The 72089-nt window shown below is 39.7% G+C and overlaps 2 protein-coding genes and 1 long non-coding RNA gene across 6 annotated transcripts; 1 reads left to right on the forward strand and 2 right to left on the reverse strand.

The window, feature by feature from the left end:
• The first annotated feature begins 8387 nt into the window (after positions 1-8387).
• Positions 8388-18431, forward strand: PRT6 (proteolysis 6). 4 transcript variants are annotated; one of them, XM_089602917.1, is made up of 15 exons: positions 8388-8796; positions 9046-10158; positions 10276-11516; positions 11648-13630; positions 13750-13801; positions 13893-14237; positions 14448-14529; positions 14710-14918; positions 15002-15561; positions 15669-15773; positions 15965-16031; positions 16156-16233; positions 17344-17412; positions 17631-17896; positions 18119-18431. In XM_089602917.1, the coding sequence occupies exons 1-14, from the start codon at positions 8731-8733 to the stop codon at positions 17712-17714; spliced, it is 6054 nt and encodes a 2017-aa protein (XP_089459043.1). In that variant the 5' UTR covers positions 8388-8730; the 3' UTR covers positions 17715-17896; positions 18119-18431. The 4 variants fall into 4 exon arrangements, with proteins under 4 accessions (XP_089459043.1, XP_089459023.1, XP_089459034.1 ...); XM_089602897.1 differs by having other exon boundaries at positions 13893-14529; XM_089602908.1 differs by lacking the exon at positions 18119-18431 and having other exon boundaries at positions 13893-14529; positions 16156-16287; positions 17631-18112.
• Positions 18432-21085: 2654 nt separating this feature from the next.
• Positions 21086-25536, reverse strand: LOC149404307 (transcription factor MYB3R-3-like). Its single transcript, XM_089605137.1, has 9 exons — positions 25369-25536; positions 24792-24940; positions 24557-24608; positions 24176-24233; positions 23877-23971; positions 23669-23772; positions 23179-23307; positions 21630-22762; positions 21086-21514 (listed from the first exon to the last, which is right to left on the reverse strand). The coding sequence occupies exons 1-9, from the start codon at positions 25408-25410 to the stop codon at positions 21507-21509; spliced, it is 1770 nt and encodes a 589-aa protein (XP_089461263.1). The 5' UTR covers positions 25411-25536; the 3' UTR covers positions 21086-21506.
• A 22458-nt stretch (positions 25537-47994) lies between these two features.
• LOC149404308 (uncharacterized) lies at positions 47995-48996 on the reverse strand. The gene is made up of 3 exons (XR_016302044.1): positions 48806-48996; positions 48624-48726; positions 47995-48292 (listed from the first exon to the last, which is right to left on the reverse strand). It is a non-coding gene; the product is annotated as an uncharacterized LOC149404308 (long non-coding RNA).
• Between the last annotated feature and the right edge of the window lie 23093 nt (positions 48997-72089).

Genomic DNA, 72089 nt, shown 5'->3' on the forward strand with positions numbered 1-72089 from the left:
TCACAAAATTATGAACTCTTGCTTTCTCCACATCCAAAACACATATTTTTAGAAGATGCATGTTTGACCACCTCATCTTCTAGCGTCATCTTGATTAAGCTCAAAAATGATATCTCTTGTTTGATAAGCATCTTGCTTATCAAACATTTTTTGTATCGCTCATGGGAGTGTCGATGTCTCGAAACGTGGGGTGGTTATGGACGTTGAAGGTGTAGATATTGATCTATATCCATCTATATCAATGTTAGGAGAGTCATTGCACAAGATTACATCTCCCGTAAACAATGTTGTAAGGCGATCAATAACATCATCTACATGGTCTTCTCGTCTCTCCATTCGATGATAGAACTCATCTTGGCTTTCTATGAGAGTAGGAACCAAGGTTGGCCACACTATAATCTAAAGACGAAAAAATGAAGATAAAATAAGATCATGTTAGTAGTGGGCGAACACGACTAAAAATGATTGGTATTCTCGTTCTTATTTGTTGTCATTGTTGTCGCACGAAAATGAACAACTATTGAAAACCTCGGGCGGTTCGATCCAAGGCCGGACCAAGTGATCGCACCCGGGCCAAAAGTGTGAACTCGAAAGTCTCGAGCTAGGTTTTCTCCGATCAACCCACCTCTCAGAGGAGAGAAGGGGTGAGGAGGGGGAGTGACCGTGCCTTGTGTGTCGGCTGCCTACGTACCCGTGTGTGGGATCAGGTCAGAACGTAGTTCAGGCGTATGTAACGCAGTGTGAGGCGCGGAGCCTTAATGGAGAAGCGTACTCGACGAATGAGACGGTGCGCGGAGGAGTCCTCGGCGACGTCTCAGAACTTTGGAGATCGCGAGCGCGAGAGAGAATGTGTGTTTTCTCTCTTTTGGAGGCGTGGAAGACTCTAAGTCAAGAGTTCCTAGTTGTGGCGGAGATTCCGGACGCGTAGGCGATTTCTAGTCGGAAATGCCGGACGCGTAGGCGATTTCTTGTCAGAAATGGTGGACGTGTCTAGGGTGCTAGACGCGCAGGCGATTTTCAGTCGAAAACCGTTAGAGCACTTGTGGGCTCAAGATTAATCGTTCGATCAAGAGAGGCGGCACTCGGGAGTCCCCGGAAAGTGCTTCAGAATCTCTGAGAACGAGAAATCGAGGAGAATCCGCTTCAGGCCAAGGATGGCATTCAGAGTAGCAGAGAGAAGTCTCAAGTTCCTTGAGAATGAATGGGATGGCTTTCCCCTCAATGAGAGGGTGTATTTATAGGTGTTTGAGGGCCTTAGAATGTGTGTTTGTAGTCCATGTGGGACTAGGGGGCGTTTTCCCTTCAAGTGGAGGCGCACGGCGCGCGCGGCGCACAACGCGTGGCGCGTGGGTCATCGGGCGGGGTGCGGAATGCGCGGTGCATGGGGCGCGCGGCGCGGGCGTGTCTTGGTGCGGCGCACGGTCTGCCTGGTGCGGCGCGCGGCTTGCCCGGCGTGGCGCACGGTCTTGCTGTGCGTGGATGGTCGGCGCGGCGTGCTGCGCGCGCGGTGCATGGCCCGTCTCGTCGGACTCTTGTGGGCCTTAGGGGTCTTCGGATACCACTCTTGTCATGCGAAATATGAAGGTCTCTACTTGACGAGGAGCGACTCGAGGCTCGACTCGAGGAGAACGACTCGGGACTCGATTCGAGGAGCGACTCGATGCTCGACTCGAGGAGGACGACTCGAGGCTCGACTCGAGGAGGACCACTCGAGGCTCGACTCGAGGAGGACGACTCGAGGCTCGACTCGAGGAGGACGACTCGAGGCTCGACTCGAGGAGGACGACTCGAGGCTCGACTCGAGGAGGACGACTCGAGGCTCGACTCGAGGAGGACGACTCGAGGCTCGACTCGAGGAGGACGACTCGAGGCTCGACTCGAGGAGGACGACTCGAGGCTCGACTCGAGGAGAACGACTCGAGGCTCGACTCGAGGAGAACGACTCGAGGCTCGACTCAAGGAGAACAACTCGAGGAGTGTGAGAGTTTGGCACGAGGACTTGCCAGTCGACTCGTGACAGAAGGCTTGCCGCTCTTCAGGACCTCCGGCCTGACCATCGGCCTTTTGAACGGCGTGTCTTCTTGGCGTCTCAGGTTTTCCGAAAAAGACCGACAACAGTCATCATTTCACCTAGTTTTGGAATAACCTCGAAAACTCATGGCTATATGAAAAATAGCAAAGTTAGACCATAACACATATACATAAATTATATATGACACATATATAGAAAAAAAAATTCAAACATACTTGGAAGATCCACAGACAACCATAGAAATTATACGACATCAACCCATCCTTTTTCTCTAAATCGGTCTTCATATACTTGAGTGTGCTATCAAAAACACCTTTTCCCCAAGCATATTGGCAAAAAAAGATCAAGATTTGTCGCGTATTCGAGATAGGGAGCCATCGACCTTTTGGGATCGCCGGATAATAGAAACCCCTAAATCATATACACAAACGCAAGTCTAAGATTGTCATCGGTGTTGCCTCTCGCGTCGCTTAATTCCTTCAACTTTTGGCTACATGATCCAAGCTTAAAACATAGCAGGCACACCGTCGAAATATTTGTTCTTTAAATAGTTTCCACCTTGTGCCTCCATTTCAGATTTGGGAGGACCACCACGTGTGTATAAACCCGACATCAATGTAAACTCATTTAAAGAGAATCTTAATGGCTTTCCGTTTATTGAAAACCATACTTCATGCTTCTTCTTACACACTATTCTTCTCGATAACAATTGGTGAGCCAATACCCCAAAGAAATTCCCGTCTGTTGGCATATCTAAAATTTGACCTAGCTAAGGATATCCGTGAAATATTTCTTACTCATCAAGTGTTAGCCAATTTTTTATGTTTGCTATTAAATTCAGTCGTGATCTTACGACCACCTTTATTGTGAACTTTTTAGTGGTTACAAATGGAGGTAATTGGGGAAGACTCGACGTGAAGATAGTCTTGGTCACCTGATTAAAAAAAACATCTCAATCTATTAAGCATTAATAGAAAAAACCACAATTAAAACTAACCGGTTCCCGTATTTGTTCCGACGACAAATTTGGTTGCGGTGGAGGTTGAGATTGAGGTTGAGGCATAGACCTAGATGTTGACGATGACTCCTCGATGTTCTCCATGTATACCGAGTACCAAATACCTAGAATTTCCATTTTTTGCCCTTTTTATTTTTGGCTAAAAAAGAACGTAAAATACTACTATGCTATAGTCTATACCCACATGAGCACGCGATGATCGATCGCTACTAATTAGTAATTTCCAACCGGTCAATAAGAAAAAAATTAGTCAAATAAAACTTGATGGTTAATATACCGGCAATTTTACACAATAAAATTATTCATCCTCCACCAAAAAACAGTCATATTGTGAATTCCAATTGCATTTTATTGAGAATAATCACGGTGACAGACCTAATCCAGAGCGGACTAGCTAAAAATTGAGATTCACAGGAAATGGGTATAATAAGGACATAAGATTGCATCTCAAGAAACACAACACAAGTCAAGATGAGCATTGAGAATCATGACAACATAGCTGACCAAGATATGGATGTTCTATAGAAAAAAAAGGTCTCTTATATATAAGCATTTGCAAAGTACATGAAAAGGAGATTCATGTTAAAAGGGTGATATTTTATACCGATAGATACCACTTGAAGAAAAAAATTGAAGTATATGCCCATCTTACAGAGAAAGATCACAATTAATAAACAAATGTTGACCATTCTCACTAGATAGTTAAGATGCCATAACAAAGGATAATACGCATGTATATATTAAAGTGAATTAATTAGAAACAATTTTATTCTGTATACGAAATAAGAAAGATCATTTCATTTATCTCTTTCTCAAATGGTTAAGCATTGAGCTTAAACAAGTCAAAGCTCAAATCTCAGGTCTTCCTGGGATTTAACATCCTGCCTGGAACACTCTATACACGATTAATTCCTCGACTGGTGACACTCTAGTTATTGTTTTTTTTAAATGACTTTTTGAAAACTTATACTCACAATTCCTTAGTCGATGGTACTATAAAAGAAGGCGATTGGCTACCGAAAAAAGTATGGTGATACTCACCCATACCTGTCCAGGTTTCAGATTAGCTCTGTGAACAAAAGCAATATGTGAAGTCCCGAACGCAACGGGAAGCGCATCGGCCTGAACCAAATCACATCCTTCAGGTACTTTAATCCTACCCCAAATACCAAACAATCATTCCCAAATTCCATATCACACATAAATTCATATACATTTTCAATTTTGAATCAACCGTCTCTTTATCCAAAAAAATGTTTCGCCTCCCACCCGTGTCTTTAAATTGACATCACGATATGAGAAACTTATTAAGCTGATTTCGAGGGTGATCAATGAAAGAAAAACTCGCAGACGAGTCTCGGGGACGACAATAAACTGAGCAAAGGTTATGAGGCTCTCAAAGAGACAAACTTTGTCCCTGACTTTGAAGTTCGTCACGGTGGGTCCCACAACGTCGACGACGCTGGAGAAGTCGGAGCCCGCAACAAAGGGAAGGGTGGCTTTTCCTGATACTTACACATAATCTGATTTAATTTGGACATTGAGGTTACATTACTGGCTTTCAAACACATCAAGGTTCATCACAAAACAAACAATAGAAAATCAAGTGTAATCTCATTCAAACCCTAGCCCGAATTAAATCAAAATCATTAAAATCAAACACCTCAAACATACACATACCTAGGGACGGACGCATCAAAGAAAGATATGTTTTCGGTGCTTCGGCGGACCCCTCTGGTGATCACTACTACAAATACTGTTTTTAGGTGCGGATGACTTTTGGGTGCGACTTTTCGCACCTAAAAGTCGCACCAAAAAAGACTTTCGGGTGCGAAAAGTCGCATCCAAAAGACATTGAAGCAACTAAAAACTTTCACTGATTTTTTAAATTTGGGTGCGAAAAGTCGCACCTAAAAATTAAGGTTAACAAAAGTCCAAATGTTTTAAGCGGTCTTTTTTCCCCTTTTTGTATAAATTTTGACCGGTCAAAACATTGGGTGAGACTTTGTTGCACCTAAAAGGTACATTGGGTGCGAGTTTTCGCACCCAAAAGTCAAAAATTTGAGCGGTCGGATTTTCCCCCACTTTTTTCTACGTTGCATTCCCTCTTTTTAATTTATGTTCATTATCTTTGGGTGCGACTTTGTCGCACCCAAAAGTCCAATTCAGATCTTTAGGTGCAACATTGTCGCACCAAATGAGACTTTTGGGTGGGACAAAATCGCACCTAAATTCTAGGTATTTCTATAAAATCAATTTTTTCACTTCGCCTTCTTCATTTCTCTCCGCCTCTCTCCCTTTTTCCCTCTGCAAAATATTCAATCTCCGACCTCCATAGCCCAAAGTTCTTCACGAACTCCACAGCCACATTGAAGATTGCACAACGCCTTCACCGGAGTCGCATAAATTTATTGCCTTCATCGGAGTCATGCACAGCGCCTTCATTGGAGCTTCACTGGTGTTCAGGCGTGCTTCACCGACCGACCAATCCCGTAAGTGTTCTCTTTCTCTTTCTCCCCGATAGTGACTAACCTCCAGCCTCTCGCCGCCAGAAAGACACGGGCGTGCTTCACCGGAGATGAACTGAGTCAGAGTCTTCACCCTTCACCCTTCGCGCGTCCCGGCTGAAGATCGAGACCGAGTCACAATCTCCACGTCCCAGTTCGGGCTGGTAATCTATCTATCTCTCTCTCTCAATGTACCTCTGACTCTCTCTCTCTCTCTATCTCCCTCTCTATCTTCCTCTCAATCTAACTCTCTGTCCCGTCTCTTGTTGTCTCAGCCTAGTCCCTCGTTGTCTCAACCTCGAGACTGTCCAAAAATACCCTGAAAAGCAGTTTTTCGGGACAACCCTGAGGAAGACGGTCTCCGCTGCCAAAAAAGGCTCCCGGTGCCGAGCCTCGCTGCCCAAAAAAAGCTTTCGCTGCCCAAAACAAGCTCTCGCTGCGAGACAGTCCCACTCCGACAGCCTCTCTCCCTTCGTCCAAGCACGTCTCACCGCAGCCCCGAGCTTTTGTCTGTTGCTCCGTCGCTCACAGCCTCAAGCCACCGTCCTTTCTCTTCGGCTCTTCAAGAGGTAATTAGTTCATTTATTTATATTCTTATATGTACTCTAATTAATTAGAAAGTTAATTAGATAGCCAGTTTAGTTTAGTTAGGTTAGTTTTATATGTAAATTGTAATTTGAAATTATTACTTAATAACATTAGTAAATTGTAAATGATATCCTTAGTTACTTAATTTGAAATGTTAATTAGACATTTTAGTTTGTTAGTAATGTTATATTGTAAATGTTATGTTAATTTTAGTAATGTTAATTTGAATTAATTTAATAATATGTTTAGATTGTATAGTAAAATGCTTAGGTTTGTGATTTAGTAAAGAGAAATTGCCCCATTTGCCACCAATTTCATAACATTTTCCCACTTTCCACCAAAACACTAATTTGTCCCAAAATGCCACCGAGATGTCAACATTGTTGACATCTATGTCAACATTGTTGACATCTATGTCAATAATGTTGACATCTCATAGTGAAGGGAAAAAATAGATGTCAACATTGTTGACATAAATGGTGGCATTTTGGGACAAATTAGTGTTTTGGTGGAAAGTGGGAAAATGTTATGAAATTGATGGCAAATGGGGCAATTTCTCTTTACTAAATGGTATGTTTGGATTGAATTAACATATGTTATGTTTGAATTAATTTAAGTTGATATAATTAGTTAGTTTGTTAATTTTTCAAGTAAATTGTAAATAATATTATTAGTTACTTAGTTTGAAATTGTTTAGTAAATAACATGGTTAGATTTATGGTCAGTAAATGCTTAAGTTACATGATTTGTTAGATATTAAGATTAAAACATTGTAACCGAGCCACGGAGGCTCGGTTTAGGGTTTAGTTGATTATAAGGATAGTTTTTGGATGATTTGTATATGCTTTTAAATGATTTTACAGGTTTTTGGCTTGTTAGTATTATAGGAGAAACTTTGCCGAAATTTCGGTAGAGTTTCCAACCAATCAATCTCGAAACCCCAATTTTTTCATTCCGACTTCAAAATAACGTAAAATTCATAATCTCTCCTTCATTCGTTCAGATGATGTCGATGCCTCAGACGACGCCGCCATCAGTTTCAATGGCAAATCCTCAGACGATGCCGCCATCAGTTTCAATGGTAGATGCTCAGACGACGCCGCCAACTTCAGCAAAGTTCCATCGAGAGCGAGCGACGAGCGGGAACACTGCACGAGGAAGATTTGGCGGAGGAGGAGGTAGTGCAATCAAGCAGTGGCGTAGAACCCCAGGAAGGGGAAAAGGGAAAGAAAAAGAATATGATTAAACGTTTGTTTAATTATTTATCAAACATCGGAATTTTTATTATAATTATGTAATTAATATTATTTAATGAATATTTTAACTAATGAATTTTCAAATGAATGTAGTAGTCAATTTTATTTAATGAATATCTTAATTACTGCTATTTATAATATGAGCACAAAGATTTTTTAAAAAAAATTACTTTTACCTTTGGGTGCACCTAAAAGTCAGGTGGGAATAACTTTTGGGTGCGACTTTTCGCACCCAAAAGTTATTCCCACCTGACTTTTAGGTGCGACCCACCCAAAAGTCGCACACAAAAGCTTACTCGTCAAATTTGGGTGCGACTTTTTCGCACCCAAAATACTTTCCCGCTATTTTCAGCATACTTTCAGTCATAATTGGGTGCGAATATGGGTGTGAAAAGTCGCACCTAAAAGTCGCATCCGAAAGTTATGACTTTTGGGTGCGACTTTTTGCACCCAAGACCTTTAGGTGCGAACTTTCGGGTGCGAAAAAGTCGCACCTAAAAGTGTTTTTTGGTGCGAAAAAAGACTTTTGGGTGCGAAAAAATTCGCACCAAAAAGTCTTTTTTGTACTAGTGGATGGTAGTGAGAAAGTTTGAGAGTTTGGAGCTTGAAAGAAAGATGAGAAGGAAAAAAATAAAAATCTCGACAGAAGGAAAAGAGGGAAAAGAAGAGGATAAAAGGAAGAGCTGTTTTTGGTGCTCCGGCGGACGGCTCCGGCGATGGCAGTGGAAAAATTTGAGAGCGTGGAGTTTGAAAGAAAGATGAGAAGAGGGGAAAAAAAAAACGTCTCGGACAGAAGGAAAAGAAAAGAGGGTGACTTTAATCATATTTTAAATTTGTTTAGTGTAATTAATAACAATTCTCTAATTAATAGGCTTTTAAAAGTTGTTTTTAATTTTCAGGAGAAAAAAATAAATCAAAATGAAAAAAATTAATTTTCTAATATGTGTGCAAGTCATTGGGGCAAATTATTCCTATGTTGTACAATTTTTCTAAAATAAATAACGGATCCTATGTGTAACTCATTTCTTCGCTGTTTGTTTCCCGAGATTCTTTCATAGAACACACGAGAAAGAAAAAGAATAGCGAAGATGAAGGAATTGCGTGAATGCGAATAGACAGCTCGTATCGATTCGATAGTGAGGGAGATAACCAGAGAGCTAGGGTTTGTGAAGATAAAACTACGGTGAGTTTGTCGATATCTTTAGGGGAAAACTGGGGAGTGAAGAGGAAGAAGAAGATAGAGACTCTCGGTCAAGTCGGTGCCTGTGCTGCGTTGATTTTCTGGTGAAATTCTGGTCTGCCGGTCGCGCCCGTGGGGGTTCCGTGGCTATGGAGATCGATTCGCATCCTCAATCCACTTCCTCGAATGTCAAGCCTTGTGATCGAATCGTACGGGTACGTCTGTTTCGCCGATGCACTGGTTCGTATGGTTATCTTAATAGGATTTTTGGGTTCTTAGGTTTATTGATTGATCGGTGTTGACGATATATGTTCTAGTTATAGTATTGGATGATTATGCTTGTATTGCGTTCAAGTGTAAACGTGAGAGCTGGGTTTTTGTATAAGAAATGTGACTTTTAACGGGTTTAAAATTAGGTCTATGCATTGGAAGTGTAACATTTTCCATTTGTTTCAAATTGCCAGCGGCTTGCAGTAATTGGGGTTCCTGGGGAGTTGCTTGAGCATTTCGAACGAGGTGCCGTTGCTTTTGTTCAGAACAATAGGGCCCGGTTAGCCGAGGTAGTGTCGGCTATCTTACCTGGCGATGAGGAAGTGGCGGAAGTTATCAAAGGAGGGAAGCCGGGGTCTTGGAGGCTCTTATCGGCCCCGACGATGGCAGAGCGGTTTGGTGAGAGCATGATGTGGCTGCAGTGGTTGATGTTCGAGGGTGATCCGGCTCTCGCCTTGGGAGAGATCTCCAGATTGGGCGTTGGGCAGCGTGGCGTCTGCGGGGCCGTGTGGGGAAACAACGATATCGCCTATCGGTGCAAAACGTGTCAGCACGACCCAACTTGTGCGATCTGTTTCCCGTGCTTTCAGAATGGTAACCACAAGGGTCACGATTACTCGGTCATTTACACGGGCGGCGGTTGCTGCGACTGTGGGGATGTAACGGCGTGGAAGAGAGAAGGCTTTTGCTCGAGGCATAAAGGTGCGGAACAGATACAGCCACTCCCGGAGGCTTTTGCTGAATCCGTCGGGCCTGTTCTCGACGCTCTTTTTGTTTGTTGGAAGACCAAGCTGTTGTGCGCTGAAGCCGTCGCTCTGGAAAACTCTAGAGCAAATGACCGTGCTATGGAGTGTAAGAAGGCTGCGACTGAGCTGACTTTTGTGGTTGTGGAGATGCTTTTGGAGTTTTGTAAGCAGAGTGAGAGTTTGCTTAGTTTTATCTCAAAGAGGGTTTTCTCATCTGCTGGCCTATTAGAGATTCTGGTAAGAGCAGAGAGGTTTGTAAATGATGCTTCTGTGAAAAGACTTCACGAGTTGCTTCTGAAATTGCTCGGTGAACCTCTTTTCAAGTATGAATTTTCTAAAGAATTTCTACGTTATTACCCAACTGTTGTAAATGTAGCCGTTGAAGAGTGCAAAGATGCTGCTTTGATAAAGTATCCGCTACTTCCTACATTCTCTGTTCAAATCTTCACAGTTCCAACTCTAACTCCTCGTCTAGTGAAGGAAATGAACTTGCTAACAATGCTGCTGGAATGCTTGGGAAATATTTTCACTTCTTGTGCTAGTGAAGACGGCCGTTTACAGGTGATGCATCTGTTAGATACCACTCATTTCGCAAGCATATTTGGTTTGGCTTGTGATCATTTTTTTTTTTGTTAACGATCCAGCCATGAATGTTATTTACATTATTTTCCCTTGCAGGTTTCTAAGTGGTTGAACTTGCACGATATCACATTTCGTGTGATTGAGGATATTCGGTTCGCAATGAGCCATTCTGGAGTACCCAATTACGTCACCAACGATCAACAGGATATTACAAGAACTTGTATTAGGCTCTTGAGTTATGTGCAAGGCATGAACACGCAAAAGAGAGAAACTGGCCTGCATATAGAAGAAGAAAATGAAAATATGCATTTTCCATTTGTATTAGGTCATTACATTGCCAATATACAATCTCTTTTGGCTGATGGGGTGTTTTCCATTGCAAATGATGAAGACACTGGTGATGAGCTACTTGCGAAATCATCTATTCAGGACAATGAAGATGGAGACAGCTTAAGGCATTCAAAAGTAGGGCGGCTATCTGAAGAAAGCTATGCATGTAGTGTTGGGAGGAATTCATCTCAGTTGTCGCAAAAAGTGGATGATGTCGAGTCTATTACTAGTCGTGTAATCCCTCCATCTGTGACATGGTTAACTCACGAGTGCCTGAGGGCCATCGAGAGCTGGCTGACAGCTGATAATACATCAGGGGCTCTTCTAGGTGTATCATCTCCAAGTACAAGCAATTTGACCTCCAGCAATTTTTCGGCAATCAGGAAGACATTATCAAAGATAAGAAGGGGCAGGTCCATATTTGGTAGACTGGCCAGTTCAGGTGAGGATCATGGTTGGGAAAGTCCATTACTCGCGCAGATTGGTGCTCGCCCAAGTTTCAACTTGCAGAGTGATAAAATGTCTGCGCTGGAGAAAAGAATTACAGATATTGGTGGCGACACTGGTTCTGTAAATGCATGCTTATCAGCAAGCACTGACGAGGGTTCAATGGAAGGAGACGGGAGCATGGACTTTGATACTCGACGACTTTTAAGCATGTCAGAGTGGCCAGAGATAGTGTATGATGTTAGTTCACAAGCTACATCAGTTCACATTCCATTGCATCGATTTCTTTCTTTGCTTCTCCAGAAAGCATTGAGACGATGTTTTGGGGAAATGGAGGTCTCAAATGTTGCAAACACTAGCCCTCTGTTTAAGTCGTCAGCAATTTACAGTGACTTCTTCGGACAAATTCTCAGTGGCTGCCATCCGTATGGGTTTTCCGGATTTATTATGGAACATCCTTTGAGGAATAGAGTGTTCTGCGCTGAAGTTCATGCTGGAATGTGGCGGAAGTACGGGGATGCTGCAGTATTATCCTGCGAGTGGTATCGTTCAGTGCGTTGGTAAGTTTATCATTGAATACTTGTAAACTACTGGGCAGTCACACTTGAGCACTACGTATGTAATATTTCTACAGACCCACATATAATATACATATATATTTTTTTAGTATAAATTTCTACGTGTTATGTAGGTCTGAACAAGGTTTGGAGCTTGATCTTTTCCTGCTTCAGTGCTGTGGTGCAATGGCTCCAGCAGATCAGTACGTAAACAGAATTTTGGAACGCTTTGGTCTGTCAAACTACCTTTCTCTTGATCTTGAGTGCCCCAATGAGTATGAAGGAGTCTTGGTGCAAGAAATGCTCACTCTTATCATACAGATTGTCAAAGAAAGGCGATTCTGTGGGCTGACAAGGGCTGATAGTTTGAAACGAGAATTGGTTTACAAGTTAGCCATTGGTGATTCTACTCGTAGTCAGTTGGTGAAATCTCTACCCCGTGACCTCTCGAAGTATGAGCAGCTACAGGACATTTTAGAGTCAATTGCTGCGTATTTGAATCCATCTGGCTTTAATCAAGGGACCTACTCGCTACGATGGGCGTGTTGGAATGAACTGGACTTATACCATCCTCGTTGGAACTCTAGGGATCTTCAAGCAGCAGAAGAAAGATATTCGCGCTTCCGTGGTTCTTCGGCATCATCAAGTCAGCTACCAAAGTGGGATGAGATCTATCCTCCGCTTAGCGGATTAGCTAGAATTGCTACTTGTAAATCAATCCTTCAGATTGTCCGTGCTGTGCTATTTTATGCTGTTTTCACAGACCAAACAATTGAGTCGCGTGCTCCTGATGCTGTTCTATTATCTTCATTGCACTTGCTAGCTTTAGCATTGGACATATGTTCTCATTGCAAGCAGTCTGATGATTTGTTACTTCATGATAGAGACTCAATTCCCATTTTAGCATTTGCTGCTGAAGAAATTCAAGAGGGCTTCAATTACGGTGTTGGGGAACTAAGTTTGTTATCGCTTCTTGTTATGCTAATGAGGATGTATAAGAAAGAAAATCCACGCAGCAACCTCGACCCAGGCAGTTGTGACCTTTCTTCTTTGATTACCACTTTGCTGAAGAAGTTTGCAGAGCTCGACTCGGGATGCGTGAAAAAATTGCAACAACTTGCACCTGAAGTGGTAAGTCCTCTTACTCAAGCCACTCCAAATGAAGGTGGAAATAATTCGAGGTCGGTTTCTGATGGAGAAAAACGCAAAGCAAAGGCTAGAGAGAGACAGGCTGCAGTGTTGGAAAAAATGAGAGCTGAACAAGCTAAATTTTTGGCTAGCGTTGATTCCTCTGTTGGCGATGGTTCAAAGTCTGAAGAAGTAGCTAGTAGTAGTCCTGAAGTTGATCATGAAAGGGAAGAGTCTGCCCAGATTTTTTGCTCTCTCTGTCATGATCCAACTTCAAAAAGCTCGGTTTCATTCTTGATTCTTGTCCAGAAATCAAAGCTTTTGAGTTTTGTGGATAGAATCCCACCTTCTTGGGACCATCCCTTTCAATCAGATAAAGAGCATGTCCCTATGACAAAGAGCAAGGTTGCCGATCAACCTAAACTAGGTGCCCTCTCTGGTGATCATGGACCAGTGTCTTTTACCGGTATAGAACAGTTGGTTCAGACTATAGTCACCGAATTTTCCAATCATGGTCAAACTAGTGAACTGGATGCTTTTCTGGAACTCCTTAAGGGCCATATACCTGCAGTAAATAGTGTTCAAGTGCCAAGTATATTAAATCACAAGAAAGAGTCGACTCTTCGTTCCATTGAGAGTTTAGAAGAAAATATATACTTATCCATTCTTAGTGAAATGCAAGAAAGAAATGTGGCTTCGAGTTTTTCTGATGACACAGAACTCACAACTGCCGAGGAGAGTTCAGCGAGAAGGAAGCTTGCTGAGACTATGCTGCTTGGAAAATACATAGCTGCTTCATCTAGAGAGATGGCTGAAAATCCCTCAGCCTCTGATGACACTCATGTTGATAAGGCGGCGAAAGAGACAAGGCGGCATCCAGCGTATGATGGCTTCGGTGCAGGAGATTGTGATGGGATTTCACTTTCTTCATGTGGACATGCGGTGCATCAAGGCTGCCTCGACCGCTATTTAAAGTCTCTGAAAGAAAGGTAAACCCATTGTCATAAAAAAAAATCTTATTTTCTAGAAAGCAGAAATGAGTTACGGAGAGTTGTAAGTACGAGGAAATGCTTTGGGGTTCTGATTTAATTGTTATTCATTCATACAGAAACAACAGAAGAATTGTTTTCGAAGGAGGGCATATTGTTGACCCAGATCAGGTATATTTTGCTTGTAGGTATGATGCCTTCTAGCAAACAGGTATCGATTTTATCACGTGTTCATGATTGTATTTTTATTCATTTTTGCTAGGGGGAGTTCCTCTGTCCAGTTTGTCGTAGACTTTCAAATTCTACTCTACCAGCATCATCTGATGAGTTCCAGAAGGTTTGGAGAATGCCAAATGATTCAAATTCTGGTTCATTATACACTTTAGGTCATCTATACAAATCTGGAGAAGATGTTAGCTTTCTCCGTCTTCGACAAGGTTTGGCTCTTCTACAATCTGCAGCAAATGCAACGGATAGGGTTGTGACCCTTGCGGATTTCTCTTTGCAGAAATGTGAACAAATTAGCCCAAATCTGGAATCAGTGTCCCGTGTTCTCTCTAAAATGTATTTTTCGAGCAAACAGGATAAATTTTTACGTTCATCAAGGGTAAACCACTCGATGCTCATGTGGGACGTAATTAAGTACTCCCTTCTATCAATGGAAATTGCTGCCCGTAGTGGAAAGACGCATCTGGCTCCGACATATGGCCTAGATGCTTTGTATAATGAGCTCGAGTCTTCAACTGGATTTACGTTGTCCTTGATGCTAAAAGCTGTCTTAAAAGCACAGACTAAGAATCCTCTTCACACTTTTCAGAGATATCGAGGTATTCATAGCTTTGCGGATTCTGTTTGCTGCTCTTCTTCCATGGAAGACAATAGTAGCATACGCCAACCGGGTACGTTCGTGATATAAGTTCTTTCTCGTGTTTGATAAGCTATATGATTATATATATTATGTCAACCAAAAAATGTATGTCTTTTCTTTATAAAAAAAAATTATGTTTAAGCTTTTATTGTTATTCGTTTATTTCACATATCTAACTTCAAAGTTGATTCTTAAAAACTCTGGTTTCTAGGTGATCTGCTCTCAATCTTGAATAAAGTTGATATAGACTTATCATCTCTTGATATACAATTTTGGAATCGAGCTTCTGATCCTATAATTGCTCGTGATCCCTTCTCATCTTTGATGTGGATACTCTTTTGTCTTCCATACCGATTTTTATCCTGTGAGGACTCTCTATTACAGCTCATGCATGTCTTCTACGCTGTCACTGTGGTACAGGTAGGCATATTTTTGCATCTTGGTAATCTCGAGATTCTTGTAGTCCGCCATTATAAATTAACAATTTTTTTTTTTAAATACAGGTGATAATCACATACTGTGGAAAATACCCAAGAGACTTAAATGAATCGGGTGTTAATGACTCTTTGGTCACTGACATATTAGAACTTATGGGAGAATCTGGTCCTGCTCGCGAATATTTTGTTTCAAACTACATTGGTCAAGCTGTTAATATTAAGAATGTGATTCGGGTTATGACTTTCCCTTATTTGCGGAGGTGTGCATTGCTTATGAAAATGTTGACCTCATCTGTCCGAGCACCAATCTTTGATCGGGATAATGTGGGTAGCTCTCAGCCCATCATTAACTTGATCGATTGGACTGACGGTGGACTGATGGAAATTAATGAAATAGAAAGGCTGGAAAACATGTTTAAGATTCCGCCAATAGATTTTGTTCTCAAGGATGAACTTCTGCGCTCTCTTTCTTCAAGATGGTTCCGACATTTCAGCCAGGTTTTTGAAGTCCATGGATGGCAAAGAAGTTTGTATATCCATAGATACCGAAGGAATATGCATTGTAATCCTGCAGTGCCATTTAAATTGATGCAATTGCCACCAGTATACCAAGATCTCTTGCAGAGGTTTATATATTTTTTTCTGCTTATTTCAGATTTACAAAAAGAAAATAATTAAAAAATAAATAAAAATATGAAACTTATTTATGCATGTGACTTCTGTGTTTAATCAGGTGCATAAAACAGCCTTGTCCTGAGTGCAATGCCATTCTCGATGATCCTGCATTATGCCTGCTGTGTGGTAGACTGTGCTGTCCTAACTGGAAACACTGTTGCAGGTGCATGACTAAATTATTTTCTCCCCTTCCTCTGTTCTTTATTCCTTTTTTTCTTGCATGCCACGTATAACGTTGATATGGCTCATTTCCTGTGCATTTATAATGTTCAATACCTCTTAGCTTGACATTTTGCCGTGTTCTGCATCACGTATGAAAAATATTTTGACATCTCGTTATTGGTGCGTCTATAGAGAAAGTGGATGCCAGAATCATGCTATGACTTGTGGCGCCGGTACTGGAATATTTCTGCTGATTAAGGTATGTATTTGAGCTGATATCTGTAGATGTCTTGTATTGCTTCATGTTTCCTTGATAGTATTACCCTAATTTTTTGCTTCCAACCGTCGTAATGGTGATGCCTGATTTTCTTAATTCATGTCAGAGAACAACAATTCTCCTGCAAAGGTCGGCACGCCAGGCTCCCTGGCCATCACCATACTTGGATGCTTTTGGCGAAGAGGTGATTAGGTTTTCCTATACGTAAAACAGTGGAGGAAAAATTCGGTTTTGATTGGTACTTCAGTGAAGTTGTTTTATTTTTTTACAGTTATATTTTATAAGTTTCACTCAAATAATGTTTTGTAAATATTTTCAAATAAATGTTTGGTGTAAAACTTAATTTTTTTCCCTTTTCAATTTAAAATGCTTAAAATAAAACACACAGACTCTTCGACAATACCAGAGAGAAAGAGAGAGTTCTCTCTGAAACAACAAAGAGAGTTCTTTCTGAGAGACAGAGAAACAAGAGAGCTCCGGCCGCTAAAAAAAGCTTCGACGAGGATGAAGAGCGGAGCAGCTCCTCTGTCCCGTCCTTGCGGAGGCGGATCTGGTGACGAACAGTGAGATCCAACATCACCGGAGAGGCACGACGGAGGTAGACTCGGTGGCAGGGATCACGGACCGGAGAAGACCAGATCTGATTCTCAGCGTGTCAACCCATACGACCGAGCAGTGGTGAGAAAAAAACGGGTTCACGTACAGGCCAACCAATCCGGAGAAGAAGGAGCGGTGTCTCGCCGGAGCAGAGCTTACCAAGCATCTTTCATGGGAATCCGAACCGAGAAAGCTCAACCGCCGCATCAAAAGCCGAATTCGTTGACCGGCTTGTACCTGAGAATCTTCCAAAAGCTCGTCGGGAAGTCTTGTCGGAGAATCGGATTTTGGGGAAGATTGCCGAAGACGAAAGGAATGGACTTGGTGGTGTAGAGCTACTCTTGAAGGGCCTTCTGAGCTTTGGCTAGGGCTGAGACCCAGGGTTGTTGAAGTCTCGAAGAAGGAGATAAAGAAGTTGTTGAGAGGAGAGAGATGGTCCAAAATAATGAGTTAAAAAAGAGAAAACGACTTTTAGTTGTATTTGAAAATTCTTCACAAATACATAATGGAACTTGAAAAATTTTCAAGTAAATTTTCCAAGTTACAAAACAAACACGTTTTCACTTTATTGAAAAACACTGTGCAAATACAAAAAGTGGAAAACAGTTTTCCAATGATATACCAAACAGAACTTCATATGCTTTTCTGGGGATGTGTGTATACTTATCGCCCATTTTTTTTTTCCTTCTACTTGTAGGACATCGAGATGCATAGAGGAAAGCCCTTGTACTTGAACGAAGAGCGTTATGCTTCTCTGACATATATGGTGAGGCCAAGCTAAGCCTTTTTCACTTGTCTAACATGCTCTCTATGAGTAGAATTGATCAACTCGTGGACCTAGAATTGGAACCTCATACGTTATTTTGGAGCTTGATTGCATTTATTGTAATAAAAAAATCTTATCTCGCTGAATTAGGGTTAAGTACAAAAGAATATCTGTTTGTGTATTGTCATCTTCCAGTAACATGTGGATTCATGTTGCAGGTGGCATCTCATGGGCTTGATAGAAGTTCCAGGGTTCTTAGGCAAACTACTATTGGCTCGCCATTTGTAGTTCTGCAGATCTGAATGGATTCCATTTGCTTATACTGAACAATCAAGGATTTGTCAAGGAAGCTATGCAAACTGAACGACTCAGATGGATTAGAGTTGACTTTTTTCAAGTCAGACATTGTCCCCGTATTCTCCTCCAACACATTCTAAGGATCTTGTTCTTTGTTTGATTGTCATATGGTGTACAGCTACTCAAGGTCAGTTTTGTTCGTGGGCTCCTAATAAATGGGGTTGACAATAGTTTAAATGCCGTGATAACCCAATTTAATCACTTGCTTTGTTGCATGTGTATTTTGGGTTTAGGCTTTAGCTCAACTCTCTTTCACCATGGGGTCTGTGCATTTGTAAACATTTTTTATGTACACACTTTCGTAGCACAGTTTTGGTTAGAAATCTCATTATATTGTATGGATTGGCAGATTATTATCGTGTGCTTCGCTCCACAACCCGAATATCTTTATTTGGTAGCTGATTATGGCCCGCCGCAAAGTTGTTCCCTATCCTTGTGCACATACCCAGCTCTCTCTCTCTCTCTCTCTCTCTCTCTCTCTCTCACACATATAAGTATGTATAGAACATAAATCGAGTGCTCAACTTTTCATGAAGAACATAAATTGTGGTTTGTGAGCTCTTTTGGCTGCGGGGTCGAAGGTGGTGTGGTAGCCACCTAAGGCCCCTTTGAGTAAGTTTTTAATAAACCAAATATTTTATATGTAAAGTAATTGTATTTTAGTTCGATTTTCAAATAATTATATATGTCTTATTTATCATTGATAAAATCGTATCGTCACACCATCAGTAGGAACATCAACTTTATGCAATTCCCCCAAAGAAAATTAAAAAGTAAATCACCAATTTAATGAAATAGCGTCTTTATCTATAGTTGATCAGGTTTTAATAATAGTTAACTAGATTTCAATAGCAGTTAACTAACTAGATATCAATAGTCGTTGATCATATTTCAATAATTGGTGATTATATTACAATAATTGTTGACTAAATTTCTCAAACATACGGGATATTTTTGTCCGAAAAAAAAAAGAGAAACGGTTACTAGTGAAGTGTGTTGAAAATATAAGTAAAATATGAAAAGAAATGCATGTTTTAAGTTAGTTATGAAATATTCCCTAACAAAATAGTGGGTAACGTAGTAAAATCGCGAGAAGAGAAAAACTAAAGATGCGGTGAGAAGAAAAAGTAAAGATGGGAGGAGAAGAACGTTGCATAGAGATGCAAGTTCAAGTTATTCTTGTTTGATGTAGTGGCGGATGACATTGACGTTGCTGATGAAGTGGTTCTTTGTCATTGTTTGTTTTGAGGTGTACGTTTGTTGAATAAGCTATCTCCCTTATCCATGTAGTTGTATCTCTACACTCTTTGACCAACACGAGAGCTCCATATTTCACATCGTAATACCTATAACAAGTAAAAATACTTTTTCGGAACCAATGAAGTGTGGATGCATAATCGACCTCCATGTTATCAGCTAACAAATATAGAAAAATGGGCCATCCATTCCAAATCTATGATCCAAAATATGAGATGTACTGTTGGGAAGAGAGAGAGAGAGAGAGGAAGAGAAAAAGTAGAAATAAAAAAAATAGAAAAGAAAGAAAAAAGGGAAAATGACACATGTATATCTTGTGTTTTAGTGAAATGTCGAGTTCATACCTTCTGTTTAACTAAAAAATGATGAAATTATACCATGAAGTAGACAAAAGTGTCACAAATCTTCTTTTTATTGACTTTTTCATTGACGTTGACTATAATATTTATATGTAAACACCAATTATCTTTATTCATTCGCGCCATATATGTAATTTATTTAAAAACTAAACGATAAATAACAGTCTCTTAATTGTGAAGAACACAGAAAGATGTAAATGGGTCAAAATCGACAGTTGATACTGTTATTCATCTCAGGGAATAATTTTGTCATTTAAGTTAAACAGAAGGTATGAACTCGATATTTTCGAAAACCAAAGGTTAAATCGACATTTCACTAAAACACAGGGTATATGTGTATTATTTTCCCAAGAAAAAACAGAGAAATTAAGAAAAAGGAAAAAATGTAAAGAAAATAAATTTAAGGGTAAAATGGATATTGCCCATTAAACATACTACTAGAAGTGTCCAATTTTATTTTATTTTTATTTTGATCAAAAGTATTGAAACTACTACTACTTGTTACCGTTTTCCGATAATCGAGAGGCCCAAATTGGGTCAAGGTTGGGTTGCCTGCTCGTTCATTGCTTTTAGAATGACTTGAGCAATATATATATATATATATATATATATATATATATATATATATATATATATATATATATATATATAGAGAGAGAGAGAGAGAGAGAGAGAGTATTGTTATCACCAAAAATTGAAATAACACTCAAAATCCACGTACCGAGATCTAAGGCCGAATCTTATGATCAAGTGTAGATCTGAGGGTTATGGACTCCTCGTATCGATGCTCTAACCTCGTCGGAAAGTTGATTTCTGATTGCTTGTCACTTTAAAATGAGAAGAAGCGAGCTATTAAGGAACAAATGGTTTTCCTCCCGACGCGCTTTCTGGCACAACATTAGTCGGATCGTAATGTGAGGTGGTTGATCGAACTTAGTCTAGAGAGAGAATTTGAGGTGGGAGAGAAAAACTTTGCCTCTCTTGTCACAAGTTTGTGGATGAGAAAGAATCCTAGGCGCAAAGTTATAATCAATCTCTAATGTACTCATATCGACATAACTAAGTCTAATGTTGAGATTTGGCGAGAAAATGATAACACGGCGAAGAAGACTAAGGAAGAGGAGTTTTGTTTGTATGCTGCCATCGCCGAGTTGTGCGCAATTGTTGTGGTACGGCATAAGAAAGTCGAAGGAGGGTTCTATTTTCTAGTGTGTGACACTTGAAGGAAAAGAGAAAGACGTTCTTACTCTTTTTTTTTTTGTTATTTTATTTTATTTTAAAGGTAAGATGGTTTGAAAATCTAGTTTTGATAAAGTTAACATAATCAGATTATTCAATAAAATAGAGAGGCTAATTTATGAAAGGGAAATGATTTTTGTCAGCGTTATAGCGCTGATTAGCGGTCATGTTCAAGTATTTCAATTAAGCATTTTTGTGATCCCCACATTTATTAACCTTTTCAATACATATTAAATAAGTGAAGCGCTTATGTCTATCAGTGCTCTTTATGAAATGTATAACCTATTAAATCTGTCAACAATAAATTTTTAAGTACCAGTTAAATGGTAATCATTGCATCACAAAATATCAGTTAAAGTTTGTCGTAGGTATCCTGAAATATGAATGCCAATGGTTTGGCAAGAAAACTTTTCAGCCTTGAATTAACGTTGAACTAGATATATGAAACGACACAAAGAGGAGAGCTTTAAATTATGTTCATGAACACTAAGAATTGAATAACTTGCACTTCATACCGCAAGGACCCTAATTCTACCGCAATAATATTGGTCAGAAATAGAAAACGTTAATTGGATTGTGTATCCTGTACAGTTCGGGCATCCATCTCTTCACAATAAATTTGGACCTATAATTTTCTCTCTTCCATTTTACAAAGGAATTTATTGCTAAATCCAACTGAAAATCGGTCATATCGGTATCAGGGGATTAAACACTCCCCACGGTTACTAAAACCAGATGAGGTATCAGCAAAGTGATCGAACTTGTGGCATTGAAAAGCAACCGGCATGGCATATGATCCCCCATTCTGAACAGTTGATAAGAATTGGAGCTCCAAAATTGTGAAAAATATTGGAAACCCAGAGAAAGAAAGCTCTAAGTCTGTCACGCAGCTGTATAGTTGCAAAAGAACAAAGCCATAATTAGCCTCCCAAATCAATTCCCACCAAACCTCATTCTAGGCAGTCTACATCAATCAAGTATGCCTAAAACAATACGAAAACTTACCGGCCAAGTTTTCGGTTACCCCCATTTTCGTTGAATGAGAGAAATCTTCTGGGACAGATGAAGTGGCCTGCACAGGGAAATCCACAGACTTGATCTTTTCTGGTTCGAGCTCTTTGTCAAATGTGAACGCAAGTTGTTTTTCCACAGACTTGAAAACAGCGGTTCTTTTGGATCTTATGCGGTACGGAGGAGATGCGTTGAAAGCCTTTCCATTATCAGCAATCGAAGCTGGGCTGTCGAGCACACTTCTACCTCGAGAACCCAGCATTTCCGAATTGTTCATAATCCCATGCGGTTCCTGAGAAGCACCGGCTATGTCACCTTCTGGTTCCCTATCTACCCGAGCTTTCTTATTTGAAAGTGAGGCGACCTGTGTTCTGCTATTTCTCTTTCTTAAGATGGAAGGAGTATTGGGAAAGCTCATGGCAGCCATTTTCAGAACAGATTCAGGACTTAGCAGGCTTGAAATGTTGGTCTTCACACGAGGAGGAGTGAAGAAACTAGCAGGCGATGCAATTGGGCTTGAATTTTGTTCACGCTGCTCACAAGAAGGCTCTGCATCTACTGCAATAGTTTTAGCCGGTCTCGAGGGCTGATAGCACAGAGTATAATGAGGAGACGCTTTCAGCGTCAAAGGTGTGCCGAGATCTTTGTCTTTGTTATCTCTGTCGAAACAACCATTGTCAAAGCTCGGCTTACTGTTTGTGACACAAAGCTGAGACTCTGGCTCGCGAGTCATAGCACGATTCTCAACCATTGGCTTGCAGACTGTTCCAGAATTCTTGATAACCAACTCTCTTTTTTCATACGGCTTCGACACCGCGATCAACCTCGGATTCATATTGTTGAAGCCCAACGATCGAGGTTTATTCACATTTAACGGCTGTCCAGGATAGTATAACCTCCGTGTTCTAGCTTCTTCAACTTTGCATGCGACTGCAGTTCCCAGCACAGGATTCAATTCTTTATTTGAGGAAACAATTGACCTTTTAGTTGTGGAAAATCTACTCATGTCTGGTGGGCAAGATTGGGGAGTGCTCTTAACAACTGGGGGAAGACTACCAGTTGCCAAAAAGAAATCCAACTTTTTCTTCAGCGAACTATTCCAATGGTTTTTTATTGCATTGTCAGTCCTGCAACCAGTATGAGATTAGTTTCCGCCGAACTAATGTTAGTAGTTCATTCATAATTCCACGGGTTAAGGCTCTATAGCATGCATTTGAATATATGTGCTTTGCAATGCAACTTTTAATACACTATTTATCATAACTCAAGATTCACAGACCCTTTAACAAAGTAAATTGAACAATGGAGAAAACATGAACTGATGGCATGAAGCCTAAGCCATAATGAAGACAATATAAAATATTAACTCTTTAAATGACAATTTGGAATATATAGGGAACTATAATGAAGAAACACATGCCATCTATATCTACATAGACAATCATAACAGAATACAGTGGTACTCAGGATCTAAAGTGTTGATCAAGGATGGCGATTCTCAATTTAACACTTGATTTGACATAGGTCACATAAGAAAGAGTACCTTCCAGGTAAAACTTTGGCAATTTCTGCCCACTTGTTCCCATGTGACTTATGAGCATGCATAAGGGCTAATTCTTCGTCTAATGTCCAAGCATCCCTTCTAATGTCCGGATTCAAATGATTATGCCACCTGAATGTGTTTGAAATATATCTTCATTAAGGCTCTTATTGCCACAAGAAAACTACTAAATACTAATAATAATAACGAAGCAAAAGTTAAAATTATTACTTGGTCTTGTGAAGAAAGCAGATGGATCAAGCAATCATAATTGTTTGACTAAACAATTTATATTTAAATGTTTGAAAAGGTTACCTCTTTCGAAAAGTAAGTCAATATCATTATTGATATGAACTTTACAAACCAATAAACTACCAGAAAGTACAAAAAGGTAAGAATCAAATACAACACAAGACGTCATTAATGCCAAAACTGCCAATAAATATTATTGTCAAATCGAAAAAATTAAAACTAAGTGCTTGAAAAGGGTTACCTCTCTCTACATTGTTTCCCTATGCGACCAGGTAAAGACTTGGCTATCAATGACCATTTCGTCGCGCCATATCTTATTACAAGTTCACTGATCATGTCATCCTCCTATTACCAGAAATCACAACGTTTGAAAGGCTTAAACCACAATCTTCAACAATGGAAGGAAAGAAAGAATGAAAGAAAGAGGATAAGTGACACTAGGAAGCAACCTCTTGGGTCCAAGGGCCTTTGACAAGTTCAGGATTGAGTACTTTCTGCCATCGGTGCAGACATTGCACTTCTGATCTATCAGGAAAAAATTCAGCTGCAAAAAACATATTCAAATATCAGCAACTTGTATGAGTGAAAGTGAAACCTTAAGGTTACTAGAGAAATTATGAGGTAAGAGCGTCCTGTCAATTGCCTGCTTTTATTTACACTTCTGAGAGTTTTATTTAATTCCTTACAGGCACATTGAAACTGTTCTAAATCATTAATACAAAACTAATACGGATTATAACTAACACACCTATTTTCTTCCAACTCTTTCCCTTGAATGCCGAAACAGCGGCTCTTAAGGTTTCATCCTGTAGCAGATTCAAGATCTTGGCAGTTAGTATGATTACTGGAACATTATTCTAAATATATAAAAGTTACGGTTCCGTATAGATATTGCAGGACCATTGTGGCAATGAATTATATTAAAAACGATATTGAGAAAAATGGATAAGCTATAAAAACATTGTCGCCGTCTCAACCTTCATAATGAGCTAGATGCAGTAACAATCCATTATCACATATTGTTTAATTCCAACAAGCTACATTTAATGAAATTAGCTACCAAACAAGCGTAGATAGCGAATGTAAACAAAACAAAAAATACTTTGGAAAAAAGTAAGCTAATACCAACCTCCTGCGGTGTCCAACCGCCCTTAGCTCGTCTAATAGGGCCGCTGGTTCTCCTGAAAAATTGGGTTTTATTAGTCATATCACCACAACAACAATAAGGTAACGGTCAATATCAAATCTGAATCTTATATTCTAAGCTAAATATACGACGGTTTCCTATTACCAAAGACTATTATTAAATAACTAGAGTACAAATTGAGCTAAATATATAGGTAAAAAGGACTAAAAGATATTACCGATGAGTGGGCGATGTGGTGGTAGGGCTAGATATCCCTGGGGATTTGAGGAAAGCACTGCCACTTCCTTCAGACACCGATGAACTCAAAGCCGCAATCGACTGCTTGTTCTCAAGACAATGCTCTAGCTTCTCCTCAACCATCTCCCTCTATACCGAAAAACACAGTTAAAACCCAGAATCTTCATATGTAACACACACACACAGAGCTTCAAAACCATACAATTCCCACGCAAAAAAATATGAGTATTAAAAGGAATATAAACCTATCAATTGAACTCAACTTCCTCCGAAACACAAATAAAATCAAGAGCCCAGATCTCGGGATCAGTAACGAGATCGAACAAAACAAGGGATAAGAATCACGCCGAACAAACGCAGAATTATAGGGTTTATGATCAACGAACGAAAAATTCCCAATCCAATAAACACCGAACACATCAGAAGTCTTAAGCGGTGCGCGAAAACTGAATTTAAAGCAATCAAGAGCAACGAAACAAACGATATGAAACCGGTTTTTTTTATTAATAAAATACAAATTAAAAAAAAATCAATGAAAATGAAACAAAACCACAAACCTCTAGCGGTGAAGAATTGGCGAGAATCAAAGTAGAGCTCATAGCTTAAGAATCAATCCAATTGAGTGAAACGAAGAAGTCTCTGCTCGGACACTGAGACATCAAGGCCAAGAAGAAGAAGAGAAAAAGCTATTTCCTTCGTTTCGAAAAATCCTCGCCCGTTGAAACGAAAAGAAAGAGAGAAAAAGGAATTACGTATTTATATATAAAACGAGTACAATAGCACCGACGTCTCCGTTAAGTACCGTTTGCGAAATGAGGCTTCTTCTGTCGTGAAAGTGAAACCCTATTGGCTAACGGCCGTTAAAGCGAGGTGTAAAAAGGTGTTTGAAACCTCAAACGGCACTCTAAGTAGGTTCTCCACGTTAAGCGTCAAACTCGTTTGGGCCGCTGGATTGAGAACTGGTCTTCGCGGGCTTTTTTCGAGCGTTAGATCGGAGTATAGTGGTGGACTCGAGTTTGACATTATATCCTGGCTAATCAACGGTTTGGATGGGACTTGTCTTTATCTTTTGTTCTCCACGATTGTTTGACTGATATTTTTTTTTTTTGGCGATATTAACTTACAGTCTTAAACTAATAATAACTTAATAAGAATGAGAAATTTCAATTATTAGTCAAAAGGGCCTGTCGCGGCCTTTTTTCCAAGCTCAAAAGAGGTCTAAGTTCGGCCCGATTCAAACTCTTTTATTGGAGAGTCAAATCAAGTTAAGAATAAGACATTAAATCCAACTCAAGACGGACATTAAGCCCTACCATAATTTAAGGACCAGGCTCAGGCCTAGACTTGAAAATGACATAAATTGGACATTAAAAAGCTCAAGCTTTAATATAAAAAAAAAAAAAAAAAATATTTTATAAAATTTAAAATATACATTTTTAATCAAAACAACAACAAAATTAGTCAAAAACATTTATATCATGAATAATAAAATTGTAAAATTGAGTTTGTCTCAAAAGTAACTTTTTAAACATAAGCTTAGCCCAAGCCCAGACCGGGTTCGGGTTGGGCTTTTTGAAGGCTCGGGCCGGACCGGGCTTGAGGGCATATTCCATAAGCTTAGCCCAAGCCCTTTTAACAAATCCGGTTAGGCCCGATTCTTTTCCGAAAAGGGTCGGACGGGCCAAAACCTCTGAAAAAGAGGATGGGGCCGATTAGCCCACGGACGGCCAGACCCAATTGACATCGTTAGATAATAAGAATAGAAGGTAATTATTGATGTTAAATACGCTCGTAATTCATCTTCTTCATCAATAATGACAAAAGCACATTAGGTTCTGAATATCTTATCTTTAGTGTTCCATTACAAACTCATATTCCACCGATTCCTGGACAATAGTCATTATCATCAAATTGGTCTATTAGTCAATAACTTGATTGTGTGATTGTGTGAACAAGTTTCATCGTGATTCATCGCTGCCGAGGTTCATCACCGGCCAACTGTGGTCTCATGTACTGATGTTCATCGTCCCCGTCACCACTATCACGTTTTTTTTCTCTCTCATCCTTGCTGCAAAACTTTCCATCCCTATCGGATCGATATCGAGTCCAATGCAAATCCCCTTTGAGTTGATATTTAACTGCTGAAGAAAGTCACCGAACTAGAATGAACAAGTTCGCGGGAGCATTCGTTTTGTAGCCACCACGATTAAGAAAATTGAAATCGGGCTTTATTTTGTGTTATGAGGATGAAATTTCTTTCAGTGAAAAAAAAAAAAAAAAAAAAAAAAAACTAACTTCAGATAGAAAAATCATTGTAAAAGGAAAAAAAAAACCAATTCAAAAAATGTATATTTGAATGGATAAATTTGAAATTTGTTATTACTTCATTCCATTCCATTCTCATATAATTCCTAAACAAAATATATCTCAAATGGTCTAATATGTGACGACCCGACTTTTCGGACTATCTTACTGATTCTTACTTTTTAAACTTAATTTAGAAAAACTTCGAGGAATTTTTTTTTAACCCAAATCGTATAAAGGCGAACCAAAATTTGAAATATTTGAAAAGAAACAAAACATAAATGAAATATGAAAATTTCATAACGACATTCAATGGGAAATTACGAAAATACCATTGGCTATTAGGGTTTCGAGGGAAAACTAAAACTTTGTAAAAACTTCTGTAAAAATTTCAGCAACTATAAAACATTATTTTGAGCACTTTTTATAAGGACAACACAGGCAAAATATTTCTTAAACTATTTATTAAAAAGAAAAACAAGTATAAAATCTGACTTTAAAAACTTGTGTCAAAACTAGTCTGCACACTGATCGTAATATAATCATAAAATTGTATGTATATTATAAAAATATTTTCGATTAAACTTTTAAATAGAAGACATATAAAACTAGCGTTTTAAAAAAGAATCAACATAAAATAATAAGTTTTGAATCTGTAGTAAGTGTTATGGGCCATTTTTCCTTCGCAAGAAACGATGCAGCCCAACCCAAAAAGATGTACACGAGGCCCGGCCCAAAGGGAATCATAACAAGGCAAGAAGCCACGTCATCGGTGGTCTTATGACCAGTGGGTACGTCTGGTGACCCACTGGTAGCTCCCATGACAAATGGGTACGTCTGGCGACCCCCCTGACAGGTCCCATGACCACCGGGTACGTCCGGTGACCCCCTGGCAGGTCCCATGACCAGCGGGTACGTCCGGTGACCCCCTGGCAGGTCCGATGACCAGCGGGTACGTCCCGTGACCCCTTGGCAGGTCCCATGACCAGCGGGTACGTCCAGCGACCCCCTGGCAGGTCCCATGACCAGCGGGTACGTCCGGTGACACCCTGGCAGGTCCGATGACCAGCGGGTACGTCCGGTGACCCCCTGGCAGGCGCCATGACCAATGGGTATGTCTGGCGACCCCCCTGACAAGTCCCATGACCCTTGGGCGCGTCCAGTGACCCCCTTGGCGAGTTTGGCGACCCCCGGACAGGTCCCGAGACCCTTGGGCACGTCCAGTGACCCCCTTGGTGAGTCTGGCGACCCCCCTGACAGGTCCCGAGACCCTTGGGCATGTCCAGCGACCCCCTTGGCGAGTCTGGCGACCCCCCTGACAGGTCCCGTGACCCTCGGGCACGTCCCGTGACCCCCTTGGCGAGTCTGGCGACCCCCCTGACAGCTCCCGTGACCCTCGGGCACGTCCGGTGACCCCTTTGGCGAGTCTGGCGACCCCCCTGACAGGTCCCGAGACCCTTGGGCACGTCCAGTGACCCCCTTGGCGAGTCTGGCGACCCCCCGACAGGTCCCACGACCCTTGGGCACGTCCAGTGACCCCCTTGGCGAGTCTGGCGACCCCCCCGACAGGTCCCGCGACCCTTGGGCACGTCCCGTGACCCCCTTGGCGAATCTGGCGACCCCCCTAACAGGTCCCGCGACCCTTGGGCACGTCCGGTGACCCCTTTGGCGAGTCTGGCGACCCCCCTGACAGGTCCTGTGACCCTCGGGCACGTCCGGTGGCCCCCTTGACAAGTCTGGCGACCCCCTGACAGGTCCCGTGACCCTCGGGCACGTCCGGTGACCGCCTTGGCGAGTCTGGCGACCCCCCTGACAGGTCCCGTGACCCTCGGGCACGTCCGGTGACCCCCTTGGCGAGTCTGGCGACCCCCCTGACAGGTCTCGTGACCCTCGGACACGTCCGGTGACCCCCTTGGCGAGTCTGGCGACCCCCCCTGACAGGTCCCATGACCAGTGGGTACATCTGGTGACCCCCTGGCAGGTCCGATGACCAGCGGGTACGTCCGGTGACCCCCTGGCAGGTCCCATGACCGGCGGGTACGTCCGGTGACCCCCTGGCAGGTCCTATGACCCGTGGATACGTCTCATGACCCCCGGCAGGTCCCATGACCCGTGGGTACGTCAGGTGACTCCCCTGACGAGTCCCATGACCCCGACAGGTCCCGTGACCCGTAGGTACGTCCCGTAACCCCTTGGTAGGTCTCGTCCATCCCCTTCTAAACAGGACCGTCCCTCCAATAATAGCCAAATGACGAGACTACCCCGACCCTCACAACTCTTCTATAAATACCCAAGACAAACTCATGTCAATGGTTGGCTTTTTCTCTCTCTAACTAGACTCTGCCAAAACCTCTATTCAGCTATTTCTCTCACTAGAAACACATTCGAGACCGAAATCAAGAACAAAGAGAATCAAAGCCACTCCACTCACACATTTTCACACAAAAAACCGAGGAACGATCTCTTTCCATTCTCTCTAGAGTGGGAGAGATAAGTTCACTCTCTCTCAAAACCCGAGGCCCTCGAGCCAAATTATATTCCCTCTACGATCGTGTCCAAGAGCTTGAGAAACCAATTCTCTCGTTCTTCATTCGATAAGAGGAATATCCCATTACTAATCTCACAGATTCGAAGACACGTGGCCAAGTCCGCTCACGTCACGTGTCCATTAGTGTTGAACCAAAAAACGGCTTAACATTTTGGCGCTAGAAGGAGGGGATCCCGAGAACAACCACGTACGGGCTCTCCACCGGCAAAAACACTCATTTCTTAGGTGCCCAGGGAACTCCCACTACACCAAGAAGTCACCATGTCGAACCGCGCGGCCGTCTCCGAGAGTGTGGCGCTCCACACGCGAGCGCGGACACAAGCAAGGCAGGGACACGTCCAGGAAGCCCCCCCCCGGCGGGCGCAGGTCCATCGACGGGCGCGGCGCCGACGGCCGACCCGAATACCACCAACGCGGCGAATCCCGCCGGATCGGTATTCATCGAGCGAGACGACCGGATGGAACGCCTCGAGAACAGTCTATTCTTGCTGGCAGGTGAATTTGCAAGAGACAGGGAGGAGCGGTCCATGAGGGGTCACGCCCGGGAAAGAAGCGAGCGGGGGCGAGATGCCTACTCGGGGGGTTGCGATGAAGACGGTCAGGATGACGCGCCCGACCCGAGCATACGGGACATCGGACACAACCACCAAGAGGAACGGACAGCCCACGAACTGGTAACGCGGCGCTCGGAGACTCGTCGCGACGAAGGGCGGAGAGACCCACGAGCGCAGCCTCGCGCCCCTTTACCCCAGGCGTCCCGCTCCACAGCCGGAGCAGGAACCAAGTCGCGAAGGTCCGCCTTCGAACGTCTAGGACTGGGGGAGGAAGTCGCCGACAGCGGGGACACGAGGAGGTTCTCACCGCCGCGACGCGCCAGGTCGCCGGGGCGCCTAGAGCCAAACGTGGACTTGAGGCGCCACCTCAACGCCAGATGGGAGATCCACAGGCGTCAGCCTGTCCAAGAAACCCATGAACCGCATGAGGTTGCTCCCCCGGCTACGGCAACTCCGACGCCTCCCGTGCCGCACGCCACCCAGGCATTGAACGAGAGAGGGCGCACCACCAGGTTCGCACCGGCCGTTACTCAGGCCGGGAATGATGAGTTGACCAACATGGTTAACGTGCTGAGGGAAGAAGTCCGCGAGCTGCGAGCGGCGTAAACGAGGACCCCTTTGGTAAGAAGCATGATCGAGGGCGTGGCTTCGCCGTTCGCGGCACACGTGCTCGCTGACGACACCGGGGGGAACTTCCGCCTGCCCGCCATGCCGCTCTACGACGGAAGTACGGACCCCCTCTACCACATCCATCAGTACCAGACCAATATGAGGATGGCGGGACAATCCCCGTCGACAATGTGCCAGGCATTTTGCCTGACCCTCACCGGGACCGCGTTCGAGTGGTTTCAGAGGCTTGGGCGAGGGACCATCCAATCATTCGAGGACCTCCAAGAGAGATTCCTTACTCGCTTCTCCGCCTCACGGGTCCGAAGAAAGGAGAAATCCTACCTCCTGACGATCAAACAGGGCGGGTCCGAGACGCTCCAGCACTACCTTAACCGGTTCATCGAGGATGTTGGAATCGATCTAGGGTTTGAGAAAATAATTAACGCTTCGGTAAGCGGCGGAATTTTAAAAATTTTATTTTACAAGTAAAACAGTTTTTACTAACCTAGACAAGTGCAAGTACATGTAATTAAAAACCAATATGAGCTAGAAGTTTACTAACCTTTCTTGAAGCTTGAACTTTGAAGAAGCTTTTGGAAAGTTTGCAACGCTCGTCTCCCCTCGCAGCACGTCTCTCTTTCTTTCCTCGGCACCTCGAGCAACCACGAAAGTTTCTATCACTAAATCACTCGAAAAGAAGGAATCAGTGAGTGGGCACTTTTAAACGCTACGACTTAAGAACGAGTCTTGAAGTCGCAGAGCTAAACTCTAGGTTAAATGAGGACCTAGGTGCCAAAACAAAATCGAAAATAAACTAGAGAGAGAGAGAGAGGATTTTCGGCCACAAGTTCTAGAGAGAGAGTCTCTCAAATCTCTTAAACTTGGATGAATGAAATGTGAGGAATGATGCTCCTATTTATAGGAGGAGGATTACCTTCAAAAGGTAGTTTCCTCTTTTCCTATTGCCTTGCACGTCCAACATGCCTCATGAAGGCTTAGGATTTGTTTCCTCATTTGATTTCCTCTTAGTTGGCCGAAAATGCACTTTCCTTCTTAAGGAAATTTGTTTCCTCTTTTTCTTTTGGCAAGTATCTTCATACATCAATGCACAAAATAAACTCTCTTTCCCACTATGGCATGAACGAAATTCAGCCTTATTTTCCTTGGGTTGGACGAAATTTGAGCTTCTAGAAGGAGCTTCTAGATGTTTCTTCATTTGTTCATGACAACATAAGAAAAGCCCATTAAGAATTTTCAAGTAAAATTCTATGAAATGAAATTAATCCTCAAGGCCCAATAAACTATTAATGGCTGAGTGTTTTAAGTTTCATTTGTCATCAAATGACCTTGTCAAAAAAAATTTATTGACATTCATTTCGTCCTATGTCCAAAAGGACAAAAATACCCTTTCGATAATTTTCGCTATTGTTTTGACTTAGCTTCCAGTTTAACTATTCCTACTCGATGTGATTCGTGACAGTGACCTCGTGGACCCAAATGAACAAAGCTTGAGCTAAACACTTGGACTCAAAATTCACAAACCTTTTCCAAGTTTAGCTTAATGCCAACTGACTCCACTAAAGAGTTGACACTGAAAATCTCTCGGTTCAAATGAATTTATTTTCTACTCAAGAATTCAACCTAATTATAATGAGCGGATCCACTGAATATAATCTATGCTACCCTTCATGAATGTCATCAGCTAGTCGGGATTTACTAAATTACCATTTTACCCTTCTAGCTGTTATTTCCTCAACTCCTTTGTCGCTTGTGAATAAGTTAGAAACAATGTATTGACGAGGAGCTAACAAGTCACATTGTTTCATCCAAAAGAGTCGGGACTCAATTTGGACACTGGCCAGTTCATTTATTCACACTCCAAGGAACAAAGCATGAGGTGACATACATTGCATTTCAGCAATCTTGTACATGAATTCCATATCTATGAGAACTTCACAAAGTTACTCATGACAGACTCACAACTTAGTACTTCACCAATAGGCCTTGTTCGGAATCACATAGTGAGTCCGAACTTTGACTTTCTCAAATGAGAATACTAAGGTGTGAAATGGCATGTCTCATTTCAGGATTAAGGTAAGCATGATGCAATTCATACATAGTGACTTCGAGACATAAGAGGTTAAATGGTTTGTTCTTATATTGTCTCTAGAAGTGCACTGGTCAATTCAGTACCTTCGGAAGATACCTAGAAGAACTATAGAATCTCCAACTCTCAATGCCTCATAACCAGACATCATAGATTCTTCTAACAATCATACTGAGGTCAATAGTCCTTTGACCCTAAGATTGCGAATATATCGTTTTAAGCAAACTACGAAGAGTTTGTTCATGCAAATCTACATTTGTCTCTTCGTAAGTTGTTAAGTTTGTTTATGGACTAAAAGACTATGGTTTTATCATAAAGCTTCAGACAAGGAAGATTGAATGAACGTTTCAACTTTATTAATGAATGAATAGGCAATTACAAGCAAGAGTCTTCATGAGACTTTATTACATCAAATGTTCAAAATAAAGACTACAACTCTTCTTGTGGGCACCATTGACAACACAAGCTAGACCCCGGGGATCGCGAACCAGCCCCGGAACCCCCTGGCGCTTCGGCTCCGACCGGCGCCCGGCAAGCACTCGACGCTACCTCAGAGGGAAGACGAGTTCCATCCCCACAGGTTAGATCTGGGACGAACGAGGTCGCACGAGACCCGTACGAGGGAACCCAGCTCGCGAGCCGACGCGTCTCACCCAAACCCAACGAGGCTCCATCTCCGGTCAGAACGCCATGGACGCCAGCGAGAGCTTCATCTCGGACTGGAGCGGCATCACGATCTGCAGATCTGGGCGGGCTCGTGGAGGAGAGACGAGGCCCAGCCCCGTGAGGGTAGCCCAACGCAAGCGACGAGGAATCCAGATCTAGAACGCCATGGACGCCGACGAGAGAAGCTTCCATGGCCGACGGCAAGGGGGAGAACTCCTGGGCTTGCACCGACGAGGATCTGGGGCGGGCGTCCAAGCTTTGTTGCGCGCGAGGACGGGGAGCGAAGACGACGCCTGGCGCTGCAGACCCAGGTAATCCCGACGGCCGCGAAGCAGCTCCGACGCTCGCGGGACCTCCGGTCGGCGCGCCATGGACGCCGGTGGGAAGAGCTTCAACTCCCACCGGAGTTGCAGATCCACGCGGTCCCAATGCGCGCAGACCAACTCCGACGCTCGCCAAGATCTCGCCCCCCGCCGGCGCACCGCCAGATCTGAGCGGTCTCAGCTCGCACAAGCCCGCCCCGACGCTCGTCGAAGCCTCGTCTATCACCGGTGCGCGCCGAGCTCGCTCCGACGCCTCCATGAAGGGAAGTCTTTGACAGGTCCCTCGGCGCAGACCCAGATCAGACGACGAAGAAGAAGGAGTTGTGGTGTCCTCTAGGACCAAGGACGCTGACGGACAAGGAATAGAAGTGGAAGAGCTCGGTCCGGGTTGATGAAAATCACCTTTTTCAGACCTAAGAGGAAGTGAATTTTCCAAAACGGGTTGTGGCGAATGGGTTTCCAAACTAGGTGGGTAATGGCCCTCGTCAACCGGCCCGAGACTCACGTGCGCCTCTCTCACGTCCGGGACGTCCGGAACCATCGCCGGAGGAACGCTTCCTTCACCCTCCTCAAAAACCTTTGCAGCGGCCTCTATGATACTCTCAAAGTCGTGCTCGAATTCAAAGAAATCGTCTTGAGGAGTGGAAGGGGGAGCGAGACCGACATTCGAGAAAGTGGGTGAATCAAGTGTGACGTCAAGTCCATCAATCCCGAGGTCATGGGCTCCACCCTCGTGTGGGTGGTTGGGAATCATCAATGAAAAAGAAAGAAAAAAAATGGAGAGTGCTAGTGGGCGATGACAAGTGGTGAAAGTCACATGACAAATAGTAAAATGTAATAATAATAAATAATAAAAATAAAAACCCACCTTGTTGAGGCAAGCAAGGGGAGAAGCTCTCTTGCTTGGATGATCTCACCTCGAAAGCTCCTCAGCCTGATGCCTCCAAAGCACTCAAAAGAAGATCAAAGATGAGAAATTTATGCCTCTCACCTGGCAGCTAATGTGCTCGGAAAATTAGCGACACAGATAACGAAGCGTTGGGAAACCTTAGAGTTTCTCGAACAAACAAGTTCTCCGAGAAACTCGGGGGGTTAATGTTATGGGCCATTTTTCCTTCGCAAGAAACGCTGCAGCCAAACCCAAAAAGATGTACACGAGGCCCAGCCCAAAGGGAATCATAACAAGGCAAGAAGCCACGTCATCGGTGGTCTTATGACCAGTGGGTACGTCTGGTGACCCACTAGTAGCTCCCATGACAAATGAGTACATCTGGCGACCCCCCTAACAGGTCCCATGACCAGCGGGTACGTCCGGCGACCCCCTGGCAGGTCCCATGACCAGCGGGTACGTCCGGTGACCCCCTGGCAGGTCCGATGACCAGCGGGTACATCCGGTGACCCCCTGGCAGGTCCCATGACCAGCGGGTACGTCCAGCAACCCCCTGGCAGGTCCCATGACCAGCGGGTACGTCCGGTGACCCCCTGGCAGGTCCGATGACCAGCGGGTACGTCCGGTGACCCCCTGGCAGGCGCCATGACCAATGGGTATGTCTGGCGACCCCCCTGACAGGTCTCGTGACCCTCGGGCACGTCCGGTGACCCCTTTGGCGAGTCTGGCGACCCTCCTGACAGGTCCCGAGACCCTTGGGCACGTCCAGTGACCCCCTTGGCGAGTCTGGCGACCCCCCGACAGGTCCCGCGACCCTTGGGCACGTCCAGTGACCCCCTTGGCGAGTCTGGCGACCCCCCCGACAGGTCCCGCGACCCTTGGGCACGTCCAGTGACCCCCTTGGCGAATCTGGCGACCCCCCTGACAGGTCCCGCGACCCTTGGGCACGTCCGGTGACCCCCTTGGCGAGTCTGGCGACCCCCCTGACAAGTCCCGTGACCCTCGGGCACGTCCGGTGGCCCCCTTGACGAGTCTGGCGACCCCCCTGACAGGTCCCGTGACCCTCGGGCACGTCCGGTGACCCCCTTGGCGAGTCTGGCGACCCCCCTGACAGGTCCCGTGACCCTCGGGCACGTCCGGTGACCCCCTTGGCGAGTCTGGCGACCCCCCCTGACAGGTCCCGTGACCCTCGGGCACGTCCGGTGACCCCCTTGGCGAGTCTGGCGACCCCCCCTGACAGGTCTCATGACCAGTGGGTACGTCTGGTGACCCCCTGGCAGGTCCGATGACCAGCGGGTACGTCCGGTGACCCCCTGGCAGGTCCCATGACCGGCGGGTACGTCCGGTGACCCCCTGGCAGGTCCTATGACCCGTGGATACGTCTCATGACCCCCGGTAGGTCCCATGACCCGTGGGTACGTCTGGTGACTCCCCTGGCGAGTCCCATGACCCCGACAAGTCCCGTGACCCGTAGGTACATCCCGTAACCCCTTGGTAAGTCTCGTCCATCCCCTTCTAAACAGACCGTCCCTCCAATAATAGCCAAATGAAGAGACTACCCCGACCCTCACAACTCTACTATAAATACCCAAGACAAACTCATGTCAAGGGTTGGCTTTTTCTCTCTCTAACCAGACTCTGCCAAAACCTCTATTCAGCTATTTCTCTCACTAGAAACACATTCGAGACCGAAATCAAGAACAAAGAGAATCAAAGCCACTCCATTCACACATTTTCACACAAAAAAACGAGGAACGATCTCTTTCCATTCTCTCTAGAGTTGGAGAGATAAGTTCACTCTCTCTCAAAACCCGAGGCCCTCGAGCCAAATTATATTCCCTCTACGATCGTGTCCAAGAGCTTGAGAAACCAATTCTCTCGTTCTTCATTCGATAAGAGGAATATCCCATTACTAATCTCACATATTCGAAGACACGTGGCCAAGTCCGCTCACGTCACGTGTCCATTAGTGTTGAACCAAAAAACGGCTCAACAGTAAGCGTATCAAAAACTGACTTTGATTGAATCCGATTCAAAAACCTTCTTTTGATCTAAAAGATTCATTCAAAATAAAACAACAAGAAATATTGAAATTAATTTGAGAAGGATCACCCATTACATACCTAATTTCTCATACGGTTGTGAAAAATTTGTCTTTAACGCTTATAAAATTCTTGACGAAAGAGAGAAAGATCTATCGATTTGGTGGCTAGGGTTTTATTTTTTTGTGAAAAAGGACGAGGAATAGGGAAAGAGAGGATGAAGGAGAGAGATACGGCTCAGAGGAAAAAGAAAGCCTCTGCCAAGGTTGAGGATATTTATATTCTTTCACGCCCCGAAAACGAGGTGTGAATAGCTTGGTATCAAAACGTCTACGTCATACTCGGTTTGCTTTACACTTACGGTCCATTGATTTATTTTTGGAATGGAACGACGTGGTAGGCCGCCTGGTGTGAGACCTTTTGCGACCCGCTGAACCTCCTAAGGATATGGCTGCCCCGATGTATCGTGCCTTTTAGGAGATGGCCGCACATGCACAGAACGAAGTGTCAGCTGTTCCTTCAAGGAGTCAATGCCTTAGGGAGTTTCAACAACTCCATATCTATGCATTTAAATGTGATGTTGATCTACAAGTTGCAGACCATTGGTTTCTGAACCTTATAATGCAGTTGGATACGATCAGAACTCCACTAGAGTATCGCGTAGAGTTTCTGGCTACTAAGCTCGAAGATCGTGCTGACGTGTGGTAGAGGTAGCTGAAGAGGACACATGACGTGGACATTATGACGTGGGAAGAGTTTGAAGAGCTGTTTTATAGACAGTTTTTCTCACAGAGTTGTCGAGATGAAAATGTTAGATAATTCATCGGACTCACCCAATGAAGCATGACGGTGTTTCAGTATGAAGCGAAGTTTAGTAATCTAGCGTGCTTTGCTCCTTCGATTGTTGAAACCGAGCACATGAAGTGCATAAGGTTTGAGGATGGTCTGAAGGCTTTCATTCGAAGGCAAATAGTTACTTTAGAGATCCACGAGTATGCTAAACTAGTATCAGCAGCTTTACGTGTCGAACAAGACAGCCCAGCGTATCAAAAAGAGCGGGCTGAGAAAGGCGAATCCTCTAGAGGACCGACTAGAAATGTTGGTCGCTCCGGAGCTGGACGGGGGCAGTCTAGCGGTGTTGCAAGTACAAGTCAAGCTGGAGGGGGTGGTACCCGAACGTCTGGTAACAGGTCGTCCGGTAGCAGCAACTCTAGTCCATATTGGCTAGACGTGGTACATATGTGGAGAACCTGGCCATCTCAAGCGAAATTGTCCAAGAAATCAAGGACAACAGCCTTAGCAGACTTTCACTCTACCTGGTTATGGGCCAACAAGTTATGGTCAGTCAAGCTATCAACCGTTTGTGCCTCAGCCACAATATCGACCACCTCCAAGGTACCCTCAACCTCAAGGAGCCGTTCCTCAATACTTACCTCAACCACGACCACAGTCTATGGGGAATGTGCGATCACCGATGCAGAATCAAGCTAGACCTGGAGGCCAGAAGGTCCTTCTGGAAGAGGAAAAGGACGAGCTCACGGGCAAGCTAATGTGGTGATCGGGGAAACTTCAAGGACACAAAGAAGTCACTCTGCCATGGACGGTATGATTCTCGTCTCAACTGTTGGCATTGGTTCCCACAAGAAGAGTAATAGTTGATGCTTATATGCATTTGATGCAATAAAGTCTCGTGATGACTCTTGCTTGTAACTGCTGAATAATTAATAAAGAGTTGAAACTTTCATTCATTCTTCCTTGTCTGTTTGAAGCTTTATGATAACCTTAGTCTTTAGTCCTTAAACAAACCTAACAATAAATGAAGAGTCAAATATAGATTTGCATGAAAAAACTCTTCATGGTTTGCTTAAAACAACATATTCACAATCTAAGGATCAAAGGGCTATTGATCTCAGTATGATTGTTAGGAGAATATATGATGTCTGTTTATGAGACATAGAGAGTTGGAGACCCTATAGTTCTTCCTAGGTATCTTCTGAAGATAATGAATTGACCAGTGCACTTCTAGAGACATTGTAAGAACAAACCATTTAACATCTTCAGTCTCCGAGTCACTATGTATGAATTGCACCATGCTTACCTCAATCCTGAAATGAGACATGTCATTTCATAGCTTACGTACTCTCATTTGAGAAAGTCGGAGTTCTAGATTCACTATGTGATATAGACAAGACCTATTGGTGAAGTACTAAGTTGTGAAGATGTCATGAACAACTTTGTGAAGATCTCATAGATATGGAATTCATGTACAAGATTGCTGAAATGCAATGTATATCACATCATGCTTTGTTCCTTGGAATGTGAATAAATGAATTGGCCAGTGTCCAAATTGAGTCATGACTCTTTTGGATGAATCAATGTGACTTGTTAGCTCCTCATCAATACATTGTTTCTAACTTATTCACAAACGACAAAGGAGTTGAGGAAATAACAACTAGAATGGTAAAACGGTAATCTTGTAAATCCCATGTAGTTGATGATATTCATGAAGGGTAAACATAGATAATATTCAATGGATCCACTCTTCACAATTAAGTAGAATTCTTGAGTGTCAACTCTTTAGTGGAGTCAGTTGACATTAAACTAGAACTTGGAAAAGGTTTGTGACCTTTTGAGTCCAAGTGTGCTAGCTCAAGCTTTGTTCATTTGGATCCATGAGGTCACTACCACAAGTCATTAGAGTAGGATTAGCTAAACTAGAAGCTAAGTTAAAACAAGTTCAAATGTTGAACTAGACAAGTTTTATTAAAATTGTCTAAAGGGTAATTTTGTCCATTAGGACATAAGATGGTATAAATGTCAATAAATAAGTTTTTTTGACATTGTCATATGATGACAATGAAATAAGTCACACGGCCAACATTAGAATATGGGGCCTTGAGGATTGAATTTCATTTCATGGAATTTTATGTGAAAATTCTACTTGGGCTTTTCTTATGTTGTCATGAACAAATAAAGAAACATCTAGAAGCATGTTCTAGAAGCTCAATTTTGTGCACCATCAAGAGAGAAAGGGAGTTTATTTTGTGCATTAATGTATGAAGATATTTGCTATAAGAAAATGTGGAAACAAATCCATAGCATCATGCTATGCATTTGGACGACAAGCAAGGAGGGAAACAAATGAGGAAACAAATCCAAGGGCTTAAGGCAATGAGTTGCACGCCCAAATAGGAGAAGAGGAAACTAGGGATTTGCTCATGAATATGTGATATTCAATAAAAAAAAAGAAGAGGAAACTACTTCTTCAAGGCAATCTCTCCTCCTATAAATACCACACCTCATTCACAATGTACAACACACAAGTTTTTTAGATTGAGAGCTTCTCTCTCTAACCTTGCCGCCCACCCTCTCTCTCTCTCTCTCTCTCTCTCTCTCTCTCTCTCTCTCTCTCTCTCTCTCTCTCTTCTTGCTCTTTTGTTTTGGCACCTAGGTCCTCATTAGACCTAGCGTTTTGTTTTAGCTCTTTGACTCAAAGTCAAGTTCTTGAGTCATAGTGTTTAAAAGTGCCCACACACTAAATCCTAACCAAACTCGAAAGACTCTAGTGGTAGAAACGTTCTTGGTTACTCGGGTTCAAGAAGACTCGAGGGAGGCAAGCTTAGTGGGGAGACAAGCGATTGAACCTTTCGAAAGCTTCTCAACGCTCAAGCTTCAATCAAGGGAGTGAAAACTCATAATAGTTTTTAAATTTTAAATTATACACTCATGCACTTTGTCTAGGTAGTAAAATTGTTTTACTTGATTCTAAAGAAATTTTTATATTCCGCTGCTTGCTAGAAGCGATAATCTTTTCTTAATCCTAGATCTATTCCAACATCAACGTCTTGGGCTAAGGTGTTGTTTGACACTGGTGTCACGCATTTGTTTATTTATGAAGATTTTATTAATATCTTGAGATTAGAAACGAATTCATTAGAAAGACCTTTATTTCTACATACACCACTTGGTGAGGCCAAAGCAACCATTAGATGTCATAGTCATGTTACTATTGGAAGTGGTGAGCAACTGGATGTGAATTTAATCGCGGTGCCTATGACTCAGTATGACGTCATACTTGGCATGGATTGGTTGTCAAAGTATAGAGTCCAACTAGATTACCATAAGCAAAGAGAATGCTACATACAGGGTCTAGGAAGACTGTCTTATATCGAGAGGGTGAAGGTCAGGAAGCGGGTTGAAGGACGGAATAAATTATCGTGTTATGCACTCCTTGCCTCGTTAGAATAAGGTGCAAGGGATGCTCTAGAAGAGTTAACTATTCTTGTCGTGGACAAATTTTCAGATGTTTTTCCAGATGAATTGTCTAGCTTACCCCCTGATCGAGAGCTAGAGTTCTGTATTGATCTTATCCCTGGTACAACCCCAATATCTATTTCTCCATACATAATGGCACCTGAAAAACTGCACGAATTGCGAAAGCAACTTGATGAGTTAGCGAGTAAAGGGTACATTTGAAACAATACGTCACCATGGGGAACACATGTGTTGTACGCTAAGAAGCACATTGGGAGTTTGAGATTATGTATCGACTACAGGAAGCTGAATGCAATGACGATCAAGAATAAGTACCCATTGCCAAGGATTGATGAGTTTTTTTTATCAATTGGGACGATCTCGATTCTTCTCTAAGATAGACCTGAGATCCGGGTATCACCAGTTGAAGGTTCTCGAAAAGGATATTCCTAAGACGGCTTTCAGAACTCGCTATGGTCATTTTGAGTTCTTGGTAATGCCTTTTAGATTAACGAACGCTCCTGCAGCTTTTATGGACATGATGAATCGGGTTTTTCGACCATTCCTGGATTAGTTTGTCGTTGTTTTCATTGACGATATTTTGATTTTCTCAAAGAATGCGCAAGAGCATGAGCAACATCTTAGAATCGTTTTACAGACTCTTCGGGAGCATCGGTTATATGCCAAGAAAGAGAAGTGTGATTTTCGGTTAACATAATTTAAGTTTCTTAGGCATGTAATAACTGAAGATGGAGTATCTATAGACCCTTTTAAGGTGGAAGCAGTCTTAAAATGGGAGCCACCAAGGAATGTTGGAGTGATTAAAAGTTTTTCGGGTTTGGCTGTATACTACAGAAAGTTTGTGAAAGACTTCTCATGGATAGCTACACCAATGACCCGACTCGCAAAGAAGAATGTTCGATTTGAGTGGGATCACGAGTGTGAGAATGCTTTCCAAAGTTTAAGCAGTGCACCAATCCTTACTATCCTGAAGATGGGTGAGCCAGATGAGGTATATCAAAAGCTTCTAAAGAAGGTCTGGGGAGCGTTTTGATGCAAAATGGACGCGTAGTTAGCAACCATCATCTTTGCATTGAAGATATGGAGATGCTACCTTTGCGGGATAAGATTTCAAATCTTTTATGATCATAAGAGTTTTGAAGTATCTCTTCACTCAGCGAGATCTGAACTTGAGGCAATGTCGTGGATCGAGTATATGGAAGATTACGATTTCACTCTCGAGTATCATCTTGGCAAGGCTAATGTTGTAGCTAATGCGCTAAGCAGGAAATGAGCAAGTATTCTAGCCTCCTTGGCTTTACTCGATTGGAAGAGAGAGATGGTGATTAGGGATTAGGATTTCCAGCTTTTCGAGAATCATGATTCAGCGGTGATTTACAATCTGGTAAATCCATCGTACTTGATCCAGCAAATCAAAGAGAATCAGCAGCAAGATAAACATCTTCTGGGCCTCAGGCTCATCCCTATTTTCCTCAAATTTTTATTATAATCAGGAAGCGAGAAGAAGGGTTATGACGACTCAGGAGTTTAGCGTCGTCAAAATATTTTGAAGTCTCGGTTTAGTTTATCTAGCAAGTCCGTACATAAACTTTTGCTTGTAAAAGTTTGTTTATACTTTCGCATTCTATTTTGTTTATCTTTGGATCTGTAAAGTAAATAACTGAGTATGTATTGTGGGATGTTTAGTTACTCTATTAGTGTTTAATAAAGTCTGTTTAATATCATTTATCTTCGTTTAGTTCACACCTCGTTATCGGGGCGTGACATATTCAAATATATAACCCTAAAGGATTTTTTTTAACGTACGGCACATGATACTTTCTAAAAAAAGAATATATATATATTTGTAATTTAGCAAAATAGCCAACTCAAACCTTAGAAATTGTTAAATAACCAAGGTTTTGTAAATATTAAATAAATAGCCAGCAGGAATTAACTACCCATCCAGATTACTAAAATGCCAAAAAAAAATTTCCCGCCCATTCGCCCATTTAATGATGAAAAAAAAATCAGGAAATTTTTATTCCCGAGATTCTAGGTTATTAAACCTCTTCATTAACCGCTGGACCATTTACTCGGTCAAAAAAAAAAAGCTTTAAAAAAAAGCCCTAAAAGAAAAAGAAAAATCTTTGTCTCTCCTCCGACGAAATCCAGTCCACCATCGTCGACCTCCGATTTCGGCTGCAGCGACTCTCTCAGGTATGGATTTATAGATGTTCTTGATAGTTTTACAGGTAGTTACTAATTTCAGAAAAAGAATTACACAAAAAGTGGAAAGATAACCTGGGTTTTTTATTCGATTATGAAAACATTTATTTTGTGTTAATCATCTTCCTTGTCGATAAAGATTCATGTATTGTAAATGGATGTTAATATTCGTATATAGCTTATTCATAATCCTAGATTTTTTTCCATAAACCCTAGAAATTTCAGACGAGATTTGGTGGTTCGGGTTGTAAATGGCTTGATGTGTGTTTGTATATTTACATATATTTACTGCATAATATGTCTAGTTCTGAATTTGTTATAACTAAATTGGAATATTAACACGTATTTACTGTAAAACAGGGTTAATAGGGCTCAACCACGATGACGAGAATGAAAATAGCTGCCGTCAGATATAGAAGTTCATAACAACGTCGTCTACCGAAAACAGTTTGTAAATCATTTTGATTATATTCTGTATTTACACCAACTGACAATGGGTTATGGTTTTCCAGCTATTGACGTTCAAAAAGCTTCACTGCAACATGACAGCGACAGTAAATATACGTAAATACAAAAGTAATTTTATGTAAACCGGTGCGAGAATAGACTAAAATTAAAAAAAATGAGAAAAATACACCACCTGATTCATTCAGAGAAAACCCAGCCGTCTTGAGGATCAGTGATATGTTCAGACCTGTGAATGATTTTCGGCCATCAAATTAAAAAGTAAATAAATAATTAGAATAGTCAAAAAAGGAATAAAGAAAAAATATATAAGGAAACCATTCAACAAATAGTCAACTACGTTTAAATAGTTGCTACAAATAATAAACTTTTTGAAATTCCCTCATATAAAACTTCCGAAAATACAAAACAATTCAAAATTCAAAAATTTCAGAATCTAAAATTTTAAAAGGGTAAGGTTCGGAATAGAAAAAACATGTAATTGGGCCACGTCATCCGAGTGACTTAATATTTACAAAACCTTGGCTATTTAACAAGTTCTAAGGTTTGAGTTGATCATTTTGCTAATTTTTTGTAGAGATATATATATATATATATATATATATATATATATATATATATATATATATATATATATATAAACCCGTAACACACACGTAACCAATTACCACTTACTATATACATATTATATAACCTACACTACTACGCATATATAACCAGCGCATGCCATTTATATAAGAAAAAAAAAACACATATAACATATATATCATATATATTCCCAATATGGCACATATTATATACAAAAAATTAGAAAAATAGCCAACTTAAACGTTTGATATTGCTAAATAGTCAAGGTTTGGTAAATATTAAGTAAATAGCCATAAATGATGACGTGGCTTAATATGGCAGTGGCTATTTACTTGATATTTACGTTTGTAAATATATAAAAATGGCTATTTACTTACTATTTACCAAACCTTGGCTATTTAGCAATTCTCAACGTTTAAGTTGGCTATTTTGCTAAATTACCCTATTATATATGTATTATACCCATATAACATATATATAATATATTATACACATATAACATATATAAAATATATATTTTAAGGGATTTTTTTTTTCACTCATATTATACGTATCTATATATTTGTATAAATATATGTATACATATATATATACTAGTCTGAAGCACGTGCTTCGCACGTGGTGTTTGTAGTTGTAATTAGTAAATAATTAAAATATGCATGATTTAATTTACCAAGTTTCAAGACGACAAAATCTTCCAAGTCCCTACATTGAAAAATGGTAAAAATATTAGCTCATATACACCAAACGACATGATTGTAATTAACATATTTTGTCCGAACACATAAAAGAGCTGGGATCAATTTTTAGGATTTTTGGTGGGTAATATATGAATATACATAATTGTAATATTCAAAATATAATTTATAAATCTTAGACAGTCGAAATTATAAATGATGGAATTATAAAAAAAATCCTCCAGAAAGTTTAATTGTATAAAAAAATGAGTAAATGAAAGTAAAAAAAATTAAAACATCTTAGTCTAGTATATTTCCTGTAAATCATTGAGTAAATGAAAAATAAAAAAACATCTTAGTCTAGTATATTTCCTGTAAATATAATGCCCTAAGTTTCCTACACGTAAAAGAGCTGGGATCAATTTTTAGGATTTTTGGTGGCTAATATATAAATTTACATAATTGTAATATTCAAAATATAATTTCTAAATCTTAGAGAGTCGAAATTATAAATGATGGAATTATAAAAAATAAAAAATAAAATCCTCCAGAAAGTTTAATTGTTTAAGAAAATGAGTAAATGAAAAGAAAAAAAGGCATATTATGTAATTTCTCTATACTACTTCCAAGGAAAGAAGGAAAACGACATACAAAAGAGAAAACGACATATCACTTTGTTGCATTGAAACAGTAAAACGCAGCCTGAAAACAAAGGCCCTAACAATACAACACAAAGTTTCAACTTTTCTAAAAGCAACAGTTTGAGCCCAAATAGAAATTTTGAAGTTTTAAATTTGTAAGAAATTTTCACTGTGTTAGAGAATTGAAGTTACTTTAAATAGTTACAAAAATTTTAATTCCTAAGTTTTTAGAAATTTGAAATTTGTAGAGTTTTTTTTAGAAATTTGATATTGTAAAATTTGAGCTAATGTATATCGTCATTAGTTCAGAATTGTTGCGATCGAGTCATTGAGCTCGATTATGTGATAGCTAAGTAGTATGTTATATGTGGTATTTAGATCATTCATATTATAGGGAAAACTCTATTTTTGTGGGATTTCTCAAAGTTTATGTCAAAACTCAAATCCAAATAGAGAATGAATTTTTAAGGACAACAAACTGAGTCTAGAATTTAAAGCTAGTGTTCACTGAGTTTATGCGTCTTGAAAGTAATCAAATTAACGAACAAGAGAATGCAATTGCAATGCTAAATAACCCTTTCTTTTATGGTTCATTCCTCTATGGCCTTGATTACAATCATAAAATTACATAGAGTGACAGTTTTTAGTTTTGTCGTTTTAGTAGAATAGAAAATGATGGTGAGAAATTTGAACAAACACCAATAATATTATTAAATTATTACATTGAAATTTTATTATCCTCAACACGTTTTGGTTATCTGTTTCGCATTTATATTCTATAGCATAATATCAATCCAAATAATATTACAAAATAATAAAAAATGTGACCGAGAGATAATGGATAATTGAAGCCTACTTGAAATCGTTTCATAATCGCTATAAAAATAGAGACATTACTTGCTATCCGTCCCAAAGCTGACCCCAATAGACACTGCCGAAACCGCCTTCTCCGAGTTTATTGTCGTAATTGAAATTATTCGTCGCAAAGTGTAATTCCTTCAACGAAAACACCCGCCACGTCTCTTGCTTCTCCGACAAGGCAAACAAAACGCCCTAACGAACTGTTTAATGAAGCAAAAAGAGCTGACTCAGCTTTGATACAAAAGCTTAAAGGTAAATTTGCCTATATGTGCAAGCCTGTGACTAAATTACCTCTTTCGGTATATGTACCTAAGAAACAAGGAAATTCATGCATAAATTATTAAATTGGAGATCCAGATTTACGCTATTATTTCCAATTTCTACCTTGAACCGTGGCTAACAGATATGATTATTGAAACAGATATTGGAGAAATTATTATAAATGGTTCTGGTTAAGTTTCAGATTCATAAATGTTTTATACAAGTAAAAGATCATGCTGAAAGGGCTAAAACAAGCGAAAACGAGTTCAGGTTTGTTTATTCTTTTCATACTTTATAGCCATTTTAATATTCTCAAACATTTTTCCGTGGAAGCTTTATTTGGTACTTGCATTATATTTCATTGAAACATCTAGATTGATCTTTTTTTTTTGTACATAAGAAAAGGAGTTTTGTCATTCTATATTTTCTTCTTCTAACATGAGCAAGTCAGTTGCTCAGCAGGATTAACAAGAACTCTACAACTTTTTAATCTTGTACTTTTGTTTTTAAGGTTAGTTATGGATATTCTAATAATTTGGTGCATTACAGTTGCAATACATGGCATGAGGACGAGAAAACCTTCACATTTGATGGGGAGATTTATTTCTTCTACTTACTGGATGTGCATTTCGTATGTGTATAAATGAAAACTGAAAAACCCTGGTGCACTTGCACTTTTCCAGACTGTTAGAAAGCTAGTATTTGTAAGTTGCAGTACACTTCACATTTCTACACTTGAGCAGTATCATTGTACTATTTCTTCTTCTAATGTAGCATATCTATATATATGTTTTCAGAAATATTAAACTCAAATGACAATGACACATAAGAAAATAACTTTCCCACATATCCAAACTTTCTTTACGATCGGTACAAAAGTAAACAAAACTAAAATAAGCTGAGTTATATATAAAACAAATTATATAAAATAATAAAACGGATGAGTAATTTTCTGATAATAATAATGAGCAAAGTGGTGAAAAAAATTGAGTTGAACAGAAAGTTAGGGCAGAAGCTGATCTTCAAAACCTCAAGAGAATTCGGGAGTTCTTCTACTGGAATTGTGGAGAAGTTAGGGCAGTCCCAAATACTCAGCTCTTTTAAAGATGTGAGTTGCCGAAGACCATGTTTGAGATTTAAAAAATAAAAACTAAGACTACCAGCTGTGTTTATGTTTTTTATTTACCTATTGTTGTATAAGAATGAAATCTCCGACAATAAGTATATACCTGAAGCGAGGAATCGGCGATAGGGCCTTCTAAGTCCCGTCGAAGGTGACGACGAAGAGAGCGGAATTGGGCGGCCGAGATTCTCCGGAAGTGTCGTCGCCAGCAAGGACAGAGCAGAGGTCGGCGACGGGGCGAAAGCAGCTTGGCAAAGGCGGACTCCGCGGAGGAGGAAGAGGTTTGGTAGGTTTGGTTGGACCGTCGAAGTGGAGAGGCTACTAAAGGCGGGATTAAATGCTATTGAAGAAGACGAAAAGAACAAAATGCACACAAATAAGAGAAAATTGAAGTCACCAAACATTCACACATACTGATTTTTGCAAATCTACAATTATCAAAAATTACAAAACTAAAGCACAAGATTCCCGTTATAGAAATAACAGCTCCATTCATAAAAGAAACTGAAATGAGTGAATTGTAACCAAGAATAAGAATCAACCAAGGGATAAAAGAAATTCATAAAAATCAATCGCTGGTGAGCCACAATTCGATCATTGAAAAAAAAAAGTCGGGCTGGAATTATAGAGAGAAAAAAAAAACCTAGATGGGAATACAGACATTTGTTTACCTGGCCATCGAAAGTGATCGTATCGGCTTGCTAAGTGAACCTCTCTCTTCGAACCAGGTTTTCAAAGTAATCAAGCGTTTCCAAGCCCTCGACACTCACTTCGCTGTAATCAAGTGATTCAGAAAACGAAAGACCATTAGAGTAAAAGAAGAGAATTACAAAAAAAAGGGTTTGTATCGAACCTGATATCCGATACGGGGAAGTAGTTTCGGAGAGCGAAAGTGAAAGTGAACGCTTTGTTGTCTGTGTTCCTCACTCTGGGTATCAATGTGAGCTTCCCGGGCCTGAGACACACTCGGAGCCTCAACTTGAAGCTACATAAAACAAAAAAGAAAACGACGGTTAATGAAAAAAAGTGCTCACATTGGGACAAATGATCGAACACCTTACCCGCGAGGCCGGGTCTTGAAATCCTCGTTGGTTGACTTGATTAGGTTTCTTTTTTAAGGAAGAAAGTAGATAATGAAGGAATATTACGATGTCATGGATGAATAACCGACAGCGGTGGGAGAGGAGTCATTGCCAGCGACGCTGGTCTTGAGGCGTTGGAGACGCTTCGGAAGAAAGAAGGTCGGCCTTAAACTCGAGCATTGAGTTTCCGATTTGGTGGCGAGCCCAATCGGTGTTGTGAGGAACTACGGCGTCGGTTCGCGGCAGAGGAAAGCTCTCCGGCGGAGAAAGACGAAGGCAGTGAGAGAGAGGGGAAAAATGAGATCGATTGGAGCCACCGCACAGAGAGAGAGGGAGAAAGAGAGTCAGATGGGTTTGGATTTACGTTTTTTTTTGGTTTTTAATTCAATTCAATAGACACGATGTCATCCTGAACGGCCAAAACATGCACAGATTTGGAAAAAAAAACGTACAATAAATGTCCAATTTATTTTCCATCATTTATTATTATAATACTCCAAGCTGGTAATGCGTGAATGTATTATTTAAGAGATTTGTAAGTAACTAGACCACTTTAAACATGTGATTTTGGATCTAGCCTATGTTTGACAATTTTTAGGGATATAGTCAAATGGCTTATGTGGCAATAATTAAGGTCTGATTTAACCTTATTTATTAACAAATTCGTCACTTTCTCTCTTCTATTTTTTTCAAATAATTTTTTTTTGCATCAAAACTTCAAAAATTCGTATCTTTCTCATACGAACTCGAAATTGAGTGATTTCAGAACCTACAAATTCGTGGCGTCGAGATCTTCAAAAATAGACCCATTGTGTTTGATGAAAAATTATGTTTAATGTATTATATTTACATTTCCATTTATTTTTTTGATATATTTCAATTATTTCCATATTTAAGGTAGTAACATGATTTTTCTACATCCATGGTATTATAAATGATTTTTCATCAAACACAATGGATCTATTTTTGAAGATGTTGGCGTCACGAATCCGTAGGATTTGGAATCACTCAATTTCGAGTTCGTATGAGAAAGATATGAATTTTTGAAGTTTTGATGCAAAAAAAATTATTTGAAAAAAAATAAGAGAGAGAGAAAATGACGAATTTGTTAATAAATAAGGGTAAATCAGACCTTAATTATTGTCACATAAGCCATTTGACTATATCCCTTAAAATTGTCAAACATAGGCTAGATCCAAATTTCATAGTTTCATTTTGGCTATTTTGTTATACTACCCATTATTTAATGATAACTTAATCAAATAATAGATTCATTTTCATCAATAAATAGATTCTAAAATAAGACAATGACGTGTCACATTACGATTGGCTAAAAACGATTAGGAATAGTCTATGAATAGTAACTTACTCATTCTGACTTATTATATTATATAGATATATATAAACCTTGTATAATTTTCTTTGGACTTAATTCCAACAGAAAAATGAACGTGACTAACACACTCTACACATCTCGAAATCAAAATTAATCTAAGTATGAAAATTTAGAATGTAGATTTTTTTTGAATTTCACAATCTTCCCTACTTATTAGAATTTACGTCCCGAAAATTAACAAGAAAGTTGAAAAAACCACATGAACTCTAACTTGGACATACTAAGTGTCTCTATAAAGCTCAAGATATAAAATTATCATGTCTTCTTCCATTCACAAGATAGTATCAAAACTATCATCTCTAAGTCAATGAAATTGATCTTTAACTTTTGACCACTAATTACTATATGTACTCTTTTTAAGCAGGACTCTAACAATAAAATATAAACATACGGTAAGGCCACGTCCTGAAAACTTGTCTAGTTTTCTCTACACTATTGTCTAACATCCTAACTTTTCCAATGAAAATAAAAGAGTGTGTTGGACCAGAGTTAAACAATACAAAGATGTCATAACAGACTAAGTAATCTGACCTATTACTACATTCGAGGTGTTGGCTAGGGCATCGACATTGGTGTAGGCGTAGATGCGACCTTGAGGTGACGATGGTGTCTGAGTTGCCGGTGGTGCTTCTAGTCGGCCCTGGAAAATCTATGGCCCTTTGATTTCATCTTGAATGAAGTTGAGTCACCCATTCTGATTATTCTGCTCAAAGTTCTGCTTCGGACAATCTTTGAGGAAGTGTCATGGCTTACCGCACTTGTAACACAATATACTACACATCTTACATTCTCATGGGTGCATCCTCCCACATATGTTGCACTTCGGAAATGACCAAATTTCCGTCTTGACTTTGTAATTTGCATTACCACCATTTTCAGGATGGCTCATCTTCTTTCCGTTTTCATTATCGAGATATTGCGCCTTGTCGACTTGGTTGTTGAAGGGAGGTTGGTCGGACTTCTTATTGTTGCCTATTCCTCTACTTTGAGTCTTCTCTTCCTTCCGTGCCTTGATGTACTAGTCTCGCTCCTCTTCCACTTGAACCAAATGGTATTCAACACGCATTGCATGTTCGAGACAGTCAGCAACAGTGAATGGTGGATGACTTCCACTATCAATAGCTAGAGCCAGTTCCGGTTGGAACATTCTCATCATCCTTCGAACTCTTTCTGACTCGGTCGGAACCAGGTGAGAGAATAATCTTGCCAGCTGGTTGAACTTCCGCACAGCTTCAGTCACAGTCATCGTACCTTGCTTTAACTCCGTAAACTCCTTTTGTTGAGTGTTCATCATGTGCATGTTGAAATACTTCTTATTGAACTACTCGATAAAGTCATCCCATGACATAGCACGTATGTCTCTTGTAGTGGCTACTGTCTCCCACCAATAGCGCATATCACATTCTCGGTTTCCGCTATGTTCATGTGTCTTGATCTATGACATCCACTCATCGGCCACCAAAGATCATTCGATCCTTCAAAATATGAGGCTCTCATCCTCCTGAACTTCTCGTAGATATCATCTGTCACAATGACTTGTCCTATACGAGGTACATTATGGGGAGGTGCAGGTGGTGCTCGTTGACCTTCGTCCAAATTTTCATTCACTTGGGGAATTTGGTTCCTCAAATCTTGTATTCAGCTCCTTGAGCTTCGATATGATGCAGCAGTGTAGTATGAAGCGCCGCCAGGTCAGGTTGGGCTGCTGGCTGAGGTGCATGAGCAGGACCACTGGGGATTCTCTGCACCCTCTTGTTCGGGATATGGAGCAGCATGAGGAACATTTTGCACTGGATCCTCTGTGGCAACTCTACCTCTTCCTATACCTTAGCCTCGTGCCCTTCCTTTACCGCGTCCATGAGCAGCTTGAAGGTTTTTCATCTAAGTAAAATAAAAGTATGACTAACATATAGACCAAATAAAAGTACTAACTTACTTGAGTAATGGAAGTAGCCGTGAGATCGAATAACGAAGAGGGTCATAGATTCTTTGATCTGATACCAACTGTGACGACCCAACTTTTCGGACCGTCTTACTTATCTTACTTTTTAAACTTTAGAAAAACTTGGAGGAATTTTTGTTTAACCAAATTGTATAAAGGAAAACCAAAATTTTAAAGATTTATAAAGAAACAAAACATAAAAGAAATATGAAAAATGCATTTTAAACGTTTCATGAGAAGTACTTAACCAAAATTGAAGATACGAATTTAACACCAAACATAGCGCAAAATACTAAAACATAATCCATATTCTAAATCTCAACTAAATTTGAAAGTGCTTTGAAACTTCATAACTCCGAAACAATTGAAAATAAAAACTTTGAAATTTATTTCTCAAAGACTTGTAGCGGAAAACTTATTTTGTAAATAAAAATCATAACCCAACCCGCTATCGACGTCACTAGTCCGCTCAGCTCAGTTTCTTTGGAAGTTATTTACCTACAACACAGACGCATATTTGTTTTCGAAGAGATGAGCTTGCCCTCAGTGAGAATAATATAATATAAATCTCACAAAATAAAAAGAGTAATGCAATGCATGAACCGTTTATTAGTATTTTAAAACTAAATGGTGACTTGATCTTTCTTTTCTTGATTCTATCAACTTTTAGTTCGGGGTGCCCCTAGGTTAGTCGTACCTATTTCAGTGCGTAGTTTAGAGACGAATATATGGGGTTGCAAGGTCCCACACTTTTCTCTATCTAATAAGCATATCAGGGCCTCGGCCAGAGAAATTTCCCCATTTGAGCCTCGGCCCGGGAAACTTCTTCTTAAAACCTCTCGAGGTGGTACATAAAAATATGACATGTACATAAAAACTTTTATGCATATGCTCATATATAAAAAAAAAACATGACTAAAGAATAAAACATGTATTCTCAAATCTACTTTACTTAACATCACATAGCTCTTATAAAACATATATCGCGAACTACTAGAATTAATCACGCAATCAAATAAGAAAACACATACTCAAACATATAAAGTTATAAACAAACCGTATCATGAATTACACAATCATCATATTTAATTTTGAACTAATCTGTGTTCTGGTGAGATTATTCTCACCTTGACAAATCGGGAAAAAAGCTCTTTGGGTCGAAGACGGAATTGAAAGCTCTACTTGACTCGAGACCTAATCGGGATAAAAGACTATTGGGGATCAGCTAAGAAAAGGATTCAAGACATGCTTTAAGTTCTGGAAACTTTCATAAAAGACATTCAATGGGAAATTACGGAAACACCCTTGGCTATTAGGATTTCGGGGGAAAACTAAAACTCTGTAAAACCTTTTGTAAAAGTTCCAGCAACTATAAAACATTATTTTGAGAACTTTTTATGAGAAAACTCAGCCAAAATATTTTTTAAACTATTTATTAAAAATAAAACAAGTATAAAATCTGACTTCAAAAACTTGTGCCAAAACTAGTCTGCACACTGATCGTAATATAATCAGAAAATAGTATGTATATTATAAAATATTTTAGATTAAACTTTTAAATAGAAGACATATAAAATAGCATTTTAAAAAAGAATCAATGCAAAATAATAAGTTTTGAATCCGTTGTAAACGTATCAAAAACTGACTTTGATTGAATCCGAATAAAAAACCTTCTTTTGATCTAAAAGCTCATTCAAAATAAAACAACAAACAATATAGAATTAATTTGGGAAGGATCACCCATTATATACCTAATTTCTCATAAGGTTGTGAAAATATTTTCTTTAACGTATATATAATTCTAGAACAAAGATAGAAAGATCTATCTATTTGGTGGCTAGGGTTTTTTTTTTTGTGAAGAATGAAGAGAAAAAGGGAAAAAGATGAAGAGGGAGAGAGATACAGCTAAGAGGAAAAATAAAGCCTCTTCCAAGGCTGATGATATTTATATTCAAATATATAACCCTGAATGAATTTTTTTTAACATGCGACACGTGATACTTTCTAAAAAAACCCAAAAAGAATATATATAAATATATATATATATATATAAATATATATATATATATATATATATATGTATATAAATCCGTACACACACGTAACCAATTACCATTTATATATGGTCATTGTGATACTGAAATGAAATGGTCTGGTCTGTTTGGTACTGAAATGAAACGGTTATTTGGTGTAATGAAATGAAATGGTCTGTTTATGGTGTATTGAAATGAAATGGTCTTTTTATTTGGTACTGAAATGAAATGGTCTTAAACTGAAATGAAATGGTCTGGTTATGGTTACTTGATACTGCAGTTATATTTCCTCATGAAATGGTATGAAACATTTACTTGGTACTGAAATGAAATGGTCTGAACATAACAATAAAAAAATCATTCATTATCGACTGATTATGAGCCAAAATAACAGCAGGAATTATTTTTTTTGCTCATCCCAATATAACAACATTCACTTGCCAAAATAAGAGCAGAAAATATTGTTTTTCTCATCCAAAAATAACAACATCTAAACTAAAAATTATAACTTAAACCCCTAATTTTCATGATGCTTGACTTTCACTTCCAGTTGCATGCTTGCAGAACCCGCCTTGCGTAATTGCTTCTGCCTCCTTTCCTTTCTTTTAATTATCTCGGGATTAGGATTAGTCTTAGCTGGTCTTCCTCTTTTATTTTGTGGTTTAACATGGTAATAATATAAAATTAGAAACTGAGAACATTAATTACAAACCTGATAACACTATAAATAAATATGCACACCTGTTCAACAGCTGGATTCAGACATGTCAATTTAGAGTGGCATGTTTGCTTACACTTGCTGCAGCGATTGACTTGTCCTCGTCTAGAAAGCTTTGTCCCGTTATTTGAATACGGACCAAAACCCGGTGCTGGCTCATCATTGCTCCTGTTTTGCTTCTTCTTTGGCCTTCCAGGAAGTGTTTGCTCAGCTGGTGGCACAATCGGATTTTGACCTGCTTGTGGCTACTTGTCTGGAGTTGTCATAGGCTCAACTATCCCACTATAAGTAGCTATGTGTGCCTCTTTTTGTACCAATCATCAACAAAGTCCATGACTTCTAGACCCGATATCCAAATACAAGACAGTGCATGGCCACAAGGTATTCCAGTTAATTCAAAAACTCTACAATTATAAACTTTCCCTCAGGACTACAACAAACTGCCCAGCTCGAAGAAAAGTGACTTGAAACCTACCATTACTTGCTAATGTACTCTGACAATACCTGACAATATTCTTGTGTTTCTCAATCAGCTCCAATTTTCTATGTCCGACTGGGAGTTTCCATTTTTCAACCTCAATAGTTTTCTTGACAAACTTGCACATAATCCAGAATCTAACCTTCTTGAGTAGAGTTACAATAGCCTTATCTCTTGCTAGCAGAATGGCAGAGTTAAAGCTCTCACACAGGTTATTAATTAGCATGTCACACTTCACAGTGACCCTGAAATGAGACTTACTCCATTCTTTTGGATCTTTCTTCATCAGCCAGTCGTGGGCATTGACATTCTCTGCCTTCAACAGTTGCATTCTTTTCTTGAACTCTGGCACTATTGTTGCTCGTGCACAATCACCACAACATTTGCTTCATCAATATCCCATCATGATCTTTCTTGAAATTGGCATGAAGATGGCGTACGCAAAATCTGATCTCATCACCTGGATATGTCTCTCCCAAAGCCTTCTCAAGCGCATTCTGCATGTCACTAATCATAGTGAATCTGATCGGATTCTGGATGTCCAAATCTTCACGAAAGAGCTGTAGAAACCATGTCCAACTTGATATGTTTTCCTTCTCAACCACAACCCATGCAACTGAAAACTGTGAGTTGTTGGCGTCGATACCAATTGCAGCCAGCAACATTCCCTTGCAGTAGCCTTTCCAAAACATCCATCGAATCCCAATAAAGGCCGACATCCCTTGTTGAATCCTTCTTTACAAGCTTTTAAACAAATATACACTCTCTCAAACATTCTCTTTCCATTAACAAGAGATGTTTTGAGTAGAGCTGTGGCACCTAGATATAGATTAAAACTCTTTTAGTACAATAGTTTATACATATAGCAATAAATACATGTAGCAATTTAAATATTGTACCTTGATTTGTCGAAGTCAATTGTCTACAATAGTCATCAAGGATGGCATATTGATCCCTGACTGAGCCCTCTAACATATCGCAGCAAGTTTCTTAGCCCTGTATAATTTTTTCGTTGAAATATCGCTAAACTTAGCACTCACCGTTGTGTCTCTGAAACTTTGATAATCCATGTTAGGATTAAGTCTGAAATTCTCTATGAAGTGGTTAGCTAGCCATGGAGCAGTCAAAATCCTATTGTTAAACACAATCCCACAATTGTGTTTGTCGACCAATGTATTCACTCGCACAGTTTTATTGTCCGATTTCTGAACCTTCAATCAACGCATTCCTCAAATGCCCCATCGTGGGAAATTTCATACTTAATTTGAATATGAAATTGTCTGAATTCGAGCGTGGATTGTACTCTCGCCTAATCTTCTTTATCGATTTCTCCTCATCGTCAGTATAGAGACTATCCATGTCGCTATCCTCCCTAACTCCATCAGATTCATCATCAAGAGCTTCGTCGTTGTTAAAAGCTTTAGTTAACACAGACCGCCAGTTCTCATCGCTCGTGTTCTGTACATCTTCTTCGTCTTGTCCATCCTCTTGGTACTCTTCTTCTTCAAAACAACACTGATCTTCACCACCTTGTTGACTTTCTTCCATCTTCGACGACTGCTTGTGGGATTTTCTACACAGACTTTGATTTTTAAGTTTCACGATTTTGGGGGTTTATTTCATATACACGATTTAATTTTGAACATCAATTTATAAAACATTTATAAATAATTAATATTCAATTTTAAAACAATTCAAATTGATTTATAAACAATATATGGAAGCTTCAATAAGTCCATTTAATCCCAACCGTCCACTCCTGGACTTAACGTCTCCTGACCCGCAGAGCAAACGATTGTTAACATGAGGTATTTTCGCCGTAAAAAAAGATTAAGTACTTAAGTGTATAAAAAACGAAAATATTAAGTATTTTGGCCGCCATTTCTTCTATATTATATAACCTACAACTACGCATATGGCGTATATAACCAACGCATGCCATTTATATTAAAAAAAACACATATAACATATGTATCATATATATTCCCAATATGATGCATATAACATATATAAAATATATTATACACATATATTTGTTATTATTTCATTCTATTCCATTATCATATAATTCCTCAAACAAAATATATCTTAAGTGGTCTAGTATATGTAAGTTTGTGAGTTCAAACATATGGAACGTAAATACCCCTAAAAAAAATGGTCCAATGTCATAATTTTAAGAGTGCTCTAACAAAGTAACTAAATTGAAACGTTAAAATTTCAATTTGTCAACGTTTCATACATTTTAGTGAAGTATATGGCAAAATTTAAGGGTGTTAAGACGTTGATATTGTCATTCCTTAGAAAAACGCTCATTTTAATTTATTAATTGTCATAAATTAAAATAAGAAAGTGTGATAATTTGGATCCCGCAATTTAGGTAACTGGCTCTCTAATACACGCATCTTATTTTTGAAGAAAAAATAATATTGAAAAACAAACGAGTTTGAAAAAAAATTCCTAAAGAAAAGTTGAAGACGTCTATCTATTAACAATAATTAACGATTATTAACCACAAACAAACCCAGAAAAAGAAATTGTAGACGAAGATTAAGAATAACGATTAATAATAATTACTATTATTAATGAAAATTAACAAAAAATTTATCAAAAATTTACAATAAATAACTATAGAAGATTCAGAAGTGAAACCTAGTAAATATGAGAAACAATAATTAACGCTAATTAACAAAAATTTACAAACGATTCAAAGTAAAATAACCTGAACTGATACAAAACAAGAGCCAATTAATTAACAAATATGCACTTCTCTCTAGCGCGGTGCTCCCAACGGCCTCCTTTGATTCCGTCGCCGTCAGGAGCCCAGATCCAACCGCGTGTGCGTGTCCTAGATGCTCAACGACGTCCTCCTTCTTCTCTCCTCGATGCACGAAGACTTTTGCCGTCCACAAAGCCCAGACGCAAACTCCTCCAAATGACGGCACATGTGAAGCGCCTCCAATTTATGGTGATGGTGGTACAAAAAATTCTAAAAGGATCAAAGCTCTCCATCCATTCTGCAAAATTGCAATTCTCATCTTTTCTTTTCTATGGAGAGAGAGAGAGAGAGAGAGAGAGAGTGAGAGAGAGAAGAGATTGGTTAAATTAGTATGTGCATAATAAAGAAGATTGGTTAACCTTTTTTTATAATAAAGAAGATTGGTTAAATTAGTATATACGTAATACTGTTCATTTACAACAACCTTGCTATTTTTATGCTATGTGAATATATATATATAGAATCTTATCCGTAGAGTACAACCTTATGTATTCCTCTATCCGTAGAGTACATTGAATGTACATAAAATGTTATAACGGAGTTTCTGTTATTCGTATTATATGCGGTGCTAACGATTTAATAACTGTCTTTGTGTATTTATTTTTTTTATCAGAAAGATAAAAATGTCTTTAAAGAACTTTAATTACATTTTGTTCAAATTTAAATATTTATGTAAATATCTCTATATATTTCTTCATCCAGACTAAAATATATTAATTATTCCGCAGCAACACGCAAGACATACTGCTTATATATATATATATATATATATATATATATATATATATATATATATATAGAGAGAGAGAGAGAGAGAGAGAGAGAATAGCAAATTTAATTTAAAATAATTGCATCTAATCAGCAATAACTAACGAGCTATAAAAATGGAAATAAATTGTGTAATTAGTGTATAAAATAGTTTAATTACTTTGAAAAAAAACAAGTATTCATTAAGGGCATATTACACATTTGTAAACGCTGATTCAAGTGCCAACTCGTCAACCTGGCTATTTGTTTTAGAATTTATACATGTTGGCTATAATACAAATCTTAGGTTTGATGTGACCTAATTGGTTATAAAATATTTATTACAATTAGCTTTAATTTATCATAACCATATTTTATTTTACTCTTTTTATCTGTATGGATAAATAAATAAATATGTTTATATACGAGATAAAATAATAAATAAAAGTTGTAAACCCCCTTAGCCTCTTCTTCTTTTCTTCACGGGCGGAATTAAAAAAAAAGAAATAAAAAAAGAGCTACTGAACTTTACTGAACTTTCAACAAATGTTTGAAATGCCGTTTTCGTTGCCGTTTTGAGACTCCTGATTTACGGAAAATTGACGAGCCGTTGGAAAACCGAATGGAAAAAATGTGGAAAAGGGCAATCAATTTGCCGTTTTCAAATGCCGTTTTCCATGGAAAACCGACAAGCTGATGGAAAATCGAATGGAAAAATGTGGCAATATATATTTAAAATATATACATATATTTTTTTTTCAATTTTTAAACATATATGAAGAAAATAGTATATAACTTTTTTTAATAAAAAATTTCTATTAAAATCATCAATGAAAGTGACGTGTAAAATATAGTAAGTCAACAAGAATATTATACATTAATCAGATTTTCATCGGCCCAAAAAATAATTGGGCATCATGGGCCAAATAAAAAATCGAAACCCTAACCTATCTCTAATACACATATAAAAAGAAAAAGAGAAGAATATGGTTTGGCTGGAATTTTTCCACACGGCCACAAAAAAAAAACCAAAATAATAAAATGTGTTAGCGTTATCTCTCTCTCCTGGCCAGTGGCAGAAACAAGAAAACAAAAATAAAAGTCTTTCTTCTTCATAAAAGTTTTGGCTCATCAGCTTCCGTGAAAGGATGAGAGGCATGTGGTTTTGGCTCATCATATATTTTAATATATCTTATTGTTCCTTGTTTTATTATAAAAAAAATATCTTGTTGTTCCTTTGTTCATTCACTAACACAGACTGGATTTTCTCACAAGAGATTTTAGACTTATGTCACCATTGACCTGGAGTCCGAATGTTGTTGCCGAGTCTGAAAGTCACCGAAAATCGTCGATAGCTGATTGTCTTCAACGCAGGATTCGACCGGTCACATTGAGTCGAAACGACATGTCTTTTTCGATGAATTTCCAACGATATTTACAGAAAAAATGACTTCTACGCTTTCGTCGGCCGTTTACAGAGCGGCACGGCGTCGCCGCCGAAAGTCGGCGAAATTCGTCGGCATTTAAATCCTTGCTTTCAACCTCTCACATATACGAGACATGATAAATTGTTGATGTCCTATGTGTGTCAAAAATGAATGAGGAGAGAAAGGATTCTTTTCTGGGACCTTTGATTGTGTGTGGTTAATTTTGTTTTTGAAGGTATACATGAAACACCACAATTCCTCTCCGTACAGTACGAACTCTTTTTGTAAGGGACTGTCCTGCGTTGGGTTTAGTTTCGTTCGGGTGGTGAGTTTCGAGTCTTGTGGTGGTTTTTTATTGTTCCTTGTTGGTTTGAGGAGGGTTTTTTCTTGAGGTTGGTTGACGGGTGTTGTGAGGGGATTTCTGGGAGATTGTTGTTGGTTTCTGGTTTTGGGTTTAGCAGTAGGGAAGCAAGGAGGTGAGGGGTTGGGCTCGGTGAGGGTGTGTGAAGAGTGGTGTCTTTTGGGGGAAGTAGATTAGGAAAGATGAGCATGGAGAAAGTGGGAATAGGGGATGAAATAGAGTCGACACATAAAAGATTGGGACAAGGGTTGGTGTTGACAATATCGGAAGAGAAGCTTGATGTCCTTATAGTCCATCAGTTTCTGATAGCTGCTGCAGTTTATCCACTCAAACCAGTGTGTAAAGGCCTTATCAGAGATATTATAATGCAACAATGGAGGTCACAGGAGGAGTGGGAAGTCAAAGAAATCAATCCTGGAGTCTCTAAGCTATGCTTCGGAGACAAGAGGATGTTTCAGTTTGTCCTGAATCGAAGACCTTGGCTAGTGAAGGGGAGCCTGTAGCTGATGCTGGCCTGGCCAAGAAATATGCATCTCAAGGACCTGAACTTGCATCTTTGTCCTCTCTGGGTTCAGGTTTGCCTGAAAAATGAGAAAATGGCATAGGAGTTAGCCATGTATATGGGTAGCATTCTCTAACCACATGACGGGAAAAGAAGAGGGAAAAGACATGGTGATTTCATTAGAATGCAATGCGAGATAGATTTTTCCATTTCTCTGATGTCTGGGTTCTTTATGGAACCGGGTTATGCTGAACCCTATGTGGATTCAGTTTAAATACGACTTTGTCAGATTTTCTATTCATGTGGAAAGATTGGGCACATCCAGAGTGATTGTGAATATGAAATTACCTGGGTTGTTACCAGAGGCAATCTTAAAGGTCAACAATATGGACCGTGGCTTAAGAGCGAGTCTACCATGGTACCCTATTTCGAACCTAAGCTGGAAGTCTGCCCGGAGAGGGCCAAGAGTGTGGCCAACATTCTCTTAGAAGGAAGTTCGATAGGAGAGAAAAGACAGAGTCAAATCTTGGAAGTTCTGGGAAGGGGAGGAAAGCTAGGCGGAATCGAAGTGGCAACACCTAGCAGTGACTTGGAGTTCGAGCGAGGAGACATGTTGGAAAGATTGTAGGCAAGGTTGGGAAGAACACCAGAGTCAAGATCGCCGAAAATCCGATGTCTTGGGCATTGAAATAAAAATGACAAAGTTGTGTGTTGTAACTTTTGCCCTAATATTGCGATCGCTTTCTAAATCAAAATTGACCTAATCGCAATCAAACAACTAAGCATAAAAACAACAAAGAGAAGAACATAACCGTTATTTTCCTGTGCTTCGTTCAATAAAGAACTACATGCACCTGAGCTCCGTGAGCTCGGTATGTACTGTGCTTTGTCTCGATTACGCCCTCAGTCTCGGAAACTCTCAATCTCACGATACAATCACTCTCACTCTCTATCCAGGCAATTCTTTTACCAGTTTCTCACAAGGAAACACGATCAAGACGATCGCTCAAGAACAAGCCACTCAGAGGGAAGAGGAAGAAGAAGAAGAAGAAGAAGAAGAAGAAGAAGAAGAAAAAACCCTAACGAACTATACAAATATGTGTCATGACTTGAACATTAGGTCTCGAGCTCATTATTTATGAGATAAAAGCAGCATGGAGAGGGCATGACCATCGAATCAAGGAGTGATCAATGGTTTTGATCCAAGTAGGCGCTACGATGTCGTTTAGTCCAAACAACAGAGCATCATCAAATCTCAGATGACATCCTCTCGCGACAGATCCCACTGGGCTTCGACAAAGTGACTTGTTGGGTTTCCAAATCCAAAAATCTCCACCTGAAGCTCAGCAAGCTCCACCTTATCGAGACTCTACACAATGCAGACCGGCTTCTTCAACCACTTCATGGCTTAGTACTTGCAAAACAAACACTCAACAAAACAATAAGTCTAAGCAGTCCTTAAGCTTAGTGTAAGTAATGACCTTTGTTCCCATATCAGTTGGATTATCCTCTATATCAATTTTCAACAACTTCAAAACATCAGAGGTGATCAAATTCCTAATGTAATGAAATTTCACATCCACATGCTTTGTTCTTTCGTGGTATACATGGTTCTTGCTTAAGTGAATTGCACTTTGACTGTCAGAATAAACAACTGCAATGTTGTTCATAAGCTGTGCTTCTCTCATCAAATCCTGTAACCAAACAGCTTCCTTGAAAGCATCACATATTGCTATGTACTCAGAATCAGTAGTAGATAAAGCAACAATAAATTGCAGATTAGATTTCCAGGTAATTCTATTCTACAACCAAGAGTAAAATAGAAGACAATTGTGGATTTTATGGAATCTCTACCACCATCATAATCAGTATCAACATATCCAATCAAATCAAACAGAGCATTTCACTTACTATAGCACAAGCCAAGGCTTACGGTACTATTAACATAAGCAATAACATACTTCCGAGCATTCCAATGATCAGCACATGGATTAGACATGAATCTACTCAAGAGAGAAATGGCATAAAACAAATCAGGCCTAGTACTAACATAGCATACATCAAAGAACGAATAGTATTTGCATAAGGCACATTTTCCATTCTCAGGATCTCAGACCTTGATTTTGGACATTGTGACTTATCCATAATAAATTGAGGAGCTAAAGGCATAAGAACAGTTTTACAATGCAAACTACCAAACTTGACACAACTTTCTCCACATATGGTTTTTGATAAACATGCAACATAATTTTTTCCTATCTTTATCAATGATCATGCCATGAATTCTTCTAGCGGGACCTAGATCTTTCATATCAAAAGCTGAATTGAAATCACTCTTAAGATTATTGATGTTAACATGGGATTTGCTAACAATAAGCATATCATGAACACAGATCAAGACATAAACATGCATATCATTCAGAGAAGTAAACTAGAAACAGTTATCATATTCACTACTAATAAAACCAATACTCTAAACAATAGAATAATTTTTTGTATACCATTGTCTGGGGCTTTGTTTCAAGCCATAAAGAGATTTTTTGAGAAGATGTTCAATATGGAATTTATCAAAAAAAAGCCCTCTGGTTGTCTCATACTACCATAAAGGAAGACATATTTAACATCTAGCTATTCAATTCCAAATCCAAACAAGCAACCAGAGCCAGAATGACTCTGATAGTTTTGAATTTTACCATAGGTGATAAAATATCTGTGAAATCCATACCCTATCTTTGGTTATAACCTTTTACCACAAGTCTGGCCTTGAATCTTAGAGGCTCCTGATCAGATAAACGCGTTTTTATTTTGTACAGCCATCTGCACTCCACGAATTTATGAGTTTTTGGGTTTTCAACCAAACTTCAAGTCTTATTCACACCCAAAGACTTCATCTCATCTTTTATGGCCTCAAACCATTTATCTCTGTGTTCAAAACCAATGGCATCCACATAGGTATCAAGCTCTAAGGTTTTCAAATCTTGAGCAGCTAAAGGGCAGTGTACACTATGTCTGCATAGGAAAACCGAAATTGTGGTCTTATGTCTCTCATGGTTCTATCTCGGGAGAATAAAGCAAATTATGTTTGTTGCAAGTATGTTTAGCCAAGTGGTATTGTAGACTACGTATAGCCATTCAAAACTGTGTCGGTATCATCATAGATCCACCAAATGTTGAGTCAAGATCAACACCTCACCAGTTTCACCAGGGCTGAATAAAATCTCTCTTCTTGTGCCGCATGGCCAAGTCTTCATTCCTTAAAGGAAGGAAGACAATCAATGAGAAAAAACACACAATTAAGTAATCTAATTATCACTCGAGATAATTCAACAAAATGACACGTGCATTATTTTCTTGTTGTCTGAATAAGGTAGAACAACCAAACTCAATCCTTATGAAGTTGTTATCAACCAATCACAATATTAAAACTCATTTAATTAATGTAACACCAATAATAAAATGACGTGTGTAATATTAATGATTAATTTTTCTTTAAACCTTAATAGGACTAGTTAATTAATTCACACTATCAAGAGCAAAATATGAGGTGAAATTAGGAAAAGTTAATTTATTCACACTATTAATGCGATTTTTAGCACAACATTTGGGAAGTACATATCGCGGAGGAGTCCGGCTACGCACGCCGTGTGTGGGGGCGATTGTCTTCTCTTAGTTTTAAAGAAAATGAAGCTATGGGGTCGAGACTCGAGAGACAACAATTTCCAAGGTTCTTTAGGAAGGGTCAATCGTGATGGTGGTAGTGGTGGAGATCGTTTCTTCGGCTGCGAGAAGATCGTGACTAGTGGGGACAAACCCGGGAGGTCACGATCTCCAAGAAATTTTAAAAAGGCCGATCTTGGGCAACAATAAATCTGTTGTGTCGCCTTTTCTTGTGGTCGTGGATGGTTTGACTCATTCTTGCTTTTTTTTTTCCTAAATCAAGTGAAGAGATAGGAAAAATAACGGGATGTACCTCTATAATAGGTGAAGAGCTTGAGAATGACCTTCAAGCTCTTACATACCATGAGAGGTAATATGATATGACATCATGTTGAGCCTAGGTTTGTTTGTGAGTAAATGTATGAGGAAGTGTGTGAGAAAAATGATAAGAGTGATTTTCCTCCAATTCTATAAAGAAAGGAAGGAAAATTCTTTACTTCTTTGTGCTTGTTGTGGTTATTAGAATAAATATGGTAAACGATGGAGTTTTTGTGGTGATATGAGTGAGATGTCGAGAAATATATTAAAATATTGAGTTTTTATTGTGATGGGAGAAAGATATTCTTGAGGGGATGGGAGAAGGGATTTGGTGTTCTTGAGGTGATGAGAGAATATAGAGGCGATGGAAGAAGAAAGAGGTGATTTGATGTTCTTGATTTCTTTTGGAAATTGTGTAAGGGAAGAATAAGGAGGAGAGGGAGTTTGTGTAGAGCATAGGTGTTATTGTTGTGCCCCCCTATGTTTGGTCAAAGGAGGAATTTTATAAATTTGTTGGAGTGTTAGGGTGACCTAAATGGGTTGTGGGATCCGTTATAGGTGAAAGAATTGGTGGAAAGGATTTTTGGTGGATTTTGGGCGTTTTGGATTGGTTTAGGTAAGCTGGCCGAGGACATGGGGTCTGGCTGAGAACACGGTGGTTTGGACTAGGACATGGGCCTAGCTGGAGCCTGGCTGAGGACATGGGTCCGGCTAGAGGCATGGTCAAGGACACGAGCCTGACAGGAAGTCTGACTGAGGACACGGGGGTCAGGCCGAGGATACGGGCTCGTCGAAGGTATGGCCGAGGACATGGGGACTGGTTGAGGACACATGATTTGGCCGAGGAAACGAGCATGAGAGAAGGTATGGCCGAGGAAATGGGGATTTCCAAGGAGACGAGCTCAGAAATAAGGATTTCCGGGGAGATTTTTTCAATTGGAAGATTTTCGAGAAGATTGATAGGTGCGTTTATCACGCTTAAAACTCCTATTTTTCGACTTAAATCTAGCGAGTCCTCAATTGTTTTTGATAGCTTTTGTGTGTTTGTAAGTTATTTTCAGGTTTGAGAGGCCAATTGGGTGTTAAGGAGGTTAGTAGCGCATCACGTGAAGTAATAGAGCAATTTTGGGATGCTTTAAAGACTTTATAGAGGAGTTAAAGCGCGACAAGAAACACGACGCGGTCTTCTACAGCATTCTTAGATTTTAAATTGATGAATTAAGATGTTCTAGTTTCATAATTGGATAGAGCTTCCTCTTAACTTTCCAATGCATACTTATTTGTAAAAATTGAACATCAGAGCAAGAAGTTACGGCTCATTCAAAAGCACTGTGCAGCTGTCCAATTTCTCTGCGGCCCAAAAATGCTGTTTTCTTTAATTACCCGATTTTAAGCATTTTTAGCCTTTGAACTCCGAAAAAGCACCCCGAAAGCCTATCTAAAGGGTCCTTGTAACCTTAAAACATTCATTCACTCATTTTTCCCTTTTCCCGTAGTTTCCCATATAGTTTTTAGTTTTTTTAAAGTTTTTGGAAGAAGAAAAAGTGTTCTTCGTCGGAATTGACAACCCGACGAGTCTCCAAACCTCAACTTCAATCGTTCTTCTTTCTTCATTTCTTTTATTTATTTTATTGATTTGAATTATTGTTGAACATCGTTATTTAATTGATATGAATTCCATTTTACTTTCATTATTGATTTTAAAGTTTTGATTTTGAGTTCTTCTTCTTCTTCTTCTTCTTCTTCTTCTTCTTCTTCTTCTTCTTCTTCTTCTTCTGTTCTCCTCGACGCCATGAACTAATCCCTTAAGGACTATGGTGTAGCGATTCTTAGATACAGTTACGAATTCCTATTGATATATTGAAGTATTTATTTTCATTCTCTATTGCTTTGTTTAATTCAATTCTATGCTTAATGCTTGTATGAGATTTTCCCATAATTGTAGTCATTTTATTTCTATCTTTCCATACATAACCAAAAAGTGTCAACAAACAATTTGAAATGCCTCGACTTTTTTGACCTTGTCCATGACTTTTAATTTCGACTTGATGCTTGAAAAAGATTAGGTTGAATGTGTTTTTTTATTGAATTACTGTAATACATTCCTAGGTTAGCCATTGCTAGGCTCTTATAAAATCGTGTACGTTCTTGAATTTAATGCAGACTGTGTTTTTAGGAGTAGAGATCGAGAGATGATATTCCGACATAGGTATATGTTGCTAGATGCTCGAGAGAGATTTAATGATTTTAGTATTGTGAAATTGATAAGAAAAGTATGAATGAAATAAGTCGTGCATGAATTCCGTGAATCCAAACCGTTATAGACTCGTGAAACCATAGTTCTTACCTTTGCATAATTGTAAACCGTTTCTTTTAGATTTGTTTATTTAATTTACTTCTCAAAAAGTTTTGTGACATCTCTTCACCTTTCTCTCAAGTTCTATTCGTTCTAGTGAAACTTGAGTTCTTAATTTAGCTTAGTCCTCGTGGGATCGACTCGCTCTTGATAGTTACTATTTTTGCGACCACGTGCACTTGCGTGTGCGAGAATTACGCAACATAAATTTCCGAGGAAATGAATATGTAAATAAGGATTTTCAAGGATATGGGCTCGGAAATGGGAATTTTTAAGGAGATGAGCTCGAAAATGAGGATTCTTGAGGAGATGGGCTCGAAGATGAGGAGTTTCTAGGAGATGGGCTCAGAAATCGAGGAAATAATGAGCTCTTTGAATAGATGGCTTCCTCAGAGATAGGCTTGGAATCGATTTTGTTCCTGAAAAGATGGGCTCAGAGAGGATGTTTTCCGGCGAGGTAGGCCCAGAGAAGTTGCTTTTTTAGGAGGATTGCCCGTGCCCCAGCCGTGATTCGACATTGAACTTTCTCCGTGTCATGTCCATACCCCGGTCGTGATTTTACCTTAGGACTCATGTCACGTGTCTTTGTGCCTTTTGGGGGATCATTTTATGGTGTAAAAAAATGACGCCTTAAGACACACTATCAAGAACAAAGCATGTGGTGATAGACATTGCATTTTCCCAGTACGACTAAGTCATTTCACTAACTGTCTAATCATAAGTTCTTATGAAAGAACCATGATCATTGGCTTATCAAATGAAGATGAGTAACCATAAGTGACTATGTATCATATCAACATTTAGGTAAGCTTGATTATATTCATACACAATGACTTTAAGACTTTAAGAGTTAAATGGTTATAGCTTTAAGTCTTACAAGTGCACTAATCATATTTAATATATAAGTTATCTAAGAAGAACTGTAGAGTCCCTAACTCTATATGTTTCATAACCGAACATCATATAGCGCGGGATGGACGATCAATTCCAGAGCTTGAGATGACGATTAGATAAGACCGAGTCACGTAAAGACTTAACTAATTTAAACTGTTGTCAATGGTGCCTACAAGAAGAGTAGTAGTCTTTATTACGTACATTTGATGTAATAAAGTCTCACGAAGACTCTTGCTTGTAACTGCTGAATTATTAATAAAAGTTGAAACGTTCATTCATTCTTCCTTGTCTATTTGAAGCTTTATGATAAACTATAGTCTTTAGTCCTTAAACAAACCTAACAACAAATGAAGAGTCAAATATTGATTTGTTGGGAATATTGCCCACTTGAAGATAATGAATAAATGATTACTAAATTCGATAATAAGATTACTTTATTAGCATTATATGATTAGTGGGTTGAGTTCTAAACAATTAGAATCAACAACAACTATCTTCCATAGCCTCCGTATTAAACTGAGTCACGTGCTGGGCACCTGAGTTCGGGCGGTGTGCTAAAACATGGTCGATGACTGATATACGCCTGGAAAACTATATCTAAAGTCATACATGTGGAACACATGGGTGAAGGCTGATCACTATGTGGGAGCATTCTACACTTGTGGTAAGTGTACGACCTGGACAGGTCTTGGTGTAGATGTGTCGTTTAAGGACCGTTACGACACACTAACCGAGGTCACTATGATGGTCACAGTGAGACTTGATCTAAATCCTGAAGTGATCATGGACACTGGGTTATGTTACTGAGCTCTTTGACTCATTCGCTAAAAGGCTATTCATGCTAATCACAGCTTATGTCTTGGGAGTTTTCTCAGAGCGTAATTCGAGTGGGAAGTGATTTACAGATACGGAATCCAGCCTTCCTGAAAGAAGGTTAATGTTCACTCACCTAAGGGTTGATTCCAGAACCGATAGATTGCTAGCACTTTCGAAGTAAGTAACGTTCGAAAGAATCTTTCGCTGGGGAAGCAACAATGCTTAGGGCTGATATGTATCAAGAGAAGTATAACGGATAAATTGACTTCTCTTGACACGGGTTGAACCTGGAGGATCTTGATCACGAACTGACTATATCAGTGGACACTCGTCACGATGAATAAATATAATTCTAGTATAAAGGAGAGTTCAGTCTTGGCTTACAAGATGGAGTATTTGACCAAGATTAGACGAATCGATGGACAAAAGAGAAAGGACTATTTCGTCTTTTTCATCGGATTTGTTAAGCTCCTATTACTAGGTCCATAGTCCCCGATTCGGCTCTGATAAAGGCGGATAAGAACTTTCGTATAATAATGTTTATCATTATTAATCTCACTTGCTGTAATTGTGATTGACAGTATTAATTCTGGAAAACGGGTATTCGCAGAATTAAATAAATATTTATGGTAGAATTGGTTATTTATTGTTTGATCAAGTAAATAAATAATTATTAATTATTTGTTTATTGTTGGACCAAGTAAATAAATGATTAATTGGGTTTTAAGCAATTGGGCCTTGCACACATGGAAAATTCGAATTAGGATTTTTGGCACTAGGGTTTGCGCAAATCTCCTTGGCCGTGTGCCATCAAGTTCGAAATTTCAATATTGGTATTTACCAATATTTTCTCTTTAGTTGTTTAAATAAAGGAGAGAGAAAAATATAAGATATTGTCCTATATTTTCTCCTTATTTAAAGGAAAGTATTTAGGAGAATATTTAGGAGAATAATATATTCTCCTTTATTATCTCACTAAATAAATTATTCTCTATTTAAATAAAAGAATAATATCCCATAGATATTGATCTGATGGATGAGAGAAAAAGTAGGATTCACTTGTTGAGATCCAAGGGACTAGATTAAATCCTCTAGTGTGAACACAGTAAAAGGAAATAAAATATTCTGGAAGATTCCATGAATATCTCATTTTTACTACTATAAATAGGGGTTCATGAGAAGGCAAAAATTAAGGATTTTGACATAATAATTTCGTGCATTCTAGCCTCCTTGGCCGTGCGAAATTCTCTTTCTCTTCCCCTCGGAAATTCGTTTCCATTCTTAGTAAAATAAGAGCGAGATCTCGAAACACCTAGTTTCGTGATCTAGTGAGATAAAGATTGTGCCCACTCATCTTTCTTATTCGCCTCGGAGATTACGTTTCGGAAGACTAAGGTGTCATCCTCGAGTCCTTCATCAAGACGACTCAAGACGAAGACAGATTGTGAAAGCTTTCAGTTCGTGAGCCAAAAACTGTAAGTATTCGTTTTACTCTTATAATCGGTTGCTTGATAGATATGCTCTCGTGAATTAAATTAATTAAACATAACTAGATCTTGTTAATTATAACCATAATTTAATTAGCTTATGATCAGCGTAATTAATTATTTTTCCGCATTAATATGGTTATATGGTGGAATCATCTCAAACGAGTCGCATCGGAGCGATCGTTCGTGTCAGATGCGAGCTCGATCCACCGACAAGTGGTATCAGAGCGATTGTTCGTGTCTGATACCCACTTGATTCCCCAACATGATTTGCATGAACAAACTCTTCATGGTTTGCTTAAAACGCTATATTCTCAATCTAAGGATCAAAGGGCTATTGATCTCAGTATGATTGTTAGGAGAATCTATGATGTCTGGTTATGAGGCATTGAGAGTTGGAGACTCTATAGTTCTTCCTAGGTATCTTCTAAAGGTACTTAATTGACTAGTGTACTTCTAGAGACAGAATAAGAACAAACCATTTAACCTCTTACGTCTCGAAGTCACTACGTATGAATTACATCGTGCTTATCTCAATCCTAAAATGAGATATGTCATTTTATAGCTTACGTATTCTCATTTGAGAAAGTCAGAGTTCTAGATTCACTATGTGATATAGACAAGACCTATTGGTGAAGTACTAAGTTATATGAAGATGTCATGAGTAACTTTGTGAAGATCTCATAGATATGGAATTCATGTACAAGATTGCTGAAATGCAATGTATATCACCTCATGCTTTGTTAATTGAATGTGAATAAATGAACTGCCCAGTGTCCAAATTGAGTCATGACCCTTTTGGATGAATCAATGTGACTTGTTAGCTCCTCGTCAATACATTGTTTCTAACTTATTCACAAGCGACAAATGAGTTGAAGAAAAAACAACTTTAAGGGTAAAATGGTAATTTTGTAAATCTCATCTAGTTGATGATATTCATGAAGGGTAAACATAGATAACATTCAATGGATCCACTCATTACAATTAAGTAGAATTCTTAAGTAGAAAAAATATTCATTTGAACCGAGAGACTTACTGTGTCAACTCTTTAGTGGACTCAGTTTAAATTAAGCTAGAACTTGGAAAAGGTTTGTGAAGTTTTGAGTCAAAGTATGCTAGCTCAAGCTTTGTTCATTTGGATCCATGA

Source organism: Urtica dioica, chromosome 2 (assembly GCF_054948205.1).
Source record: "Urtica dioica subsp. dioica isolate 48M chromosome 2, U.dioica_male_clone48M_v1_H2, whole genome shotgun sequence".
NCBI classification, from domain to species: domain Eukaryota; kingdom Viridiplantae; phylum Streptophyta; class Magnoliopsida; order Rosales; family Urticaceae; genus Urtica; species Urtica dioica.

What these genes read in the sequence shown, in the direction of transcription:
- LOC149404307 (XM_089605137.1), bottom strand. Translation starts at nt 25,410, where the DNA reads ATGAGCTCTACTTTGATTCTCGCCAATTCTTCACCGCTAGAG. An exon ending in ACCACATCGCCCACTCATCG is followed by an intron (nt 24,609 to 24,791) that starts GTAATATCTTTT and finishes CCAATTTTTCAG; the next exon opens with GAGAACCAGCGGCCCTATTA. An exon ending in AAGGCCCTTGGACCCAAGAG is followed by an intron (nt 23,773 to 23,876) that starts GTTGCTTCCTAG and finishes TTCTGGTAATAG; the next exon opens with GAGGATGACATGATCAGTGA.
- PRT6 (XM_089602897.1), top strand. Translation starts at nt 8,731, where the DNA reads ATGGAGATCGATTCGCATCCTCAATCCACTTCCTCGAATGTCAAGCCT. An exon ending in TTAAAGTCTCTGAAAGAAAG is followed by an intron (nt 13,631 to 13,749) that starts GTAAACCCATTG and finishes TCATTCATACAG; the next exon opens with AAACAACAGAAGAATTGTTT. An exon ending in ATATTGTTGACCCAGATCAG is followed by an intron (nt 13,802 to 13,892) that starts GTATATTTTGCT and finishes CATTTTTGCTAG; the next exon opens with GGGGAGTTCCTCTGTCCAGT.